The 56,490-nt window shown below is 38.5% G+C and overlaps 1 protein-coding gene across 1 annotated transcript; it reads right to left on the bottom strand.

Moving 5' to 3' along the window:
* Positions 1-19,889: 19,889 nt before the first annotated feature.
* On the bottom strand, positions 19,890-52,705 carry MBTPS2 (membrane bound transcription factor peptidase, site 2; the record flags this gene model as incomplete). The annotated part of the gene is given in 12 exon segments (XM_080354753.1): positions 19,890-21,920; positions 23,227-23,302; positions 28,749-28,944; positions 30,898-30,992; positions 33,480-33,660; positions 34,619-34,737; positions 37,869-37,996; positions 40,112-40,215; positions 45,169-45,307; positions 46,993-47,141; positions 52,594-52,692; positions 52,694-52,705. Coding segments are annotated over 12 exon segments (1,521 nt in total). The 3' UTR covers positions 19,890-21,697.
* Between the last annotated feature and the right edge of the window lie 3,785 nt (positions 52,706-56,490).

Raw genomic sequence — 56,490 nt, 5'->3', positions numbered from 1 at the left:
CTCTGTATCCAGTGGAGAGCATTCTCCTTTCTTTTGATCAAGATTAGCAGTTACATTTGAAATAAGGTAAAAATGAAATCAGAGCAATTAAATCTTTTAAACAACAACAACAACAAATCTGGTCAGGGAGAGAGGATTTCTTTTTATACCCTTAAAAAAATCTATAAGTTAGGGGAAAATATACATGGGTTGATAATTTGTAACCCTAGCCTCACATAATATGAAGGAAATACTATTCTTTTTGATCTAAGTGTTCATAGCGAGGGAGGGAAGTCCTAGACAGAAAAGGATGAATGGTAAATTGATTAAGATTAGAATTATTAATTCATCCAGGCAGCATGAGGAAGCAGTAAAACGGATAACCAAAATAGAAGCAGTGTAAAAAAATACAGCGGAAAAGATGTTTTACCCAAAGTAGAGACCAGTAATACGTACCTTACTTTATATGCATGTTGTACAATACTGTTGCTCATGAAGTTGTTCCTTTTAGTTACCTTTTCTAATTCCTTTTTAAATTAAGATGCCTCAGTGTGCATTCTGTGAGAAATGCTGGTAAATGGTGTGAATTTTTTTCTCATATCTATATTATGCACTGGATTCAGGGCTTCTTATGTGAAATGCTGTTGCCACCAAAGACAGACTTAGTGCTGACTTCAAGAGAGCCAGAACTTCAGTCTTTGACACACTGCAGACAAGATTAGATTAATACTCTGTTACATGGTCATTTGACTTTCCAGACAGAACTGTACATAACTGCATTCAAAATATAAACCCAAGGAGAATTAACAAAATGCTTAAATACATGCCAATAAATCATACTAACTACAATTTAAGTCAGGCGCTTCCTGTCATAACTCTGCAAGGGCTATTAGTTTATGTTCACTAGGTCAGCTTTTTTATTATGATCAGAGGTACTACCATCTCGCCTGTCATGACTCAGCCTTTTGGTTGCAAGTGCGATAAAAATTCCAAGTAAAAAGATTAATTCTTCCTCAAAGGGATTTCCAGATTAAATAAAGGTGCCTGTCTAAAAGGCCAAAGTGTCAGTGCAGAACAGCTGTTCCACATCAGGCTCTCCAGTGAGCTCTGTGTGTGAAGCTCATCTCATCTAACTTCAAATGTCTACAATCCAGAAGTTTGTATTTGATCTGGTTGTCTTTTCTGCCTTCACAACCAGCAGAGAGCCATTTTTAAGATGTGATTCATCTCACCCTGCTGCAGAAGTCTAAACCAGATCAGATAAATTGTGCTCTGCTTCTGCCTGTTGACTATGAACAGTTCAGGTGATTTCCACCCTGGCATCCCACATTAATGGAGTGCTTTGCACAGATTAAATTAATTTCCTTCTATTCAGAGATACTCTCAACATGGAATAAGAATTGCCATGTGGGGAGTTAAAATAATTTTGACTCTTTAAAAGTTTGCTCCTTAGCAAAAACTTTTGCACAAACTTCTGCATTCATTTTCTATTGTAAATCAGAAACAACATGCATTTAGGAAAGAGAGATAAGTTTTCCAAGGGAAAAAAACAACACAGTAAGATAGTACTGATCAGTTAAGGAGGCCATCTCATTTTATTGGCTGCCAGACCACTTTTGAGTTTATTAAAGGCATTGCAGAAAGAAGTTGGAAGGTCTTTGTGAAGGACTGTGATTATTCACAGGCAGTTTCCCTAAGATGTTGTCAGGTAACGTCTAATTATAAATCTGTATTTTTAAATGCAAGGTAATTAAATCAAAAGATAGAGACAACAATATACCTCAAAGTGATTGGTTTATAACTCACGTAAATACTTTCACAATTAGAGCCACGCTGAATAGACCAAATTTGGAGAAACAGGTAAAAATTAGTTAATCTTCCAAAACATATATAAAAAGTACTACACCTAATGATAATGTACAAGATTAATGTAAAATGTATTTTGTAGTCTGATACAAAAACTTCACTGGAATGCAATAAAGTAATAGTGTGCACTAATTACAGGAAAGTTACTTTTGGAACTGACATAAAAAAATTCATCCTAAAACAGGCTGTTGTCTTAAATGTCAGAAAACATATGTGTCTTTGCAACCTGAAAGTTTGTCAAATAACATGTATTTGATTGTGGAGTTTGGTCCTCACTGGTGCTAACTCAGTCTTTACTGAAATGTCTCAGCTGATATTTTAAGAGAAAGAAATGTCTTCTAATTAGAGCAGTAGGTCAAGAGTCAGGAGATCAGGGTTTTAATTCTTAAACTGCTACTGATTATTCTACCTTGCATATGTTAGAACCTATCTGAAAAGTGGTGGTAACAGTACTTTCTTTCTCTATTCATTTGTAAGCCCATGAGGACAGAAACTGTATCAGCTGTTACGTTTTTAAAAATACAAATTCAACAGCTAACTATAATTTTCTTTTGTGAACAAGGTATTTGACCATAACAGTTCTTCATTACTTGCCGTACATTAACTGTATAATTCCTCAGAGAGTCTGTATTATATTCTCCAGTTATTTAAACATTAGGTTAAGTTTTTTTGGGTTTGGGTTTTTTTTTTAGTTTTTCTTCATTACTCTGAAAGTTAATTTTGAACTGAAAGAACTTCTGATGAACCCAATATGTGTAGCTATCGCTAATGATCGAGCAGTTCTTCAAAAGATAACAAGTAGTTTGCTTTGAGCTTTTGGCTGCAACACTTATAGAATGACTACTATTGCCAGCAATGTTATCCTAGAATACAAGAAAATCAGAAAATTAATCAGATAGGAATACTTGCCATATGCAGAGTTCAAATAACTTTTTTTTTTTTTCTTCCCAGCATCAGAATTCTGGAAAGTTCCAAAAGAGACAGAACAAAAGAATTTCTTATACGGAAATCAAAACATCGTTAATTTCCTCTGTCCAGACAACATTAAAAGACATACCTCCTTTGGTGAAGTTAAGTCAAAGCATAGGCAATGGAGATGACAGTTGCTTCGATAAACAGAGCTGTAAGATTGCTCCACTACATAAAGGAAGGCTATTCATACAGGCTTGTGTAATTTAAGGACTTCAAATTGCATGCAATAACATGCAATTATAAATTGTATTAATTCAGAGTCTTACTTTTGTGAGTGTATGAAACCTGAAAAAAACAAGTAGCTATTTTATTTCCTCTAAATCCCCAGTCCCAACTTTACTAGCATAACATACAAACTACAAAATGTCCATGAATAGGTAGTCTCCTTAGAATTTCTGGTATGGAAACATTTGAATTTTTCAATTAAATCTTGATAGAAAGGTTGTTTTTATGACTTAAAGCAAATGGTGGGTAATTTAGTGGGGTCTGGCTTCTCTGCTCTCAGTGTTTTGTTCTAATTGTTACAATGCAGGGGTTTGGTTGTAAGAAGAAAAAAACGTATTGTCATGCCTGTGAGGTATTAGAAATCAGGGTTAAGTTTCTCTTCTGATCTAGGCAGTGATATGGTGGCATTGAGTTTGTACTCCAAGCAGCAAGCTGCTCTGTTCTGAGTGCTCACTTCTTCCTTTTTTTTTTCTGTTTTGCCCTGTTTCAAGGGTGACATCTATCATAGCCCACAATACTATGTCTCGTTGTGCCAAAAGAGCTCAAGTTGGTGTCTTGCCAGTGCCAAAAGACATTGCTTCAAAAAGATATTTGAGAATGCTGAGGTGAAACTTCAGGATTGTATGATCTTCTTGACTCCTGTTTTAAAGTATACACTGTTGTACTTCTCTTCATCACATACTCAGACTAACACAGTCCCACATAACAAGAAACCAGACTGAACTGCCAGCCTTTTACTGTTTGCTTAGGAACCGTGCGAGAGCTAATGTGAAAGCGTATCAACTCATTTTTTTCACCAATGTGTGATGAATAACAGATTTTGCAATAAAAATGGCTCAGGAAAAGACAAGACACATTTTCTGTCTGACAGCCACTTTTGACTATGTCAAACAAAGACATAAAACTTAATTTTAGCCAATACATCATGTGGACTTTTTGGAACAAAATTATGCAGTTGACTGACTCCATTCTTTCAGAAATCTTGTCCGCAGATGTTATTCCAGTCTGACAGGGTTACACTGTGGCACTGAGAGCTGCTGACACAAGGAGCCCAGGGCTCTCCTGGAAGATGAGACCTATTGCCCTTCGTGTTGTGGGCAGTTCTGTGCAGCCAGGCTTTACCATGGAGCCTTTGCTGGCTCCAGCACTGGCAGAGCCTAGAAGCAGAGTACAGCTCTGCTTCCCTGCACACTCTCCTGCATTCGAACTATTCAGCTGGATTCAAAGACCTGGCCTTAAGAGATAAAAGCTTGTCCTGTTATAAACCAGATGTGAACGATGATGTCGGAGCGCCTCACGCCTATCTGATCTGCAGAAATGTTATTTGCTGCAGCGCTTTCTAATGGTATTGAAACAAGCTCCGTGGGATCATGCTGGGAGGAGCTGCAATAGGTTTGCAGGAGGAAGCCAAGATGGTTGGAGGAAATACTAGTAAGCACCTTACTCTTTAAGTATCCAGCCTCTGTGGAAGTATGTTCTTGTCAGCGTTCCTACTCTTGGGTCCCTCCTTCCAGTTATGAGACGACATGATAATGATTTTGCAGGGTAAACTTAAAATGACTCTTTAAATTTATTGACAAGAAAGCAAGTCTATTATTACTACGCATATAGGACTGTTTAGACTATTGACCACTTGACAACAAATTGGCTTTACTTTCTATTAGTTTTCTTTTCCTGTTGTTTTTCTTTCTCATTCATGGATAATATCAAGCTAAAAATACATTTAAAAGTTTTTTTGCATATTTTTTGTTCAAAACAAAAATGGTATTTCTGATGGGAAAGAGACCATAGCTTTCTGCTTCTGGGTAATATTTCTAGTCAAATTATATGTTGTCAGTAGCAGTAGCTTTAGGCATACTTCTGTTAATGAGCCTCACTTCTACCTCTATAATAATTCATGGAGCCTGACTTTAAGGGATAGTAGATGTGTTATTGGCAGACTAGTCCTATTCAGATGACATATATCATGCATTACATATTTCATTGTATGCGGTCTGTCTGAATGGTCACCCCAAGTAACACATTTACAGCATATCCTTCTGTAGAACACAACTGTTCAGAGCTCTATTTATAAACTGTTTAGTAGTTAAATGTCTTGTAAAGGTTCCTGTCCATAAAAGCAAGAATTCACACTTCCAATGTGTTAGTGAAATGCACACGTTTATTTGCAAATCAGTCTCTGTGCTAGTTTTATCAGTTCTAAACCCCAGCTGAATCAATGAAATTTTCTCTCTTCAGCTGGCTTTCAGTCATGCCCACAATCACTTTCTCTGTGTGCTTCAAATGTTTAATCAGTAAACACCGCAGGGAAATATTTAACTACAAACAAAAATCTATCACCACTGCTATGTCATAAACACACGGGGAAATTCCTATTTAATTTTCTGAAATTGCTTGCTTACAGCACTAAATACGTGGGATTAAGCTGACTTTAAGAAAGTGCAAACTGAGAAGCAACAAGATGCTTTTGGCCCTACACTGTTTCTGTAGGCTTTGCAAAGATACTATCATGCAGCCTTCAGTCACAGCAGGAATGAACTGGAAGTTGCTTGAGAGGAGCTGGTGGGTAGGTAAAAGGTTGCTATAAAACCTTAAACCTCCCCTAAGGTCATAGTGCAAGCTGCTTGAAATAACAAATGTTAAAACCAAGTAATGCAACTGTGGCATAAATACTGAAGTGCTGGCTAACAGGACAGAGAGATAAAAAGACAAAAAAGATGAGATACCTCTGAATGAAGGAGAAGCAATGGGTATCTATATGACCTTTCCTTAATCCTTACATCCCTTCTGCCCCAGTTTCAAGCCCCAGTCATCTCTCCTATTCCCCCTCTGAACATCCTGTCTTCTCAGTTCCATTCTCTCTTCTTTCTTTCGTGTGATTGTCACTTAACCTCTTCACTGACTTCAGGCCTCCTTCTTTAATGCTCTCCCAGTTAGTTCCCCTCCATCAGTTTGGTGTTTCATTTGCCATGTGCTACTCCAGCCCTGCTTCTGTCTATAGCTCTTTGATGCCTAATTCACCTGATTACCTTTCATTCAACTTAGCATCTTTATCTGTTATTTACAAGTCAGTGGAACTTTTTCTGTCTTCTCACAGTCACTTACCCAACCTGTTCTGAATTAAGCACTGTCTGTTCTCAGATGTTTTTTCCTTTCCTCTTCTTTTCCTAAGCCATACTTTATTCTGTTTGAATTTGCATCCTCTCCTGCTGTGAGTTCTTTGTATGATGTTTGTTCCATCAGTTTCTGACTTCTCTGCTGTTTCCAACCTCTTTTTCTTGTTCTTCCTGCACTGTTGCTGACTCTTTGACTGGATTAGTTTTCAAAATGGACACTGCTGTTTGGGTTTGGACTGTGTGACAGAGATCACATTTAAGAGCTAGTATGTCTTTCCTGGAAGCCAGTCTTCCCAGTGCACGCTGCCCCCAAAGCATCCTTTTATCAATACCTGGAGCACCCTCTCTCCAAGCTGAATTACAACCTCACATCACTGCACTCAGAGGAGAAGGTTTCTACACAGAGAATTTACTATCCAAATACTGACAATAGAACGGATCAGCAAAACATCATTGGTCCTGTTTTACAGTGGCTCAGCTGAAACTTTAATTCAGACCTTGTAAAACTTACTCCGATTTGTTAATGGTGGAAGTATTCTCTGACATGGACTGCCCTCTCCCTGGTTCTCCTAGAAGTCAAACCAAGCCTGGGCAAATGTGGAGATTTTCTCAGCATCTTCCATAGCTACACAGTGTCACAATTAAGGTGCTGCTGATTTTCCTGACAGTTGTATTGCAGACTTTACAGTGAAGTGCTGTCAAACAGTAGAAACTATTTCAAGGGCACTAAAACAGGCTGCTATTATTTCAGCTGACCAGGAAGCTGATGTGATTGCATGTAACAATATGGTCAGTGCCCTCACTGGCAACTGTTTTCAGTTTTTTCCAACATTTTCCTTTATTTTTTTTTTTTCAGTGAGAAGTAGATCACGAACATTCAGAGATACAAACATAAATGTTAATGTGTAGTCAGCAATGTTTCTGATGTGCAAGTCAGCTCTTTTTGAAGGACTTTTCTGCTCTCTTGCACTGGAAAAATACATCCTTTAGACTGGGAATCTTAAAAATGTACCGAGGTTCAATAGTTACTTTCCAGAATCTTGGCCACATCTTTATATCATGCATGTAATGCCTTTTCACTGTAAAAAACCTCTTTCTTCCTAAAGCAAACTACCCTTTAGCATGAATCCAGGTTTTAACCTGACATCTTTAATGCCCTCAAGGGAGATAAAACACTAAGCAATGAGTTTTATGAAAGTATATAACCTAGTATATATAAGCTGCTAATAATCCCCATCCAGACATGCAGCCTTTCAAATAGATGCCACAACTGGCAAACTGAACATAATTATGGAGTCATAATTCTGTGAACAGTCCTGCTCAATCGTATGACCATGGTCATTTCTTTTAAAGACGTGTGAAGAACAGAAAGGTTGACAAATATATTTGCTAACTAAGTCCTCAGTTAAACTGAGAGTAAAACACACAGATGCCTTCCTCTTCCTTTCTTCTCTTGACTGCATAGGAATGGCTTGCCGAGAAATTATCACATGTTAAATTTAAAAAACATGTTTTTACTGACAAAACAAAGGCAGGCAGATACTAATAACTTTGCAAAGTGGTTCTGGATTTGCTCATGAGAAGGTTAAGTCAAGATGGGCAGGCGGGGGAGGTGCTGTGAAAGGCAGGTGGTAGAAGAAATACAGGTTGTGAATTCAGTGTCAGACTGGTAATGAATACAGTATTGGTAATCAGCTCTGACGGGGAAGATGTATTTCTAACTGGCTTTCCAAGCCTCAGTCTTGGTCTTGGCAGAAACACAGAGAGAATTTTAGTGAACTATTCTGTAGGTAAAAGATTAATTATTTACAACTACAGCAGAGATGTACAGTGTGGAAGGTGGAAAGGGGCCATTTGAGGCCACACATGTAACTGAGAATCCCTGTCTTTAAGCACATATTTGGCTTGTTTCTAAGCCTGTCCTAGCTAGGTTGATTTCTAAACCGTTGTCTTAATCATCAATGTTTTTAAGACTTATGTCTACTTTTCTGACTCATTTTATTGTAATTTTTACTTTTAAAATAAGAAGAGATTGATTATGCCAGATACCTACCAATGAGTCAGAGCAACACTTAAAATTTTTAGAACCTATTCTAGAACGTTGTTCCCACCTTGAATACTCTGTTCAGTTTTGGGCCCCTCATCATAAGAAGGACATTGACATACTAGAGAGAGTGCAGAGGAGGGCAGCGAAGCTGGTGAGGGGTCTGGAGCACAAGTCTGATGAGGAGCAGCTGAGGGAACTGGGGCTGTTCAGCCTGGAGAAAAGGAGGCTGAAGGGAGACCTGATCACTCTCTGCAACTCCCTGAAAGGAGGTTGTAGCATGGAGGGGGTTGGTCCCTTCTCCCAGGTAACAAGTGAAAGGACAAGAGGAAATGGCCTCAAGTTGAGCCAGGGGAGGTTTATATTGCATATTAGGAAAAAATTCTTCACGGAAAGTGAACAGGCTGCCCAGGGAAGTGGTTGAGTCACCATCCCTGGAGGTGTTTAAAAGATGCATAGATGAGGTTCTTAGGGACATAGTTTAGTGCTAGAGTTAGGTTATGGTTGGACTCAGTGATCCTGAGGGTCTCTTCCAACCGAAACTTAATGATTCTATGATTCTGTAATTATTTAGAGGAATGTGGTGTGCATGAATAAAGACCTTTTGAGTAAGGTAATCAGCCGCAAATCAGTGTTTCTTCATGCAAAGCTTTTTATTTATTAATGTGCTATGGACAAAAGAAAGAAAGAAGGAATAAGGCAGTGTAATACTTATTGGTTTCAAGTTACTTACATGGTTTTTATGGTGTACTTTTTTATCCTGTTACACTAAATCCTGCTTGGCTAGGTGCTCTGAGCAATCCTATCTATTAATGTATTCCTTGTTCAGCATGGCTGTGGAGCAGGCTGTAGCCAGGCTGCATTTGTGGTATGTTGAGTGAGAAGCAGCCCCACAGCATGATCGCTTCTCAGGTGGCTATCTGTGGTGGTATCTCTTTCTTTATTGACTGTAGAGAGGAAAAGATAATTCTCCAAATGCCTGAAGCAAGACATTCAAGCTAGGTGGGGGTGAATCCCTGAATTCCTCCCCTCTTGGCAACACACTGTTCGGTCAACCAGCAGCCTTGAAAGCTTGTTACAGTCTAAAGCAGAGAAAACTTGGATTCCATTTGTTTGCTGCATCCTTTTATGATAACTTTTGCTACATAACTTTTACAAGATCTGCTAAGAAGAATAGGCCTGTGTCTTACACTGTGCAAGTAATGGTCTTTGCAAGATGCATGAATTATAGCAAGGGAAACCGCTTGCTTTTTTCTATCGAGTGAAGAAACTGGGGCAAAGAAACTGTTTTCCTATTTCAGCGGTCCGGCTCTATCACTGTTCTTTAGGCTACATCATCTTATTCCACTATTACTTTAACACTTGATATACCACTAGGGATGCTACCCTCTGATGTCAGTGTAGCCAGATCATGTCTGTGGTGAAAAGGGATGGAAGAAAGGAGTCCTTTATATTTTCAATTTTATGACAGACTTATTACTCCTGCATAGTTTGGCTCTTTTTTTCATGTGAACATCATATTCAAGGATCACTTTATGGGCTCAGTTTAATCTGGACCTACCATTTTCTGGTATCAGGTCTAATTGTCTCACTGCAGTGTTAGATTTTATAGGACTGCATTCCAAAGCCTGAGATGCACCAGCAGAAATTTCTTATTTCAGATGCCTGACTGGCTAATAATTTACTTTGTTCTTAAGACACATAACTTTCCCTATGGCTGGAGAACAGCAAGCTTTTATCACCACCAAGCTTGTCAGAGTTTCTTCTCAATGATACATCAAGGTCAAACATTTGGAGCAGTTGAAGAGGAGACAGCCTATTTCAAAGTACCTTTGTTCATAAGCTTCCATGGCTAAAGCTGTATGCTTCGTAGGCCATGAAGAGAGTTAGGTTTATGGATTTTTAAACAGAAAAGGTATTTCAGCAAATACTGTAGAAAAGCAGAACTGCTGTTCAAATATTAAAGCACTTTTATTCTTCAAAATAATATTTTTTTTCCCCAAAGCTTAACATTGACATTATCTCTTTAACATTCTTCTCCAACAGGAAAACACCTCATTCTTACAGTTTGTGCATATCTGTAGAGGAAACCTCTCCACACAGACTGTTGCATGATATTAATGGCCCTGGATACCAAACTCTGTACACTCCAAAACAAATACAGCAAAGATTAAAAACTGCCAACAACCAAAAGACACGATTTAAAACATTCCTGGAAACATCTTGGATCTCTCCTGGAGATCATAAGTAGGTCTTGGCCAAGATCTCAAATTCACCTATAATATTATATAAACAGTCTGGACAGGGGTTCAGTAAACAGGCATTGGATTGTATCCAGACTGTTTCCCATCTGCTGTGTCCTGCTCCCACCAGTGCACACAGCATTTTCAAAGACAGAAGTAACCTCTGCTGCGTTTTGGAGGATGCTTGATTTAAAACTTCCACACTGAGTCTGAGTACTGACCTGAAGCTCTTGGACAAGCGGAATGGTGTGTATCATTGCCAGATCCCAGCCAGAACACTGGGCATGAGCTCTTCTGCTGCAGCAGGACTGGGCATGTGCAGGAGACTTCAGGGCTATTTTCAGTAAAAATCTGAGCTAATCATAGAATGTCCTGAGTTGGAAGGGACCCACAATGATCATGGAGTCCAACCTGTCCCTGCATATGACAACCCCACAGTTCACACCATGTGTCTGAGGGCGTTGTCCAGTCTCTCCTTGAACACTGCCAGGCTTGGGGCTGTGACACCTCCCTGGGGAGCCTGTTCCAGTGCTGCACCACCCCCTGGGGGAAGAACCGTCTCCTCATGTCCAACCTAAACCTCCCCTGGCACATCTTCCTGACATTGCCTTGGGTTTTGTCGTTGGTCACCAGAGAGAAGAGATGAGTGCCTGCTCCTCCTCCTTCTCTTGTGGGGAAGCTGTAGCCACCATGAGGTCTCCCCTCAGTCTCCTCTTCTCCAAGCTGAACAAACCAAGTCACTTTAGCCGCTCCTCATATGGCTTCCCCTCCAAACCCTTCACCAACTTTGTAGCCCTACGACTTCAGGGTAAACAAGGTCCTAATTGTGGGGCTTAGCGAGCTCCATTGGCCTAAGTCCCCTCCTTAGGACTGTAGGTCCCTCTCTGCGCCTGGCCCTGGTGGAGCGCTGCAGGTGACCTGTCCTGCAGGGTTGCCTCACTTCCCGGGCCTGTATATTGCCACTGAACAGCTTTTCTTCACTGCAAGTTCTTATTTATGGATCTGACAATGCCATCTCAGTTTCCTTCACTGCAGGCCCAGCCTGTATGTTTCACAGCTTTCTAAGGCTACTAACAACCATTTTTATTTTAGTTCAGGTCAGCGGAAGTTTACCAAGTGGTTATCAAATTAGCATCTGTGTGTGTACACAAACTCATGGCAGAAGAAAAGAGGTTTATTTTGCATTTCAAAGCACCCTTTTGATCAAGAAGATGGCCTTCATTTGAGGGACTTTTTTCAAGTTATTTACTTATTTATGTGTAATTAATAATAACAATTATTATTTTTTTTAAACCTATATGACTATTCGTTTTCATTTTCTAGATTCTTTTTGCTATCATCAGAGTATGACAAGTTTGGTTTCATGACTCCTTAATCAGCTACATTCACTACCTTGATTTTTTTTCCTTGTTACTATGATGAACTAATTTCACCAAACCTGGACTCCTGCTTTGGCTGCAACCTTAATGTCTCCAGGTACACTGTACAGCTATAAAAGCTCATGCAAATAAGGTCATTGGACCTGCATTTGACTTAGTACGGAGCACTGGAAACAAACTGGAGAATGACATATATGAGAACAGAATGATTTATCACATTTAGTGTCACATTTAATATCACATGGTTAAACGATACAATTTAATGTTTACATCATCGTTTGCACAGGCTAAAAGCAAGCCCCTCTAACTAACCCCGTAAGTGAAAGCTGAGGTGTTTTCTTCAGAATGGCTTTTGGTCTTTTCATGACAAGATAAAAAATAAAGGGTTAAAAAAATTGTGCAGTTCTCAAGTAAAATCTCAAGTGAACAATAGGTTTCTGCACATTTATGAAAAAATACCGCTTGATAATATGCTAAATATTTCACAACTATTTCAGCAATATTTTAACTTCTGGTTTAGTTATATTTAATTGCAGTTAAAGTGGTATGCATAGGGCAGTTAGGTTAACTCCTGAAATGCTCTTCCTACGAGTAACTCTGAAGATAAACGCTGAAAAATAGCCAGGGCCTTCATATATGACTAATAACTTATCTGTACCAGTCCAATAATGAAACAGTGAATTTTGTCTAGTTGTAGGAAGCATACAAGTTTTGTTTTGCCTGTTTTTTTTTCCTTCAGCACTGCAGCTTGTTGAGTGTTGAGCCTCACAGAACATTTCCAGGGAATAAATTCAGTCATCTAATTACGAGCTGTAAACAGTTGCAGTGAAAAAAAAAAAGTTTGTTGGTATAACTAACCAGTGGTAAGTACCGAGGAATTTGTGGTTTATAATGCATGTTCATAATCTGGCTTTGTTGATTTTGCAGCGATGATAGAGATACAAGTGGTTTGGCCTAGTTTCTGCTAGTTATTCAAATAGCTGCGGGAATGAAAACGAAGCCAAGGGGCAAAACACTATAAAAACGGATTGATTAATTTTTCTTAATAATTACATCTCTGAGGTCAACTCACACTGAAGAGGGAATGTGGAACCAGGAGAAAAGTTCTGACTTTGCATCCAGACTAACCGAAAGTAAGATCAGGCCCGATCCTTAAACAGGGAGAGGAACATAACTCTGAGGTCTAAACGCCCTGAACAGCTATCTGGAAGGACAGGCTTTTACTGCTTCTCTGATGTCACCACATGCGATGTTTCTATAAACAAAATGGAAGTTTGTTAATTTTATTTGCAGGTCAGCTCTATAAATGTCCAAGTGAAAAAAAAAAAAAAAGTAGTAAAAATGCTTATTGTGGAGTTTCTAAACAGCACTTTTATCTCCACTTGTAAAGTCTACATGCTCTCTTTCTGATGTACAGGTCCTGTAAATGAACAAACCACCCATTTTATCCCCTTCCTAACTTAAGTCTCACCACTTCTTTTCTCCTGCAAGGAAAAGAAGACTTATGAGCACAATTGTGACATTTGTCCTAGATGATCACAGCCCCCTCACTCAGCCTTGTCTCCACCTTGTTGGTGCCTCTTCATCGCTTCCCGTCAACCTGTATGTACACTGCTGCTGCCACCACTCCACAGCTGGAGACAAATGGTATTTTGTTTATAAAAGAAGCATTCCTTTTTCTTGCTGTGGATAAGGAAGCAGTACTAATTTCTGCTGCTTCCAGACCTAAGGTGCAGAGCAGGAGGAGAATGTATCTGTTCTGCTAGCCTAACTTTTATAAGACAGCCTGTACAGCACTATTATGCACAAACAGAAAAGCTTAGATGTACTGGGTGTTTCAAAAAGATGGACCCAATTGGGTCTTTTTGAAACACCCTGTATTTTTATGTCAAATAAAACTCACTCAAAAAGCTTCATATTCCACTTTAATTCATGAGTCGAAAATAAATACAAGGAAAGAAAAGGAGTCGGGCTGGCTTCATTTGTTGCCCACATATAAGCACCTGGTGTGATATAAAATGCCCTGAGGTACGCCTCCTAGTACCCAGCTGCTGGTCCAGAATGTCTTTGATCTCCCACCGGGCCCCAACCCCATCTGCCAAGCCCATGCATAGGTCTTTGAAACTGTGAGACCTAAACCAACAGGAGACAAAAGGAAACAAGTGGGGGATGAGTTTCAATACGTTGTTCCAAGTCAGATTATTAACCTAAGAACACCTTAGGATATCCCAGAACACACCAGATACCTATGTGGGTAACTGAATCAAATTCAGTAGCCCTAGAGGAATTTACAACTTTTAAAACAATCTGGTAATATTTTAATAGAGATCTTCACAGAGCTGTGAAAGGGAAAAAGATGCAATACAATAGCAAGTAAAAAAGATGACATTCAACAAAAAAAGAAAAAGATAAAAGTATTTCTTTTTGGTTTGAAAGATTCCTTTCAGGGGAAATGAAAATGGATGTAAACCGTATGTTTTTTGAGGACTGTCAGAAGTGGTGGTTACATAGTATTCAGCCACTACTTTATTTGCACAGAACTAAAAAGAGGTGGAATTAATCAGAAATGTGGAAAGGGAGACACATAATTGGTAAGAACATCCAAATCTCTTTCAACAACGCTGGAGCCTTAAAAGCATCAAAGTAAACACCAGACCACATCTCTCTGAGGTAGAAAAAGGGGAAAAATGTAGAAGTCTGGGTGACTGCTGCTTAAACCTCATGAATGCTGTGGATTCTCCCAGCTTACCACCACAGATTAGAATCAAACCTTGAATTGTATTTCATTGGGTACTTCACATCAAAAGCTTATAAAAAGATTTAAAAATATTTAAGTGAGTTCAATGCATACAGATCTACTAAAGATGTTTAGGAATGCTTCTGCTTGGTGATTCAAACTGCAATGATCAGAGGAAGAATTATATTAAGCCTTCTTTATAAAAAGTTACCAGCAATAAGACTCATAAATACAGTATGTATTTTAAAATCTTATCCTGAAAATTATATTAGTGATTATGGCAACATTCCTCAAGATGACATTAAGACATCACTAATTATCTTTTAGACTACAAAACATACATAATGAAAATAAGGGATAACATCTTCAAAATCAACTTGAAAACCTCAGGAACTCCTAGAAGCTGAAATGCCTCAGAAAAATAAACTTTTCTCTCTACCTTTAACATAGGTAAGAAAAAGAGAGGGAAAAAAGCCATCTCCTCATGCATGTATTCACAAAATTGCTTAGCAACCTACGTAGGAAAGCCTACCAACGTGTGCAATCTGTGCACTGTGCTTATTTCTCATGGTAATCTTTTATCAGAGAACAAAGCCCCGTTTGCTGAAACAGTTCTGCTTGTATAAAGTAACAGCTTGTCCAATAAGCAACAAAGGACAATTTAGTTCTCAGTACAAATAACCTGGCTAAAACTAGATGAGCTTGCTCAAGAAACAGGGCAATAAAGCCTCATTCTCAAACAAAGCTGAACAACCTGGTTACCCCATACTAACACAGCCCCAGAGAGCATCTGGGTACAGAAGGGAGCTTGTTCAGAACCAGCCAGAACATGTGTCCAGCCCTGGGCTGGGTTGGATATACCAATCAAAGACTGTGATATAGAACATCACCTTAATGTCATTCAAAGATCCGACTTTCTAAGTTCTTCACATAGGACTGGCCTTAACACCTAGAGAGGTGGTTGCCCTTGCCTTGACTATGGCATCCCATGTCAAATATTTCACTACAAACCAAATTAATGGAAGTCCAGAACTCCATAGGAGAAGAATTACACAGGAACTAAGCCAAGAGAAAAGCATTTGCTCCTACAGGGCAGCCAGTATGTACCTCAGTCACATTAAAATGAAGCTAGCTTTACTCCAGAACGATGTGTAGGTGTCTGTCTGGATGTACTATTATAACTCAAAATACTGGTGTGATAAGCTGATAAATACGGGAACATAAATGATAGTTACTATTAATTTTAGGAGGTGGTCAGATACTGAATAGGATAGTGGTACATTGTCGGTACCCCAAAAGGGAATATAAATTACATACGAAAAGTATGAGAATACATAAGAGAATATGGTAATTGCCACAAATAAGGAATTATGTCACTTACCTTATTTTTAAAAACAGATTTAAGCCCATTAACAATCAAACAATGAGTTTATTTGCAGGATACATTTATCATACATAGAAAACAATACTTATTGTTTGGTTGATTAAATAGAGAAAAAAAGCAAAACAAAAACACAATACATTATTCAAAGTGTTCCATATATTTGTTAGTTGACATTTTCAAAATGAAGCTTTTTTTAAAAAAAAAAAAAAAAAAAACATGATCAAGAACAATGCATAGTGGGAACAAAGCGTCTAGAAATTTAACATTCCACAGCTGTGAGTCAGCGTGAAAAATAAGGCTATGTAGAGGAAAAAAAAACCACAGTGAATTTCAAAACAATACATATTCCATTGATAGGCTTCAGATAAGATCATTGGAGCATAAGAAATCTAAAAGCAAAGTTATGTAAGGAAAAGAGGAATTTAAAATATCAACAAACAGCTTGGGAAGGAAGAAACTAGACTTCTCTAGTCATGGCTTAGAAGTAGCCTCCAAATTTTCAAATTTTTATCAAGTGAAGGTCAATTATACTATGATGCTGCAAAAAACAACCCAAGATGAACATCTGGAGGTGAGAAATATCCAAGTCCATTTTACTAAATAAGCTACAACTGCCCACATCACTTATTCATCACATGGAATGAAAAAGTGTTTTAAAAAAAAAATTTGATGACCAGTCACTGAATGATTCAGTGAAAGGCTGGAAAACATATCTGCATGCTCTGAAATGTTAATTACAAGTTCTTTTCACGTTTCACGCCAATGTAAATGGAATGAATGGAACTGCAGCGTCATATCCTGCTCTTTGTTCCTGTCCTTTCACACGGGCTCAGCAGTGGGAAGGTTTCATGCAGCTGCTGTAAACTGAGGTTCTTCGCTGCCCTTAGTCGCTGCCATCTGCTCTTCACATGATGTAGTGGATGAGTCCAAGGAACAAGAAACAGTCACAGAGCTGCCATTTTCTGGCAGCCCCAAGTACAGTGCTTCCCAAATGCTGCTTTAATACAGGATATGTACCTCAGATAACCCAGCCACTTAAATGACTAATCTATGTAGTGTTACATGAAGTTCAGGATAAAAAGGGTATAAAATAACCGCTAATAATGGATCTTACCTGAGTTAGATTCAGCTTCCTTACTCACAAAGTCACAAGAAAAAAGTTGAGGCAAGACTGGTTGTGGGAACTGGTGTGAATGCAGGCATATAGAATGCATATTTTACAACTATTTATAGAGTTTAACTCACACCTTTTAAAAATAATTAAATACAGACTAGGCTACATAAATCTTTATAACCCTTCCTCATCTGTCATAAATGATATCCAAATACAAATCCACATCTTTCAGATAGAAGATATACAGAATTTATTTTAAAACTTATTTGTTACAGGTCACCCTTTGCCATCATGTAAAATGTATAGGAAATTATTAGAAAGCTTGGATTGCTGATGTTCTAAACTGAACATAAATATATCCTTATTTCAAGACAGCTAAAACATCCTGACTGCCATGGGAAGGTCTGTCCTGGACACATTATTTTTCCAGTATACCCTATGCAGTCTCACTCATCCCATTTATTGTTCAGAACAGCACAAATAGCAGCACTTAGAGAGTGATGGATTTCAAGGTTGACCTCTTTAGTTGCCCCAAAAATCTGTGTTTACCATGCTCGTAGCTGAGGCCTCACAGAAAGCATGAAACATTTTAAACATCAGCTGAACAAAACTCATGCAGCTGTGGTTTCATTATGTCCATCATTTGTCTTCTGTCAATAAAGAATTTTGATCAGTTATCTGCAAGTTATCCTGGAAAAAGCAGCAATACAGACTGACTCTGTGTGTATCTATTATATGTATGTATGCCTGTATACACACACATATACACACAGAACCCTTATCACTGAAAACTGTCAATACAGTTGCTTGTTTCATTCTGAATAAAAGGATGAATTAACAGATTTTTCATTGTGGCTCATAAATTTGGCTGATCTGCAAGTTTGTCTACACTTTTTCTAGTGCAGTCTCTTTCATTTAACCTGTATGGAAGCCATCTTATTTTAATTCCCTAAGTCAATAAAGAGTGTGTAACTTCTCACATGCTGAGAAGATACCCATTTTCATGGCATATCAGGTATTATCAAAACATGCTATGGAAGTCTTTGCTGATATCAAAAAAATGCTCATTAAAAAACCAAATCAGAACAATGACTAATTATGGAAATCTTCCAGCAACGTGCAAGTAAAAGCTACATATAACACTTCTTAATGTTAGACATTACTTTTTTCCATCTGATACAGATTTTAAAATGCATAGTATATACATAAATAGTAGTATACATCCAATCTTTAAGAGTGTTCTGTTTTATACTCATCAATATGCCCTACAAATATATTGATGGATTCTGTATTAAAAAATATGTTACATTCTGCGGGGCTAATTAGAATGAGAAGTGCAAAGATTTCATTTGAAGGAAAATCTTTTCACTTTTTAGAAAAAAAACCAGAAATATAAGAAACATCACAAATACTCCAGAGTAAAAATCCAACACACAAAAAACCATTGTGTCCTTCTGCATCCCCTCTTGCTAAATAAACAACAAAAAGCCAGCAAAACCTCTCCCAATAACTGTATATATGGCACTTGCTTATCGTATAAGCCATGTTAGGATCACAGGAGAATGAAATTAATCCACTGCACAAGTATTTCTTCAGAGAGTGGTCCAACTTAACTGTTAACTTTGTCTGCAGGTAATCTAAGATGTGCTGTGTCACCATTCATACTTAGTTTGCTTAAAGACTTGATTCAAAGCACTCATACATACCTACATTGACATTGACTCTTAATCACTGGAATTCCAGCACATGGAAATGGACCCATGAATTGTTTGTAAACACTTCTAGTGCTACCTCTCCCATATGAGATAACCAGGGTCTTTACCGTGTACTGGTGTGTCTGTTTTGCTAAAACCATGACCAATGTCTTCTCCCCCCTCTTTTTGACTATGACGTCAAACACAGATTGAAGTTCTACCTAGCCTAACTGTGGCTTTCAGTGATGGTGTAAATTAAAATAAACAGGATTTAGTTTCCTTTGATAAAACATCATGTTTTGGTAGCGCATTAAATAACCAGGAACAACCTGCCAGCCTCATTATAGCAGATGTAACTTGTGTATGTTAATTCAGAAACTCTGCTTTTTTAAAATCCTTCCTACATCTCCAAGAGGTACACTATGCTAAAAGATGTTCCCAAACAGTGAAATATCAAACTTGAAATGTTTTTCGCAAAATGTTTTTGAAATCACCACAGATGCATTTGTTGTTGCTTTACATAATACGACAGTGCTGCAACTCTGATACGTAAATAGTAGCTATTTTGAAAAGGAAATATCCAGTCTTACGAAATTGCATTAAAACTCTTAAGTGCAAATTAATTTTGTGCACTGTAGATTGGACAAGACACAGAGGAAAGTGGCACAGAGCCACTTTAGTAAGTGGCGCAAAGCTAACATTAGCAAGCAGCCGGTTAGGTAAGCGAGCAGGCTTCTGGAGCACGGCCTCAGGGTCAGGCTTTGTGCAAGGACCAGGCTGCTCCTACCCCTCCTGTCCACAGAGGGATGGCAGAGGCGTTCATCAGCATGGCTGCCCTGAAACCTTTGTACCTTACCAGGAAGGATGATAAGTTCGACCTTCAAGGTGTTACTGGGAGAAGCCCACTGGCAGTTTCTCATAGTTTGGTTTTTCTTTCTAGCATTTTGTGTGGCTCTTAACAGCCCCAAAGGGGACACGGGATTGACTGAAGTATTTACACTTTCTAAGATCTGTTTCAACATGCCTTGAATGATTGGAACATCGAAATGATTTAAAATGAGAGGCACAGGTCTGCCACCCCGCAGAGGTGAACTTCAGGAGGCCCACCCAGCCTGTGACAGCACCGAAGAGGTAAGTAAACTATTAATAACACAACAACAAATACACAAACATGTTCTCTCATTACTGCTTGCATCACTTCTTTAAGAATAAATCTTCAGCAAGTGTGAAGGCTACTGAGCAAAAATACAGTAACACATCAGTGGGCAAATGCAAACATAGTTGTGAATACATGCAGTAGCTTCAGGAATTGGGCTCAACCCCACTTTTAAAATTACCCAGGCTTTTACCTCCAGTGCCAAGAGAATCTATGCTAGCTAGGCATGAATGCTTCATTAGTCCCTGCAGGCCAGTCTCTGTGAGCTTAGTTTCCACTGCAGTTCCTGATGAAAAGACCATTTCTGTAAATGAACTCTGAGCTGCAGCAGCTCCTATGCGGAGCACTGTACCAGACAGAAGTTGCAGGACAGTTTTCAAAAATTTTCATATTTCGAATATTTAGGCTACCAATCTAGAGCATTTTTTTCTTTTTTTTTAATACCAGATGATACTGAGTCAAGGCTCTGACTGAACCTGATTTATATAAACTAGGCAATATATCACAGGATAACATAACAGACAAGAGATAATCCTATGGGGTACAAAACATTACAGACTTGAAGAACTTCAAAGTACGTCAGACATACTTTAGTAAGCAAAACACTGACTGTTCTTCCCCTGTTCATTTATGAACAAGGATATGGTCCATATTCATTTCAGAAAGCAAAGCCAATTGTTTAAATAGTTCAATTCACAATCATATTCTTCCTCTAAACAATTCTGATCCAAGACCGGCTTCAGCTAAACATTTTTGTTAGCTATCTTTGAACAGAATGAATCCTAGCAAAGGAAAACAACCCTTTGAAAGACAGAAAAACATCAGTGAGTTACTGTACATATTACATGCATAGCATCAGAAGATAGACACCATAAAAACAATAGGTTTCACTTTTAACTGTAAACAGGTATAATACAGTATTATTTTCTGAGTAAAACAATACAAACATTACTTATCACTTAGGAACAATTGTGCACAGCATACTGCAGCACTCAGAAACTAAATTTCATTTATTTTGTAGCTATTGCTGACAAATATTGCCTTTAAAAAACTTTCAGCTGCGTATGATAATATACAACTGAATGCGTAAAAAACACAGACATGTGGCCTTTGTTATCCTCCCACCTGCCTCATTGTTAACAAACAAGGGCGCTTCTCATCTCCATCCTGAGGACAACACGCTTCCAGTCATTTTGGCCAGCTGAAAAGGAAAGATACTAATGCACGTGGCCTCTCTCTCCTCATTAACACAGGGTAATAATTTACTTAGCTTTTCACGATTTGAGATCAGACTTTAGGGCCTCTTAAAGTCCAGTTTGGTAGGACACCAGATTAAAAAAACAGAGCAGGCTACTCAGGACTATGATGACCAAGAAACGATCAGAGCCCACACAGACTTTCTGACAGTTATTCAAATTATAAAATAAAACCTTAGTGTTTTTTCCTCCCACTTTACAAATGTTTGAGGTCAAATAATTCCCTTATGTTGAGATCTGAATTCATGAAGTCTTAGGATTTCTCCTGTGAAGCTTTACAATGCACATTTCTCAAAATTAATACAGTGCTTGAAAAGTATATAAAAAGGTTTCTACTTCTTTCCATTATATTTCCCATGACCAAAGCCACAACATCGTACACATTTCAATTAAAACAGATACCACCAGTGATTATTCTTTCAGTGTCACTTTAAGGGAATTATTTTTAATCTCAGTACCGAACAAGGTTTAAAAGGCAATGGATTTACTATTTCTGTGTACTTTGAGAACTGATGGAAGTGTATCCAATGTTCTATCGTGCTGTCACCATCCAAAGTCCCAGTGCAACATTGGCAGCCAAAAGTGCACTACCAGCAAGCAAAATTAAAAAGCCAACAAGCTCTCTGTTTTGTTTTTCTACAATCAGGGAGCTCAGAGTGGCTTCCAGGAATGAATTTAATATCCACTGACCATCCAAAGCAAAGCAGGGTACAGCATTGATAACTGCCAGTGCTCCTGACAGTGAAATTAGGTACCTGGTTGACATTAGTTAAGGCTCATGAATGACATCCAAGAAAATGTAAAAAAAAAATAATACAAACCATATTTTTTTATTTCTAGTATGCAAAGAGAAACATATGAGGGTTATTTTTTTAGCTGTTTATATGAGTGCAATGAGTTTTACACCATAACATATAATTTCAGAGACCTTCCTTTATGGATTTAATTTGGTTTTAAGCACTAGGTTTGGATATGTTAACAACCTGCACTCTTCACAACTTGGATGAAAGCAGGAGACAGCAAAACCACATTTAATATTGCCCATTTTCCCCCCTTGCTTTATGTGGTTTTGGAGCAAGGTTATAGCTCTGACACCATGCCTGAAGTAAGAAAGTATTCTAGACCTATGACCTAAGTATGAAATAATTATTAGGAATATTTTCCAAAACACTCCCTTGCTGGAGTAACTAAATGGCTAGAATATGATTGGAAATCTGGCCTCTCTCTCCTACATACCTGTTAGGCAGAAAAGTTGAGTAGATTTCTGTACGTGCATGTGAGAATGAGGCATGGGTAGATCTTTTTAATTGTTGGTAAAAGCTTGCTAACATTAATACCTACCTCCATCCTACAATGGCCAGACAAGAAGATATATGACTCAGAAAGCATCTGAGTCAGCATGAACCTTGGTGTGATGCCAGAAAAGGGGAGCTTACGTAGCATCTTTAGCTTTATGGACTACACTGAACTGTGCTGCTCTATAGCCACGTATAAACATTTCGGTTTCTAAGGCTAAGGATTCTTAAATTAGCCATATTCAAGCCTGCTAACCTTCATGTATGCATATATAGATATCATCTCATTCATTAATAAGCCTGCTTTAACTGAATTATCATCCTGCTTTTTGAATAGGCTAAGGTTTCTGTTGAAGAAAAAAAAAAACAAACAACAACTATACCCTTTTATTTATTTCAGTATAACGACTCAAAAATTCTGAAACTCTGACATAACAAAGCTAGCAATAACATCTCATTTGTCCTACTGTAAATTCAGGATTACTTGGACTTCCTCATCAGAGCTGTTAAGATTCACTATCAAGAAAGAGTTAAAAAAAGCACTGACGAAAAATATCCTGCTAAGCACAAGAAAGTGAGAGATTTCATTTCAAGCTTGGCACAAGGACAATAATCAATGCAGGGATGGGATAAAGATGTCAAAACACTACAGAAATGTTTTAGAGCAGCCTGTGTACAATGATATCCAACTGAAATTTTGCTGGGTCACCAAATTCTAAACAGTTCCCTCCTTGTCTTGAAAGAACAAACACACTTCAAAGGATACTTGCAAAATGTCTCTATCACCACAGGCAGATCGATGCTTAGGAAGTTTTGTCGTGGTACAAAACTGCTGAGACTTACTGAAATGAAAATATAAAGATACACAAAACATGGACAGTCATTCCAGGATTGTAACATTACGAATTTTAGGTTATATTCTTGCAGAAAAATCAGATCTGAAATGATAGCTCTTCAACCATGAATAACCAATCTAAATATGGTTTTGTTGGGTCTTTGTTTTCAAAAGAGTACAGCCATTAAATCTTTCTTAAACATGGTCGCTATCATAGTGAAGTCACTCCACAAAATACAATTAGCATGATTTCAGTAAGAGTAGATCTAAGATACATATTTTCAGAGGCAACTGAACATCTGTAGTCATGAAGACCACACTGTGTAACTTAAGTCCTTTTCAAAGAAAAACATATAAAGAGATTATAGTTACCATACTGTTTCAACATATGCAGTCCACATGTATACATTCATACTGTGGGTGCACATGTGCACTTTCTCTGAAGGCCAGAAAATTCTTCTCCTGCAGTAACTGCAGAAGATCCTCCTGTTCTGAAGCTGAGCTCATGGTGTATCCAAGTGGGGTGGATAGAGAGCAGAATTCTAGCGTCACTCTGAGAAAGCAAAGGCTGAGATGTGCGTTCCACATCTTAACACCCACTTCCCAGTACAGAAGTAGCTTCTTCTGTCTTCAGATGATACCTTAAGTGACTCCAAGATGTAACTTAGTGCAGCTTAAAAACCTGGTGACTGGAAAATTGCAGTGGCCAAGCACCACATGACCTTGAAACACTTTGTAACTTCTTTGAAGTTGTACCTGAAGCTTCAGCTGACTGCACGTCAAATGTGTAGGAGAGACACCTCGAAGAACATTGACATAGCTTGAGAGTGCACTGTTAGTATAGGGATGCTCCATCTGGGTGGTCTCCTAAGTCTTAATGCAGTCCTTCAAATTAAACAGCAGTCTCAGACTGCCCGCCCCAGGGACTGTTTGAAAGCCTTAGTTCTGTGACAACTGGAAGAGAGACGCCTTTCCTACTAGAAGGTTTCACTCCTAGAAAACCAGCATCTTATCACCAGAAGGAAGAAGTTTAGGTAAATTAAGGCAGAACTGGAAAATCACCTTAAAAACACGCTTGCACAGTATCAACAACAGTCACTCTGTCCCCAAAGAACAACTCTGACGCAAGTTGAGGCCAGCCACAATGGCCTCAATTTTCCCTACCAACCTGGGAAAAAGTTATAGCCCTAAGAAATACTGTCTCCAGAGAGATATGTGAAAGCAGGAGTTCAACTCCTACTCAATACAAACATCCCTTGGGAAGGGAAAAATTTAACTCACCCTTTGAGAAATTTCAAAATCAGAGACTAAGACACACTGGAAACCAAAAGTGCTGCTAAGTATATCTTAGTTAAGAGCAGATTGGATTTCTTTAGGTTCAATAAACAATTCAAGGACATCAAACAAAGACAAGCAGAAAGTAGTTGCAAAGACACATGAGACAGAGAACTGGTCCACTCAAGTCACATAAACACACTTTCTGCTGTTAATTGAGGCCCTCCTGATGAGTCAGAAGGGATAATTAGTACAACCGGCAAACTTACCATGGGATGGAGAGATTTGGATAGCAAGGACTCCCAAAGAAAGAATGGGTTTGGTGTGGCAACAAGCGGAGAACTTTCCAATACCAAAACTGCCACAGCTGTGCCAAGATGGCTTCAAAATCACGTCCTCTCTTACCTTAGCTTAAGAAAGACCTTTGATTCAGGGGAACTGAGAGAAAAAAAATAAATCTGTTGGACTACTGAGTGAAGAACACAAAAGACAGAAACCCTGGACACCACACAACTCAGAAAGTCAGAGGCATCCAAGTCACATGATATCCAAAGCAAACAACTCATCCAGCTGAATGCTGATACCAGAACATCTGATCAGACCTCTTGTCCATGAGTCAAAATAGCAAAATGGCTGAGGCAGCTACTGTATTCAAAGGTTTCAAGACACACAATTCAATATAGTGTAATTTCAAAGCGTGACTGCCTCTTGACAAACACCTAATGGCCACTAACAAGTCACCACCCTGAACCTGAAGTTGTGCCTACATTCAGAATGGATCACTAATCTCTCTCCCTTTTTGTTACAACAAATTTCCTGCTGTTCCTGACAGCCGCCAGACATGGATCTAAATTCCAAACCTTGCTGCTGAAGCAATCTCCGAAATACAAAGAAACTCCTCAGGCTGTTGCTGGACTGAGCTCTAGACACTGTATAGGCAATGAATTTAGTGGCTGTAATGGATCAAACCTCATGAGAGCAAGCAAATCTGTCCTTTGAGTAACAAGAAAAGAATTACAAAAATTATGTTGTCCAGGCTTGTCTTCAAAAGACACTGCTGGGAAGAGGTGAACAGCAATGAGGCAGGGCAGGACAAAACACTCATTATTTTTCCACTCTAATTAAACAATTCTTTGACCTGGAATTAACATTTCTTTTGTTGGCTAATTCTAGATGGTGTTGGCAAATATTGAGAAGAATGCACAAGAGACACAATTTTAATTAAAAATTATTTGGAGACTAGATTGACCAAAGAGGTTTTTGAAACCTCTTCATGAGGCAAAGTGCATGCATACTATGGGGGAAAGAGTATGGCATAAGATATTTCTGTGTGCTCTCTAGAAGAACTATACATGTAACCCCTTAAATACGGGTTGAAAGCAAAGAATGATCATCGTCAGCAATAATGGGAAACAAGCATGGAAATACTGAGAAACCAGATCCTAACAGATAGACGTTCATCAAGGATTATGACTGTTGTTCTCCAAAAAACTCCCCAAAGCTAGGAAGTTGGAGGGTTTTTTTAAGAAGACTTGGTTAAGACAGATGCAGGAGACTCGTCCAGTTTGGGAAAATAATCTTCTAGGTAAGTTCCATTTTATTTTCATGAAGGAAATCTTGCAGTTTTTATCCTTGATGGGTGATGCAGATACAGTAACATTCAGGGATATGATCTTGCCTCAAGCAGTGTGAATTCCAAATGTGAATGTTAATCACCAGATTATTCCCAACTGACAAGGGCCAGAGAAGGAAGCCAACATTTTGCAATACCAAAAATGACATGGAGGAATAAAAAGCCCATACAAAATAAATTACATTAGATACTCTCTATAGAGAGAATGCTAATTAAAAAGATGGATCAATGAGTCCAACCTAAATGACACACATTCCTGATCATCCCTGCTGGTTTAGTTTTGGCCAAAATTCCAGCACTATAAGTTCATTTATGATTCTTTAATTTTTTTTTTTTTTATACTGGAAACAAGAGCTATACATAGCATTTGTATCAACAAAAAATATTTTTGCCAGTATATTTTACTTTGAGGAAACAGAAACATTTTATAGAAGTACAGTGTATAGCCTATTTTTTGTAAATAGCTAATATGGATATAAAAATATTGCATCTGGAAGCTAGCTTCAAATGAAAATACGAAATAATTACTGCTTCTCCATAAATCAGGAATATCATGATGACAATACAAGCCTAAGTAGAAAATAATACATGCATAATCTTAAAATGATTTTCAAACATTACTGTAGTGACAGTACTAGAGAAAGCAAAGTCATAGGACACACTTACAAGGCTGTGTGTTAAATGTGTCACTACTCTAAAAAGTAATGTTTCCTGCAGGCAAAATGATCACCCTAAAGAATAAAGCATTTGCCTAAAACACATTCCTATTTCAAAAGTCACACAGTAGAGGAAGAAATTATTTTCCTTTTTTAACTGTAAAAAAATGGTTACCACATTCTGGTCAGTCACATTTGGGCCCAAGCCAGTACTGTACAGTGCAAAGTTCAGTCTGAAATATTTAGAAGTTGTTTCACTGGAACACATGGAACTCTACGATGGTACAGTAGACTATCTGCTGCCCAAGCCAGGATCCTGTCATTTTAGCGCTGGTGTTTTCCCAAGGGGAGCATAGGTTGCATTTGCAGCAAAGTTTTGTAACAAAGTCAAGCTTTTAGCACTCAAATTAGCACATTCAATGTGCAATTCCCAGAGTATAGTAAATCACTTTAGAATATATTCCTGTAAATTGTATATTCACACAGTAACTTCTTAAAGTAGAACTACCTCTTTAGATGCAATAACATTGTTTTCTGACATCTGAAAGACTGACAGGTTTGATTGTTTTGCAGAATCACAGTTCAGCAGGAAACACTGCCTAAAACTCTATTGCTCCGACACACTGGGAAAAAGAACAATAACAATTGTTCTAGACTACCTACAGATTGTATTGTTAGAGATCAAGAAAGGGAGCTTAAAATAATTACCAAACTCTATTCTTAAGATATGTTGCTGCATTTGGAATAGATGTCATCAAATACAGAACTGTGTATTGGTATCACACAGGTGAACAATGTTTTTCCTCCTAAATGGTAAGCAGCCAGAAATAACAAGTGAAGAGATCATATTTTGGGCTTAAATAAGTGTATAGTGTAAACAAGTAGAAATAACTAATTTGCCACAGAGTGTCAAAATATGACCAGCACAGAAAGATAAAGACTGACAGATTAACTAAAATTATGTTTACACAAGAGTGCTAATGGATTTACACTACCAGATTTCATCACTGTTTCTAAAGCTCTTTTGTATGTAATTCCAGTGCTTACTCAGAAAAGTACAATGCCTTGCTAAGGAGGTACTTCAAGATGTCTAAAGTAAAATCTCCCCCTGAGAGGTACAGCTGTCTGTGAGGAACAGACAGGTTCCTCACGGGAAGCAACAGTAGTTCAACACTTCATACTTTTTAAGCCCATCTAAAGCTAAACTCAAGCTGCTAAATAGGGATGTAGATGCGTTTGTTCATTCTTTCCATACTTTCTCCAAGAGCAGAATTAGTTTTTACTTGTATACCTGGCTCAAGGGTACAAGCTGGCCTAAAGGAGAGCCACAGTCCATTTCCAAGTAAGGAACTAAATTGTTATATGTTATTTAATTTAGGGCACTCAAATAGATGAAAAAATAATTAGGTAATAACTATGTTGTGATTGTACTTGTGGCTCATTAGTCATGGGAATCTGCCACAGGTACTTGAATATTAGGTGTGATTTAAGCAGTGATGCTAATATTCCAGGAAAGGTGTTACAGGGAGATGCCCTAGAGATTTTATAATAGCATTTTGAGAAGTTTACATGTTAGGAAAATGCAGGTGCCTGGTTCCCATGACTAACCAGAGTGAGATCTGTTATAGAAAAAGCCCTTTCATACTTTTCTGAAAAAAACAACTCTCTCATATCACATACGGTTTCTATTACCTTTGTAACTCATTGCACTGTGCACATTTCATTTTAGGCCTGAGTAGTCCATGTCTCTCCTCTGGCTGTAACAAGAAATGGATTCTGCATTAAACAAGTTAACTGACAAGCACTCTGAGACCTTGTTCAAGCAGCCAGGCAAAGTAAACCATATTAGAATTTTTTTTTGTTAAACTGTTTTAAAAAGTAATACCAACCTGTGTACTGAAGATGCATGGGGTGTCCTACATACAGCATGTCAATATGGGGTGGATGTTTTACCCTGATTAGCCTTGTTTGGTTCTCTAAAGAAGGAGTCACACAAAAGCTTGGAACAAAGTCCTTCTGGCAGTCCATGTTGGCTCGACAAACTTTGCTGGCCTCAATAACTTTTCGTGCTGGCAGACAGGCATACTGCAAATGGCAGTTAAAATTATTTTAAAATGTAAAGTTATTTTCCAACAGATCAGAATATTCTACATTCCTTTTTAAAGCAAAGGAACTGCCTCATTGATATACTACCAGCCTACGCAAAGCTGAAATCTGCATCTTCGGGTTTTCTTTTTTTCAAATCCCGCAGAACCTCTACCTGATATATGTTAAACTTATCATTCCATTTTTGGTGGAATGTGGAAGACAAGGTGTACACATGTACCGAAATAAAAGTTAACTCTTTTTAAAAAGGTACACACATGCACAACAAAAAGCGAGGCATCTAAACTTAAGTCAGTGATTTCTAATGAACACAGCCTGCATCAATATACTAGTGACTTACCTGTTTAAGAAGTGTTAGTCTTCATTGATCTAAAACTTAATTTGACTGAACAAAACCTTATGTTGAGCAAACAAACCAAAAATCTACTGGCTGTGTGGCAGCTAAAAACCCATTCTCAAGTAAGGTGAACACAAGACTTAGTGCAGTGCTGCATCTCTTCACTCTTTCACTCAGCAGTCTGAAAGACCAGATCTTTCTTGCTCTTCATAAGCCAAAGAAAGCACAGTGGAAAGGAACAGGAAATTGGTTTTCCCCCTCATGTCTCTTGTAACGGCTCAGTCATAATTTTCCTTTTGTTCTTAAATGCAAGCAACAAAAGTTCTTCATCTACTGTTTGCCTTAGGAAAAAAAATGGGGGGTGGGGGGGGAAGTGGGATTTTCTGGCTTCTTAGCTTGATAGTTACACTCCCCATAGATGCGTGAGTGTCAGACACTCTCCATTAACCTCAATAAAAGCGCTTTCCATTCTAGTGGCGGGGAGGGGACACATTTGCAAATAATGCTGCACAGCCCTGCAAAGACTATTTTAAATATATGTTCAAAAACTCACAGCCCATCTAAGGACACTTGAAGGTCACAGGCTTCTGGATGCTTTTATTTCATCTCTCTTCCTAAATAGCAGCTATGAGCTTAAGAATGTCAAAGCTCAGTGAGGTAGTGATTTATTGAATCTCGCTGAACTCTGGGATGTTACCAGCCACTGTCATATTTCAAATTAACTACTGGTCTGTGCTCAATTCTTAGTGGCTAAATACCACAAGAAAATCCTGGAGTGTGAAGTTCACTATCTTAGAAACTGTAAATATAGCAGATGTAGGAACAGATTTATTTCCATTTCTTTAGGTATTTATCACTAAAAGTCAGAACAATAATCAATTGGCATGTGTAGAAGTTTACACAGTTAGTACGTGTGCTTTTTCTTGTCAAGCGAACTGTTAGAAATATTGCATCACTGCCAATATGGATCACATATTTTAACAAACTTTTCTGTATTTTGAAGAGAGCATGGCAAAATCCTACTAAGAAACTTTATATGTTTCCATGTATTACAAGAAAATTAACATGGTAAAAAAGGAATCAAATAAAGGCCCTGATTTTGAGAAATTGGGCAATCTCTAGGACCTTCTCTTGCATGTTTTTAGTTTAAATTGGCAAGCAGCACTGCTGGCTTCAAACAAAATAACTGAACAGACAGTCCAGCACTTTGCTTTGCCTGTAGTGCTCAGTACCTTTAAAGACTGAAGCACTAGAATAAGAAATTTCACCTTCTTTTCAAAAGTTGGGTATTTTTCTCACCAATATTCTCATCCAGTGCTGAAAATGGGGAGGTGTCTTTCAGCCTGAAGGAATGAGGGGTATAAGATCTTTTCTGGTTCTTCCTGAGACTCTCTGATTGATCATGGGAAAAATCATAACTAATATTTTGGTTTTTTTCAGCTGTAAATGGGGAGAAAAACACACATAGACCTTTATTACAAACGGTAGGTATTATTAAGCATTTGAGTATACTGAATAAATGTTGTTAAATAGTACTGATTTAGTTTAAATAATTTCAGATTTACCAAACAGAATAAGCAGGTTAAGTAACTTACCAGATGGCTGTCCAACTTATTGCTATATGAAAAGCAAATATCTGTGAGGCTGTTGTTACTACAACATTCAACTGTGCCGTCGAGTCTTCTATAGACTAAAGAACATAGGCATAGAGCAAATGATCAATATTACAGTAAATTCCTGAAAAGAAATCAGTCTCTGACAAAATCATTCTGTAGCCTTCAAGAATTACAATAATTCGCACAGCCTAGATGTGGTTCAGCCAAAATTAAAAATAAGCTTCACTTTAGGAATGTCACCTGATTTCAGTCATGTCACTAACTGATTTTTCATCTTAATAAACATCCTAGAGATACTGGGGATCTACCACTGCAATTTTCTGAGCATTATGAGTTACAAAATACTTTTATCCCTTGCCCCTAGTTTGCATTAACATTTGGCATACAAATCTGTTACTTGCTGCTGTACTGATTTTATTGGCTGGTGAAATGACCAAGATCACATGGAAATGACCAACACTCAAAATATCCTTAAAAAAAAAAAAAAAATGGAAAGCCTTTACAAGATTCAGGTTTTGAAATCTTTCCAAGCCTTGAAGGCTGAAGCAGTGAATAAATGATGCTTTAAACCATGATTTAACTAGTCTGGTACATAATCTTTGTATGGATGTTCATTAAATAAATTAAATAAAATCTAACTTACTCTAAAACTTAAGCTTTTAAGGAAAAACAAACCAAAAAACCCACAAAAGAATGGTCACTGTGGCAATCTGTGTCACAGCATCACTGCAGTACTCTCCTTAGGTAGATTAAGCCTGTGAAACTCGTTGCTGATTTTTCACTGCATAACCTGCAGTCCACTAACATGGAGCTTTATGCCTGGGGCTGACACGTGCAAGCACTGAACTGTACAATCCTTTTTTCAAGTACCCTGAGGCTAAGTAACCATATATGTTTTTGAATAGTGAATGACCATGAAATTAGTTTCCTTATAAACTACATTGAAAACACTTTTTTTTTTTTTAAATTTCATTAAGGTTCTTGGGGTATTGTTTTCTGTCTAGCTTCATACTCAAATAGTTTATTCTCCATTTGTTTTACGGTCAAGTAGATAGGGTCCATTTGCTAGATACATTTTTATTGATATTCTATATTTATGTCAAGTTGTGAACTGTCAAGATTTTGACAAATGGCAGCTGCTAGAGAGCAAACGGAGTTCATTTCATTTCAGAGGAATATTTCTCACTGCTGGAGGCTTATGGCTCTGAAAATGCAGACAGACTGGTCTGATTAGAATGCAGCAGTGGGACAATGGGCTGCTAACACAATACAGCAACCAAGCTCGGAAGCAATATTGTCTCTCTAGTATTAAGTCTCTAGTATTTCAATATAAATAAGACTCGTTCAGCTGCAGAATATGCAGTTTTATTATCCATGACTCTGAAATTGCAGTAGAACCTGAGGATATATACCTACAGCATCTAAGAATTGGTTCTTACTTGCGATCCCAGCCCAGCTGAAAGCATATGCCAAAGTTGCTCTCCTCTTCAGAGGGATAATCCAAACTATTAGGTCTCTAAAAGCAGGATCTTATCCATACTCCACTAATTTCCAGTTTAAATATTTATCTTATTTCCAGCTGTAAGATTACTTTCCTTACATACTAGAAAAAAATTATTACCTTTTCAATCTCACAAGAGAACTATAATGCATCAAAAAACTTGCCTGGTTGAGCTGTCTGACCTCGTCTTTACTTCCAGTATAATGCAAAAAGCACAGCGACAATCTTAAAGCTCTGAATCCATCGTATGGGCTTTGCTCAGTGGCATCCCCTTACCTTTGGAATTCAGTCTCCGTGGATGCTTGCATGAAAAAAACCTAGGAAACTTTAGGGCATGTCACAAGACATTCAGCCAATTTAACTTCACTGTTCTTTTTTGTTCTATTTAATTTTTGTTTATTGTTCTAGTTTAGTTCAGTTCACTTTTTTTGTTGTTTCTCAGTGGTAAGCCCTTACAGCAGCAACCACTCTAATATATAAATGAAAAAAGAAGGAAATAGATGGACATTTAGAAGCAATATGTGCAATCCAGACAAAACTAAGTTTATAGCAATGAGATTGTGAGGTTGAAGAAGCAAATGAAACATAAAACCAATATAGTGAGACACATCAGAAGTGGCCATAATAAAGCACATCATTGGGTTAAGCCATACAATTTGTAACATAATGCTGATCAAAGCAGTAAGGTAAAATGTGGAATTTACATCTGCAAAAGATCACTGAGTTGATCCATATAACTAAACTAAAAATAGAGGAGATAATTGTATTACTGCTAATAACCAAGTAATGCAATATCCTGAAGAGGCAAATTTCATTTTTCAGATCATACAGGATATTTGTGCAGGATGACTGGAAGACCAGAGAAACCCTTCTATCCACCTCTTTAATCACTTTCAGATTTCATTAAAATTAATGGCATATTGGTCACTGCTTAAGAAAGGATGGCAGACATGACTTAACAAGAAATCTGTCCCCACCAGCAAAACCTAAATCCAAAAGAGTCTTTAAGACATGATAAAATTACAACATAAAATAATGAAGAGATCACCTAAACTCATACCTCTAGCTGGAAAGCTTAACTGCTGTAGGGTGGCTGCACTTACACAGTAGCCAACCTGTGACTTTTCTGAAATGTCTCCCAGACAGGAATTCCAGTCTTCAACACTATAAACTGGGCAGTCTTGTAGGTTAGTGACAAGGTCTCCCACAAAAAGACCTCTTGGTCCATTGGCAGGAGAATCCTGAGAAAAAAGTGAAGTCAGTCATGTTACTGTAGTTAAAACTACAAGGATTTGTTTACAGTTCTGCTGAATAACCATGAAATCTTTGGGTTAAGACACTATTTCCAGAGAAACAGAAAACCTCAGGCTCCACTAGAACTGATATTTCAGCTTACGATAGAGCATTACAAAAACAACATCCTTCACAAATAATCATTTATTTAGTGCAAAGAAAAAGAAAAGAGCAAGTTTCCAAGTGTTCAGGGGAAACTCTTCAAATTTGAGTAGGTATTTTCATACCAGTTAATATGTTGTGGTTTTCCTACAATTTTAAGTTCAAGAAGCCTAAATTAATACCCTGAATCTTTCAATAAATCAGGGTGCACCTATACCTTCAAAGGTATAAAGCATAATAAATGTCACTCTCGTCCTGAGTTATATCAGTTCATGTTTAGATCTAAGAAAGACTGAATCCTTTCAGCTCCTTTCAGCTCTACAACTGTGCTGTATTTTATTAAGTCAGAAAAAAATCAGCCCTTTCCAGCAACTCAGCAGTCTATCTCTACTTGCTTCCAGCTGACCAAACAAGGAAATCAGCTCAAAATATTCTTTAACATTAAAACCAGATAGCAATAACTAGAGTGATAATGCAGTTTCCAGTAGCTTTACTTGGAGCCAATAATGAAAATAAGTTAAAAACCAAACCAAAACACCACAGAAATGAGCCTGCAAACTCATCTCAAATGTCTAAACAGTTTTATAGTATGCTGAATAGTCTTTAATTTTTTATGCCCTGTTCCTTCATTTACTAATACTAATACTAATATGACCAAGAAGGAAACTTTAAGCAGACAAGAAGTGCAATGTATCAGACTCTGCACAGTGCTGCACTATCAAATTTGATGGTGGTAATAAGACACAAAGGTATATTTCAGGTGACAAAGTGTATAATATGAAAACATTAAAGATATTTTCTTACCTCTGCAACTTCAGTGACAAGTGCCCCAACACCCGTGTAATAGAAAGGGAAAAGAATGGCTGGCAGCAGAAACAAAACTATGAAACTTGCAACACCAAGAACAAAATTATGCCATACTCCTAAAAAGAAGGAAAAATATCGTTTCTAAATAAACACTAATACCAAAAAGGTGGTTTTGAAATGGAAGAACCTACAAGTTAGCTTCCAATTAACTTTCCTGAAATAATTACTGTAAGAATGGGTGAAAAGTTAATTTGTGAACACAGGCATGAAAGAAAAGCTACATTGATTTAGAAACTGAAGTTTCTATGATGTCACTTTGTAGGGGAGCTTTAGAGAGGCATCTGAGCCCCTGAGTATTGTACTCTCAGAAAAAAAACAGCGAAGCTGTAAGTTCATTTTTAAGGTGTCATTCTACTGTAGTGATATTTCATCACATAACACCACTTTTATAGTATATAGTGGGCAGAGTATCCAGAAGAAAAACTGGGCTTCTGAATCAATTATTAAACTACAGTTTCTATCTACAAAGTTGTCATCAATAATAAATATTAAAAAACAAGTGAAATTAAATGTATTACTTGTCACCTCATACCAGAATAAACTGTTGATTGACTTTAAGAATATTAATAAATGAGCTTATATGTATATAAATATTATTTGTCCTATCCAGCAAGATGTCTGAAATTTAGCTGCAATTCAGTATTTTTCATGGTTATGTCCACTCTATCAATAAAATAATTACATGTATATGTGCCAAACAAATCTGAAAAACGGCTACTTTTACAAGAAAATCTGGATCTAAAACCACATCAAGAAACTAGTTTGGACAATCAGCATTTCCTGACACATTATTTTGAGCAATGTATTTGCAACTGCAATCCTTATGGTATGCTGTTCTCCACAGGAAGAAATGAACCACTATCATAAGATATACTTGGCTTCTTTCAGCATCCACTACTATACACATTTTCTCATTTAATTCGTGTTCTTGGACAAACAACCAATGCAGAAAAACTTGTCAATGTTGGAGGCTCCTTATTTCTTCTTTACAGTTTTTCATCTTGCTAAGAGGGCTTTGATTCAATTCTATATTTATGGTGCAGGACAGGAATGGAAGTAAACACATTCAAAAAAGAACTAAACCTGTCTTTCTTGCACTGTATACAACACAGGAATCATAACATATGGCAGACTCTGGGTAACTCTACATGTCACACAGTCTTTTATGTTTCTAATGCTGCAGAAATGAAGCACATTTTTGGAGTGCTTTAACTAAGGGTTTGTTGCCATTTCCATTAATAGATGCTTCTTAAGGTGATTTCTCTTTCTATAGTTTTTAATCATATCTCATTGAAAGATATTATAATTATAAGAAAGTGCTGCATAGAAGCACTTTTCATCTACCAGGCATGGAAGTAATGCTAAAAATATCCCAAGTCTTAAAAAAACGCTCATTCACTGTTCTTGAACTCATGATGCCATCTGCTGTACAACAAATATACTCTCTAATCTCCAGAGTATAGGTGGACTACAAAATGAATAATATTTGGTGTCATTCTTTACTCTAGCTCTTTTACTTAGCTGCCATAAAAAAATCTGAAAAGATGCCTCTGTAAACTCAGATCTTCAGATCACTGAGCATAGGTTCACTCAACTGCTCTGACAATTAAGAAAAACTGAGTGAGAAAAACTTAATATCACATTTTATCATTAACAAACATCCTAGTTCTGAAATATATCTGTTATTAGTGGTAAAAAAAAGCATCTATTTGTTATACCTAACAGATAACAAGTCATTGATGCTAACCAGTTCCGTAACATGCTTGTTCCTACCTTGCATTCCCCTATTTCAAGTTTCCCAAGAAACCTGAACAATTATTATAGATGTTTGCTTGCTATCAAAAACAAGCAAGCAATTATTTTCTATTATAGCTTACGATCTTATTTTTCTAGATGACTTCTCAGGAATGTATGTAAGCAACACATTTTGAAAATTGGTATGTCTTTCACTTCTGTTCACAGTAGCTGGAAATGGAAATTGATTAATTTGAGAAACAGAGCTTCATAAAAGTTAGCCTATTGCACTGAATGATTTTGTTTCATTAGGGTATTTGGAATAGAGATATAGTTACCTACCTAACATTTATCATCATTTACTTGATTCAGGAAAGTCTGAAAAAAAGCTTGGCTAATGGCTTCTGTATGCCCAGCCTAAAACCCTTTTTATAACATTTTAGTTACAATATTCAAGAAACCATATTGGTACCTAAACAGTACAACAGGCTGGCTGGTGTCCTATTGTCTCTCTGACTGAAAGTCATCAGTATCAAGAACTAAACCAAGATGCTAACTTTTCTACCTTTATTTCAATAGTTTGGGAACCACCTTTGTCTCTAGAAATCAATCATATAAACAGTTCAGATAGCATAACACACAGTCTCAGTCTAACTTTCCACAGTAACAGGGCTCTAGTTCCCAGTAGCTTGAGACTTCAAAAAAACATCAAACCAAAAAAAACATCTGGAGGTTATTTGGAGCCATAAACTGTGATTCTTTTTGGATGTTTGTGTTTTAGCCTTTATTTCCTCCTGATGGCAATATCAAAACACAGTGACCTATATAATAACATAACTCACACATCACTGAAAATCAATTGCAATACTACCAAAAAATCATTTAATAGATTGTTCCTGTTGCAGAAAATGGTAGTGAATTGTTCAAGAGTGTTCACCTGTGACAGCAAGTCATGTTCTTATGCCACCAGTCTTCTGGCTGAGTATTTTCCAGCTTGTGTGCTCCAAAATTTTGTTACTTAGTCTATACAATATGAAGGAAAAAAAAAAGACAAAGGAACTTCTGCACCTGAGCTGGTGTAGGACCTTTTTCTAATGAGACGGGAAGGTCAGAAACCACATTTTTTCCCTAACCACACAACTGGATTTTCTTATGCACAACTATTCTGAATCAGATCTAGGTATAATAACATTTTCATTACAGGAAATTGGTACTTATTTAAGCTCCTAGAAACCGATGTCTTTCCTCCAGAAAACAGCACAATATGGGCAGTAATGATCAAATGATTTTCTGAAATCACAATTTAGGTGCAGAACAGAAGGATCATCTTCAGGTAAAGAGAAGCTTTTGTACGTCTTCATTTTAAACCTTTAATCCTCCACCAAGGATTCACAAGTGCTGCCCATAGAATAAGTAACTGTGCTAAGCAAAGATTTAATAAAAAAGCACGAACCTGCGCAAAATATCCTTAATTGCTGTACTGGAGATATCAGTTGCAAGTGTGTTGTGAAGAGGTCAACAAACGCTCCAGGATAGACAATGAAGATAAAAATCCCAAATCCATTAAATCGAACTTGTTCTCTTAAAAAAGAAGAAAAGAAAAAAATTAAGGACTGTTACTGCAAAGAAACAAATGAAAAACAGATTCTACATAGCACGTCTATTTTTGACTAAAAGAATAACTAAAATTATAATTCTAAAATTAACTTATTTTTCATAATATGAATAATTAAAAATAATTAAATAAGTAAATTGTAAACTTAAAAAAAGGAACTTTTTTGTAAACTTGAAAAAAGGAAAATAAGTCAAGAGGTTAAAAGGACAAATGCTATTTAAATATATTAGTAGCTGACACTGTCATACAGGAAATAAAAATATATATAATTTTCAGAGGAGAGGCTTTACAACTCCTTTTAAATGGCACATTTTGGAATAAGTACATAAAGGTTTTATGAAGCAACACATTTCATAAGGGACTTATAGAGGCATGACAATCCTGTATCAAGACAATAACGTTCCATTATCATGCCAAGACAATCATGTTCCAAGACAAATCAGGCATGTATCAACTAATCCCATATCTTTACTGCAACAGTACGCTGGGCATAGCATTTTATTTACTCACATTTATTTCTTTATTATACATATACAATAAGACATTAAATTATACAAAATTAATCAGAATGAAGTAATACATTAATTCCCTGCGGTTAACTCTCAGACCTACCCACACTACCAATTAGTAATACTTTAATGCCTATACACGATTTCATGACTTGGGTAGGCAAGTACAGAGGGAAGAAGACAAAGGTTTTTCTGGCACAAGCCCTGACTAAGCTAAGGCTCAAATATTTTAAGTGCTTGTAGATCACAGCCAATACAATCTTGAACTAAAGTTGGACAAAGTGTATTAGATTTAAGGGAGTCACAGTGATTTCCCAGAAGAATAAAATTTGCCCACAGCACAGCTATTTAGTAAAGCTTAAACCCTGAGAACTGACCCTAACAGCATTACAGACCTAGCCAGTGCTGGGGGGAAAAAAAAAAAAAAGAAAATGGTCAAAGAGAAAACAGCAACAGTAACGTACATTGGACAACCTAATTTTCCCCTTGAAAATAGCTTGGAATCAATTTTTTGCAAAAAACATAACCCAAACTTGAATATTCAGAGCCTTTGCTTCAGATCTTCAATGGAGTTATCACACCACTAAGGCATAAGAATTATCCATTCTGGTTAAAAAGAGCTCTATAGTTACTCCTGACTGCTCTGCAGTTAACCAGTAGCATGGGAAGGCACTGTAAGACAAAGAAAATTTTGTTGGTTCTTCCTGTGGTGGGATGAGCAAGAGCTTCATCCTCCATAGAAAAATCCACAGGGAAAAAAGCTGAAAGACAAACAGAGCATATGAAACACACAGGGTCACAAACCATCCCTTTAATTCAGAACTTTCGGGGTTATAAGAAAAAGGTAGTAATGGGTTAAGATGTAGTCATGACTCCCTACACTCAAGAAAATCAGAGAAACAATGTAAGGCTTCATGCTCATGGAACAGGTTATGATGGTGTCCAGGAGAAGTGCAGAGGACACCTGAATACCAGCCCCAGTAACCACCACTTAACCCTCTTATGCTACAGTGTCATTTAACAGTAATGATTAATCATGTCACCTAGTTGTGACGTAGTCATTATAGTTAAGTGACATTAAGAGGATAATCTTTGATCAAAATTAACATATCACTGAGATTCATAGGGGCAAATCACACTTGACTGAGTTACTGCTTCAGCATGATCATATGCTACTTCACAAGCTATGTTTAAACAAACCAATTTATAATCTATTTTAATGTACCATTGTGCAATAGCACACGGGTCCTCTTCAAGTGCCACAGCCACAGAAATGCAATTGCTGTGTGAAAAACAGGAGCACTAAAAGAAGTATTCTCTTAAACCTGATGCAGTGCGGTATATTTGCAAAGCAGAACTCCTATCTCATGATCTGTAGAATAGACACTGTATTAAAACTCTATCCCTAATTGCACACCCTTCCAAACTTAAAATATAAGGAAGCTATGAAATAAAGAATAAACAGACTCCCTAGATAAACTGAAGAGGCGCAAACAACATTCACCTGTAAGTAAATGCTCTGGATTATTAGGCTTTGTTGGCACATAGTAAGAGAAAAGTAATTTGTATTACCTAATAGCTGCCACCCCATGGCCGACTTCATGTATCACACCACTGATGAGGATTGCAGAGAAGAAATAGGTCAGCTGGCTGACAGGCAAATTTACACCAGGCACCTGTTGATGTGGGCATGACAACAAAACAAAACACACTAGAAAACCAAGAGGTACAAAGACAAATCATTCTGCCCCTAAAGCTGCTGCTCTCACTCAACTTCTTCAGACCCCCAACAGAACAGGGCGCGTTCTCACACAGCACTATCAGCTTGTACCTCTTCTCCCACTTTAGTCAATGTATTTTTTAATATAGTAAATATATATTATTTTGTTGAAAGCTGAAAAGCTCTCCAGATGCAACAGCCTTCTCCCTGCCCTTATTCTCCACAACCCTGAGCAAACGTGTCCTACTCTGTATTAAGCTCAAGAAGTTTACAAAAATGTACACAGACTTCCACTCAAATGAGACAGGCTTGGCAACTGTGAGCCTTAGTTTACAATTTCCTGCAGCCAGGCATGTAGCTATAAAGAATATCTACCCTTAAGGAGAAAAGAAAAAAAAAAAAAAGTATGGCACTTAAAACACTATGAGCCCAAGAAGCTGAAAAAATGAACCTACAACTAGAACTGTCAGTTTCCCTTCTCTCTGCCTATCCAAATGACAAGACTATCCCTAATTTACAAGGGTAACTTTTGACTATTGTTCAAGTTTTGGCAATCAACATATGGCAAAAAAAAAAAAAAGGCAAATTTATGCAGGCCTCTCACATTCCTTCTGTTGCTATGGTTTCCCACCACTTCCCAGGTCCTTCATCACACTAGTCATGAGACACCAGGCCCTTCCAGATGGGCTTCAAAGCAGTCACGAGTCAGAGAACAAAGAACCATCCCATCATTCCTGCCAATGGACTTTCCTCCTACTCGGTTCCCTTCCCCGCTCAGCAGCCGCGCTGTGGCGGGATGATAAGGCCACTTCTGCTGCTTGCTTTGGGACAGTTCTCCGGTCTGCTCCACACACCTCCCCACCTGAGGCAGGGAGCACTCCAGTACAGTCATGAACAGCTGATGTCACAACTCGAATCGCAATCCAGTGGCAGAAAAGCGATGCTATGGGCAAAAATTCCTGGCCTGTCTATAGGACTCTCTTAAAACTACCCTTGTGGGACACAAAAGGCTGCAGATCCAACTGAATAGAATCCATTTGATCCTACCTTCATTCAGTCCACATTCCGCAATTATTTGCATTCACCTACCCATGCAGCAGAATTCTACATTAGGTGGGTGATACAATCTAATAGCTAAAAGAAATTATTCAAAAGAATGTTTTCATTAATGTTAAGCTGAATAATTTCACCGATTCTGTCCAGAGTGTGATCACGACATGACTATTGTAACTCACTGTATGGGGACAGCTACTCTTCATTTGTTCAGCATCCACTGCTTGTTTTACAGCATCAGCTAGTGGCACTAATGCACCAGTTAACTGGCATTGCCAGTGGCCCTCTGCTCTGGGCACACAGAAGGGCAGACAGCAATAGCAAGAGTTCCCATCTTTATACCACCATGACTATAGCCTGTTAGAACACAGCACGGGATGCTTTCAGACCTCATGTCAAAGAAGCTAATTTAGGATTCACCTAAAATAGAAGCTGACTCTCACAAAGGGTTCTGAAATCAATAGCAGTATTTTGTGAGTAAGTATTGTCATATTTTATGATCTTCTGGAAATCCTTTAGTAAAATAAGATCCTTTGCTAGTAACTGCTCTGCCTCTTTCCCACTTTTGTCAATTGTCAAGAGGGGGCAATTAAAGGAAAACAGCCCAGTTAACTACAGATAGGTGATTTAAATAAAGTACGCAACTGAACAAAAGAGAAAGGTGTCACAGTTTAACCTAAGCTAGCAATCTAAACCACGATAGCTGCTTGCTAACGCCTCCTGCACGCCCATATGGGAGACCTAATCAAAAGGGATGGGAGAAACTCGTGGACTGAGATAAACACAGTTTAATAAGATAACAAAATAATACAAATATACTACTACTAATATATATAAAATGGAAAATAGATTCTAAAATAAAAGATACTCAATGCAATTCCTCACAAACTCTCTCTGTGCTGAGCTGCCTGTCCCAGGAAAAGAGAGATTGCCTTGGTCCCAACAGCTGATCCCAGCGGAAAAGGAGAAAAGGCAGAAAGGCCCAGAGGCCACCGCAAAATGGCAGGATGGCAAAAGGCTAAACTAAGGAAAGTACCAAACAGAACTCCCCAAAACAGAGCAGAACTGTAACAGGTTTCTGTCTCAGTCCATCTAGCTAGAAAACCCGACTCTCCTTAAATATGAAGCAGAACACTAATGGCATGGAATATTCTAATTTATCAGTGTGGATGTCAGTCAAGGTCAATCCTATCTATGCCCCCTTCCCAGTATGGGCAGAGAGCTCAGAAAGACCGTGGCTCCCAGGCAACAACAAATATAACAGTGAGCTCTTAAATCCAATTTGTTTCACCTCGAAGACACTGGAAAGTTACTCGAAGAAAAACATTAATTCTGTCCCAGGGTGTCTTCTTGTTCTCAAACTAAATCCAAACAACAACTGTGCTAACTAGGAAAAAGAAAAGTTTCTAACTGCATGAAGAAAATTAACTTGCTTTCAGTCAAACCAGCACAGAAGGGTATAGAAATCTTAATAAATAAAACATAAGCAGAACTCTATCTTCCTCTCTCCACAGCCAAAGGCTAAAGGCCAAACAGATTTATGTCACAGGCTAAAATTGAATTTTAAAAAAGCTTTTGTTTTATTTTTAAAAACTAACTCAATTTCCTTCAGGCAGTAAAATACAAATCATAGAATAGTTTGAGTTGGAAGGGATCTTACAGATCATCTAGTCCAATGCCCTGCAATGAACAGGAACATCTTCAACTAGATCAGGGTGCTGAAAGCCCCGTCCAGCCTGGCCTGGAATGTCTCCAGGGATGGGACATCTACCACCTCTCTGGGCAACCTGGGCCAGTGTTTCACCATTCTCATTGTAAAAAAAATTCTGCTTTATATCTAGTCTAAATCTCCCCTCTTGCAGTTTAAAGCCATTACCTCTTGTTCTGTCACAATGGGCCTCCTAAAAAGTTTGTCCTCATCTTTCTTACAGGCCCCTTTTAAGTACTGAAAGGCTGCAATAAGGTCTCCTCAGAGCCTTCTCTTCTCCAGGCTCAACAACAATAAGTGATTTAAATGAGGAGAGGTCTTCCTGACTTGTTCTTCACCTCTCTGAAACCATAAGTGGGTCACTGTCTTGTGTCAAATTATGCTAGCACATTCCCCTCAAAAAGAATACTGAAACTCTTTTAAGGCAGAATTATACAACTGTGATCATTCAGAAATGAAAGAATGAGGTAGGAAAGAAAGGGAACCACAAGTTAACTTAGAAGAAGTAACCTTATCCCCACACATGACATCACACTATCCCTACACATTCCATCTTTTTCAATGTTAGTCTGTCCTTGGTGTGAAAGCAGTGATATTGCCAGTAGGCAGCCACTGAGGAATCAATTCCACATTGAAATTGTGAACATTATCCCAGATTTCTGCTTTTATAGTTCAGATTCATACCAGGTTATTTCCAAAGGCTCATATTTACTTTGGCTGCATCTGTATTATTTTCTCAAAAGAGCAATGTATTGCAAATGACAAGTTTACTCTAGTGTCACAAAAATGGATAAATCCATATAATGACCTCCAAAATTGAAGATGTAAGGGAGGCTTTTCTTACTCCAGAATGTAACAGACATGCAGGCTTACGATAGACCCTGCTGGCATGTAACTTAAAAATTTTCTGTCTCTTGTTTAACTTGTGCTCTACTGGATGCCAAAACTGCCCACTCCTGTCTGCTTCTGAAGATAATTCAGGAGCAGGCTGTGGATGGGGTGATAGCAGTGGCAGTACCAGTTCTCTCCCAGGTCTCGTTGCCTGCTTTTGCCAACACATTCTGCAGTTTCTTTATTCACCCTGCTTGCATGAAACAGACCCGAACCACCCCAAAGGCATTGCATTTATGGCACATGTTAATGATCAGGCTTCCTGCACTCATGCAATTTTTTACGTCTAGCTGCACACAGTCAGTCTAGCACTTAGGGGAAGACCTATCATGGCAGAGCACAATTCCCAACTCCTGTTCACTAAACCAGCTGAGTGCTTGAATAGAGTAATATGGTTGGGCACATCTGCTCTAAGCCATGCAGCAGAAGGCAGAGCAACCTCACAAGACTTTCTACATTTCTAGAAAATGACTGTATGTTCTGGCCAGATAGCACTCTTGGGGAAATACGAGTAGTTAGGAATCCTTCCAGGTTAAAATTATTGTAATGGCAAAGTCAGTTCTTCAATTACTGCCTGGCATGGAGATAAAAAATACACTATTTGTAATCTCTCCCATTCTGTGAAATACACTCTTTTCTAAAATCATACAATGTATCATCCAGCATCAGAACTCTATTAGGCTTTTAATTTGATACTACCAGAAACAGAACTTTCAGTTTCACAAATTAGGGCATAAGTCCTTGAACAATCAAAATATATGCCATCTCCTCACTAATGAATCTTTGTTTCCCCTATCACACAAAGCTCTTTACATTTCTTTCCTTTCCCACTGATGTTTTGTACTGTAATAAATGAAGTAGAAGTCCTCTCTTCTTGTGGACTATGGATTTGCTCTGCAAAGCTTAAGGTCACCAGTGCCACTACATTGCAAAACTCAGAGGAGGCAAATTCTTAGCTCTGTTTTGTATTCTTGGTACTATGACAATTGAGAGCTTTTCAAAATTACTAGCAAATTCTCACTCCTGAGAATTTTTCATGTAAACTTTTACACATTTGCCTTCATTTCGCTTCCCCTCTTTTACTGCTTCTACTCCCCATTTTTAAGGCTGATAACAAACCAGAAAATTTTAATGTAGATTAATATCAGGAGTTGGGTTATTCTTGCATGGGAGGATTTAAGCATCACATACCCTTTTAAGAAACGGTTAAGATCAGTTCACAACTCTCAAATCAGGGCCTGAAGGGAGAACACTTACCACAACTTGCAGCATACGATCATTCTGGGCTTTTGGTGCCTCAGTGAGCATCTGTGTCAGTGTTTGTATCAGTGTCTTTCCAAGAAGAATAACAGAGCCAAACATGGCAACTATACCGAACACCATTCCTATGCTGAACCTACACAGAGAAGCACATGGTTTAGCAATGCATAGTTACAAAAAGATAGGGTATATACTCTCTATATGTAACTGCTTCAGCGCAACTTAGCACACCAAACTCATAGGGCAAAACTTACCTGATGCTATTACCATTCCTGTATCAACAATCCAGTATAAAAATATTAGCTAAAGAAAACTAATAATAACATATATTAATAACATTGACTAATGACATATAATATTTTCCTTGCTTAGTAAATATTTTACTTCTAAACTACATCCTGATTAATTTTCAAATATTCTAAATTTTATTTAGTTACCCAATATATGTAACTTTCCATTAGCTAGGAATATAAAAACATAACTCACAATGTATAATTTACCATGCTGCACCACACCATCACATATTTAAAGACCTGAAGCAAACTACTGGGTAGCATATGTATTTATCTATATAAGCATATTTTTAAAAAATTGCATCTTCCTCACAAACAACAAAAAGTGCTAAAGAACAATAAATGAGACTCAACCTTTTTTAAAGAACAAAAACTAAAAGGTACAACTGCAAGACCAGATTAAAATAAAATACTTAAAACATTGTTCTTCTCACCAATTTATTTTTCATGAAAATCAGTGTTGAAAATAACTTCAATTTATGTCAACCCACCTAGGGATAAATTTTTATTCAGAATTATTATTTTACACTATCCAGTAGTTGAAAGATGTGATGAAGTTTAGTTTCTAGCTAAAACACTTCAATTCACTACCTCTTTTTCCTCTCCGAATAGCATGATTGTTCTCTTACCATACTTAATGAAGCTCCCTGGGAATTAGTAATTTATTTTAAGCAACATGTACTTGTAATGTTAATTAAAGAGACTGGTAGAAACATTATATTGTAATAAATTAAACACATTAAAAACTGTGATTGATATTGAGCTATTTCAAACTGAAATAGAAAAATCATTACATATGAGAGAAAGCAATATGAAGCAGACCTCTCTTTTATTACAGTCTGACTGGGAGTAGCAATACAGGAAATGAAAAGAAATTCAAACCTTCCTCATTTTACATTTTCAGAGCAGATATGAAGTAATGCTAGGAAGGCAACTGAGCAATAATTTTCTAAAGCAGTCCAGGAGCATCCACACTAACCACCGTATTTATTTAGCCATTCCCAGCACGCCGTGCAATCTTAGCAGGGAAACATGCAGGCAGATAAAGAAGGTGAGCAATGTGCTTCTGAGCAGGTATCGTTGCTAAATGTCTGGGCAGTGACTGACAACAGGGACACAACTGTCTTTGAATACTTTGTAAACTCTAGTGGGAAAGCTCAGTATACAGTGATGGGCAGATCTATGATATGAGAAGCTGCTTTCAGACCTACTTCTGTATGCAGTATTACATGTAATAGCTGTACCCTGAAGAACTATGTATAGTTCAAACTATAGGTAAAAATAGTTTACAGATTTCTAGTTTTATAGCATGTCAATATGCCACCCATATTACAGCTATGTATTTTTTAGCAGAGGAGAAATTCTTATACTGGCACAGCACAATTATGGCAACCAGACTAGTTTGGTTTTATTGTTAGCCCAGTGAAATAACCATGTCTATCTATTGCAATTTTAAGGCTGAAAGGCACAGATGTGGTTAAGTTGTTGACTTGTATTTGACAGAAGAAAAAAAAATCCTGAATTATACCATAAATACAGAAATCTGGGCTTCCATCTCCCCCAGTTGTAGAACTGGCGGTTGAAGAGAGCTGTTTGCCATCGCATGTGAAAAGGAGAGACACTCAAGCCATACGTCAGCAGCCAGTCTTCATAAGATGCCTTCAGAGAGTTGGATGACTGCAAAAACAATGGAAAATCAGTTAACCAAAGTCTTCTCGGGAGATTTTTGCATTATGTGACCAAGCAGTAAATGTGATCTGTTTATATAAAAACAGATATATATATTTGAGGAAATGTCCTGCACATTATTTACATTTTGACATATAGGTAGGTGTGACACGTAATATGAAAACATTATGCTACTGTTTTGATGTAAATTGCAACAGTTCTAGGATTGCGAGAGCAATCAGGTGTCCAGTGTTACCTGACAAACAAGATCTTATATCACCTTCCATATTGTTAAATCACTTTCAGTAGTTTTTAACTGTCTGGTTAGAAGATTAAAGAGTGAACTGTTTATGGTATTTTTTTCAATGTGCAATTGTATTCCAGTAAACATTTTTTTAAATTACAATAAAGAAAAATGCATTTTTTTTGCTTCAGCTGAAAAAAATACTTCTAATATTGGTGAGATATGGATCAGTACCTGGATACCCTTTTGTAAGGGTAGAAAACGAGGTCTACTTTTTAAACACAAAGACTATACCTAAAGAAACTCTGAAATATTTCATCATACTAACAAAAAGCCAGAAGAAATTTAAAATTATCAACCTGTACTGCAACAGCAATTTCAGTATAACTTCCCAGCATTTCAAAATACTGCTAGATTACCTTCCTAATAGTTCCAAAGATCTTTATGAGAAATGTGACCTATGAACTATATGATTAACACTTATCTGCAGTATTATCTGATATTATAGACCAATAGACATAGTTTTGCAGTTGCTACTTCATATTATAGGGCGCTTGTCTTCTCAATAGACTTTACTTGGCCTGCTTCATGGAAGCCAGTATCAGAAACCCAACTGAAGGAACGCTTTCCGTGGAAGTGAAAGAGAAATGAGGGCTAATGGTTTTAAACCAAAAGAGGAGAGATTCAGGCTAGACACGAGGAAGAAATTTTGTATAGTGAGGGTGGCAAAACACTGGCCCAGGTTGCCCAGGGAGGTGGTAGATGCCTCAGTCCCTGGAAACATTCAAAGCCAGGCTGGATGGGGCTCTGAGCAACGTGATCTAGTTGAAGATGACCCTGGGCAGTTCCCATGGCAGGAGTGTCTCCGACATAATCCAGACAAGTCTTTGGAGCCATCTGATCTGGAGCACTGTTCCCAAGTTTCCCTATGAGCAGCAGCACCTACTGAAGACATCAGGAATGTGTCATTCACAACAGGCTCCCCTCTCCCTCGGCAAGAGGAAATTCACAAGTTTCTGGCTGTTGTCTCTGGTTCTTCAAACAAATTAAGAATTTGCCAAGTTCCTTGCAGTCCTCCTGTCTTGCCACAGTGGTGGTGGGGAGTAAGGATGTCATCTTGCACAACAATATTCATAGCTTTTCTTATTTTCCTGAATTAATTAAAACTTGAACACTAAAATTTTATTTGAAAATAGCAATTTTCCTAGGACACAAGACCCATTTACTCAGGTCACTGTTCATTTATCACCCATTACATCATTTATCCTTACTGACTATATATTCCTGTGCCAATTCCTTCTTCTTCACCCTACTGATTTGGGTCGTGTTTTTGCTCAACCAGCTGAGGGCACCAACGGAAATTCTTCATAATGTATTCCCTAATAAACACTAGTCATTTCCTATGACACCACTTAGTGTCCACAACCAGATCAGCAATTGCTAACCCAGCATTTGCTAACTTCAACAGATCACAAAGATGATTACACTTGTACAAGTAATAACACACAAGGCAAAGAAACAATGGAAAAGACCTCATATAATCTATCAGATAACTAAGAACAAAAATACATATGACATAAGTACTCTCTGACATGAGAAACTGTCTTTTGGGAATTAAACACATCCTATTCATTCAGAGTCAAAAAAAAAAAGAAAATAACCCAACCACATATTATTTTAATAACGCTGCCTGGATATATTGAGTTGGCACTTTAAACAGGTATTCCTTCTATCATATATGAACCCTTCCCCTAGAAATACCACGGATTTATCCCTTCAAATTAATGCCAACCGCATCACAGCCCCACTGTACCAGCAAGGCATAAATATATAGGTTTCCATAAAAAATACAGAATTGCTGTCCATACATTTGCCAAATTGGAAAAAAAAAAACAAACCTCATTTTACTTTTGCCTTTTCCTCCCAAGTTGTGTAAACTGTATTAATGGTCACAAAGTGACTGAACCCCTTTGCAAAATATATTTAAAAGCTCTATGCAAACTTTTGTTCCTTGTCTCCTGAGCTCAGTATGACCACCACTTTACCATGTGCAACCTCACGCCATGGTAAGGGGTATGTTGGTATCCTATGTTTCATTTCACTTCCTTCACACAGGCCTTGGCTCTGCTTCTTTGAGTTCTAAGTGATCTTTATTAATTTTACTATAAAAGCAATACCATTTTTGTTTATGCAAGCCTTCAAATTAATGAACGTCTGTTAAATACTCCAGGAGCTCCCTAAATATCTGCCAGCGAACAGGAGTCCTTAACATTCTTCTGTGCTGACAAAATCTGTTCAAGAGCCCTGAACCATTTCAGCTTCCTGACCTTAAAAGCTGAAGGCTAACCTTGACTGAATGCGTCTAATGCATCCTTTATTTCTTGTAGCAGAAGGAGGGACAACCTTCTACCCTTTGCTCATTCCTAATCCTTCAGGCAGAATGAAATGGGATGATTTAGGATGCCGGGGAGCAGAAATTTAGGCGTCTGCCTGAGTGATTCCCTTTTGTAGGATCCAAGCTTCAATGGAAACTTTCGTGCCAGTGGTTCAATGAAGAGCAACAAGAGGTACTTAAAATTCCAAGTCCCAGCTTGATTCTGCATATTTTTAGTTTGCTGACACAAATGCATCTTGTAAGGTAAGTCTAGCAATATTATAATGTGTGAATTTATCTGTGCAAAAATGCATTTATACACACAGTTGTGCCTTCTATATTGCAGATTTTCTAAGAGTCAGCCTAACAAAATGTTTGAAATCTGAACAAAGCCCGTAAGGGAACAAACTGAGCAAGAGACACTGCACATTGGACAAGGTTACAGAATAAACATCAACTGCTAGTTACAGCACACATCCTTCACTCGCCAAAAATATCAACAAGATCATGCATGGAAAAGTACTCCTGTATTGTTTTACATTCGGGCACTGTATGTCCTTTTGGTGTAATCAAATTGTAAGTGATTTGAGGTCTAAGCGGGGACTGCCTTTTGCTATGGTTGCTAGCAGCCCCAGGTCAGTACCAGCAATAAAACAAACAAAACTGAGTTTCCTAATTATATAAATCTATTTATTTAATTCAAATTCTATTTTGGCTGCAGTGCTTACAGTGAAACTCACCATTGAGAAGTACATAAAAGATCTACCAATAAGTTCAGTAAAACCCAGCAGCTCCTACATATTTCTTGACTATTAATAACCCTTGTCAACTTTTAGTTAAAAGATCGAAGCTCAAATATAGCTCTTGGGCTCTCTTGCTTGCTATAGCATTCCATGCATTCCCCTTTCTATTTCAACATAAATCAGGCATTAAGTTGGCTCTAAACACTGTGGAGTTTCCTTTTTTTTATCCTTTGCTGCTGCTAAGTTCTACCAGTGGGTGTAACAAGGAGCAGCTGCCCTTACTTACAAAACCGAATGATTTTAAGATCTAATGCTGCAATAGACATTCAGAATCTCTGAAATACAAATGAGTCTCAGCATTGTAGCACAACAGGTCCAATACCTAAATTCAGCTCTTGCTTCACACTCTAAGATTCTTCATCAGACACAAAGTTACTGTCAAAACAAAACAAGCCTGTTGGCTGACCTTTCTGGTGGTGACTGGTGTGTCTCACTACAGTCAGGAGCACATTTCTCTGGTATTTGGCCAATCTTCTAATTTGTTTCAAAACAAGGCCACGTTTGTTTCCAAATACCTAATACAGATTTGATGTAATGAAATTAGAAAAATCTTCAGATAAATTACTCTATTTTTTATTGTTGTTATGTACAGACTAACATTTGGCAATCAACAGCTCTCATCATTCACCGAGTTACATTTGCTCTCCAACGATCAGCAGCAGGGGGAGCCACTTATTTTTCCAAGTTTTTCTCATCACTTAAAATTTACCATATTTCTTGCTTTATTTTACAGGAGGGACAAAATGAGCATTTTTTTAACTTTGAAACCACTAGGCCCTATGTGCACTTGGCAGAACCAGGTGCAGCTCCTGGACTCTAACCTTAGCGTCAAAAAGCAAAAGAATTACAGATCAAACCTTTAATTTCATTTTTCCTCATATTTAACTACCTAATGTCCTGTTTTGCATATATTCTTCGCAATTGCAATCATCTCTCAGAAATCTTACTTCTCGAGCTTTAAAAAAAAAAAAACAACAAACGAAACAAACAATTAAACTTAATGAATGATATCTTGCTGGTCTACTTTCCTTTCAAGCCTTCTTCTCTATCAGGAAAAGAGAGATTAGTCTTATAATACTCTCTGAAGATTAGAATTTATTTATTGAAAAAGCAGTTGTACAGAGCTCTGTCTCAAATTCTTTCAGTAGAACTAAGGACATTAATTTTTGAAAAGTGCATTAATAATGCTCGGACGTAATTTTTGCAAAGTAATTCTAAAACTCATATTTTACACAGCAAACTTATGATTTTTTTTTAGAATATAAAAAGATGATAACACTTTAAACTCCAGAAGCACATTAAAGCTACTTGAACAGCAGACTAAAAGCTGACTTCCCTAACGTTTCACAGCTTTGTTCCTTCAATGTAGGCCCGAAACCTGGAGCCGGCTGGGAGGTGTTTTCGAACGTAGCGACGGGCGGGAGCAAACCACCCCCGCCAGGCGCCGCCGCCAGGGCTTCCCGCAGGCCTGCAGGGCCACGTTGTCAGGGCGGGGTGGCTCGCCCTCGGTGGCAGGCCGGCCCCGGCAGCCCAGGGGAGGCTAGCGGGGCCCGCGGGGCAGACACAGCGCCGGCCGGCCGCACCGAACCCGGAGCTGCGGAGCTGCAAACAGCGCGGCGCCCGCCCCGAGCTGGGCGGGGCGGGGAGGCCCCTGCGCCCCCACTCCGAGCCCTACCGGCCCCGGCCGCCTCGGTTCGGGGAGGGGGACGGACACAAACGGCCGCACCCTCGGGCAGCCTCACTGGCCCGAGCTTGGCGCCGGCCGTTAGGTTTGAACTGCAGAGAGGCCGCGCAGCGCCGGCTCGGGCAGGGGAGAGGCACCTCCCTCTGCCTGTGAGCGGGGAGGGTCGTGGGCAGCCCTGCTGTGTCGGAGGGTGGGCGAGGGGCGGCGGCTTCTCTCCGGGCCCCGGCCGGGCGAGGATGAGGCTGCCGCCGCCCCCCTCCCGGCGCCGGCAGGGTGTGAGGGGTGAAGCGGGGCTCTTGCCCCGGCGTGCGCGGGGCCGAGTGCTCCCCGTTCGGCTCCGCGCCCACAGCCCTCACCTTGAGCAGCGTATCCACCAGGTAGATGGCGCACCAGCCCCCCAGCACGCACACCACCACCGGGATCGGGATCATTGCTGCAGCCGTGGCGGTGGCGGCGGCCTCGGTTCATGCGGAGGAGCCCCCGGAACCAAACCTGCCCCGGAACCTTTCTCCATCAGTTACGCTGCCCGGTCGGACGCTTCCGGGAACCGCGTCGAGCGCGGGCAGGCGCCGAGGTGACGTCAGATCCGAGCGCGCAGGGGGAACGGAGTGCGTCGCCAGGCGGTGCGCGTGCGCAGTGGGGCGGCCGCCACTCCCGCCTCCGCGCGCCCGGGGGCGGACTGCGCCTGCGCGGTCGGCGGGAAGGTGGGGAGGGGGGCGGAGCCGGTGCCGCCTCCGCCTTTTGCTAAATTTATTCTAGGTATTTGTGTGTCTGTGCGGGGTGTTTTTATGTTACGTGTTGAGTCGCGGAGGCAGCGGCAGGCGAGGTCCCCTCAGAGGAGCTGCCCGGCGGTGGCTGCGGGGGAAACGGCCAGGAAACACGGGGGAGAATAAAACGTGTGTGCGGTGGTGGGATAAAGGCAGATTGCTGGAAGCCCTTCAGTGGCGACAGAGTGACATGATTCGATTTAAGCATTCACATTCTTACAGAAATTTAACACTGACTTCATGACACAACAAAATCATATGCTGGTGGCCACGGTGTGACCCTCAGCCAAGTGCTCTCCAGGCAGCTGAGTTTCATTCGCGATCCGCTATCACATTAATTCTATGCCTGGCTTGATCCCTCCTGCTCCTCTTGGGTGTGTCTTTCGCTGTTGCTGGAAGCAGCATGTGCCATGAGGTCACTAATATCAAGGCCTTTCCTACTGTAAAGACTTCCATTCAGAGCTTGAATGCAGCAACCAAACAAGACTTGGCAAAGGTTAAGAAAAAGTGTTTCTTTGGCTACGCAAGCTATGTAAATTGAACTGCCTGTGAAAAATGCAGTTGTGATTTGTGCTAAGATGTTTAATGTTTACAGATATAACCAAATGAGGCACGGGCTCTGAACCTGGAAAAAGGAAAAGGTGGTTAAGCTCCATGAAACTTGTATATGAAGTTATATTGACAGAGGGAACTAACATTTTAAGGGTTAACCAAAACTTAAAACGGGTGCCTACTAACAAACTAACACTTTAAGGCTTAGTCACACAATAAATGCTTTGTTTAGAGCTTTATGTTAAGAAGAACAGAACCCCATCGAATGGCAAGATAAGAAGTTTTACTGCACCTAGCTGTAAACTTGAGGAGACAAGATAACGAAGATTTACAGCAAAAGGGGGCACCAGTCTGGTTTCAATCGACTTGGCAGCTTGGGTCCCAGTCAATTCAACATAATGAGCCAAAGGTAAAAAGTTCACTGTGACGAAGCTGAAGGAGCCTTCATCCAAAGACCCCTCCTCAAATTCACGAAATTCACTACGCAGGTGCAACAGGGGAGGGTCTATGGAAATGGTTATCTGAGACTCATTTTAGTCAGAAGCGGGGAAAGGTTATGAATATGTATAGGCATTCCTGGGGTCATTATGAATATGTAATACCTTACTGTATTTAAGCACACTTCTTATTGTTTAAAGGTGTGCATGTTGGACGGAGCGAATCCCCCGCGCACCCAGCGCTGTTTTGCTTATGCTCTAATGAACACGTGTTTAAGGAATACAAGGAATTGGATTAAATGTTGTTTATCCACAGAAAAAAGCATGAGTTATTTATTTATTTTTATTAGGAAAATTAAATTATTTATTTCATGCCCCTCCCCTTTACCCTGTGAAAAAGGTGCACTATCATGCCCTCAGTTTTCTCATTTCCAAAGATTTTTCAGGAATCAAGACAACAGCAGTGTGAGAACCTTCTGTAGTTCGTGGCTTCCAGTCCACCTTTTTCTTCCCGCTCCAGGCCAACTTTCCTTGGCCTTGGTTTGTGAGAAGTTACACAGAAGGACATCTCACTCTTGCAAATGCTTATTCCTTCTGTCCCTCAGCTCTGATGCATTCATCTGTGGGTTCATGGACCATTCTGCGGAACAGTTGGGACTGGTGTCAGGAGAATTCAGAAACCCAGCCACATGCTGTCTTGTCCACACAGAAAGTTCTGTAGAAGTTGTGTTTTTAAAGAGATATGCCAGTGTCTGTCCTTTAAATCGAAAAATGCATCAAACCCTCCCTTTGCTAGAATTCAAGTGTTTTTAATGCTGCTTTTCAGTTACATTTTCAGATTTTGCAGCACACTCGTTGTTCCATATACACTGCTTCATCCTGTCTGTCCCAAAATAGATGCTGTGAGCTTTCCTTATGCTACCACCAGAAAGAACATCTCAGATCTGAACTCCTTGGTTCTTTTTGGCTCCCTTTCTTGTCACTGATAACATGTAATTGCTGAGGAAGCAGAACAAGGGGCTGTACCTCTGGAGCTGGTTAGATCAACAGGCAAGGCGAGACAGGCCTGGCCAATCTCTGGTCGATGGCTCCGGTGGGGGCAGAGGGGAAAGTGATGCATGCTTGCTTTCACTTGTTCTCTGGTGGATTTCTTTGTCTTTCATCTCAAGTCAGGGGTGGCTTTCTCTGAAATTTAGATTTGCTATCATTCTTAAAGCCCTACCCTTTGGTGGGAGCTGTTTATGGTAACCGAAGCCTTATGAGAACTTTGGAAAGGATGTCATTCCAACATAAAAGCTGAATAATTAGAGGAAATTTATCCAGCCCTCCGTGCAAACAAGTTTGAGTTGTGCACTGACATAGACAACTTTGAGTTGTCCCCAAGATGTAAAAATATAATAAACAGTGTTCTGGACTAATCAGATCTGTTTATGGCTTTTCTGCAGTCATTCCTAATCTATCAAGTTCAATTACAAATCATTGAGGAATTATGCAAATAGGGTTAAGTCTACACCTTATTGGTTGAAAACTCAAGTTGTTCCGTAGACCAACATGTGTTTAATATAAATACACAAAATTTATTCTAGTGGGCATCTTTAGGAGCAATGGAAACAGTTGAGAATATTGAAACAGTTGAGAACATGATAAATCTTACCAGCGGCACAGTCTTACTGAAATCAAACATAGCAAAATGGGCATGTTTAAATGATCCAATCAAGAAATAGCTTTTGTAACATTATTGTATTTTTCTTCTATCTTCACTTAGGATACTGTATAAAATATAGACCTGGATTTTATTGACTTGGCGTAGAAATTGGCAGTGCAAGTAAAAAGGAATGCAGCTAAACTACGCAGTCTGTATTTTAGTGCCAGAAAGTTTATCACAAGAAAACAAACCCAAATGAGAATTTTTTAGAATGCAGTAGATAGATATTTTGAGTGAACTGCTAGTCGCACTGTTTTTACTTGTGTAACTTCAGCGGGTGTTTTGCCCCTGGCAGAAAGGCAAAGTTAATCCTTGTTCTCATGGAATGAAACTGTTGCAGATTCTGAAGTGTTACAGGGAGAGATTGCATTTAGCATTTTGAAAGTTGAGGTGTACAAAATTAAAGATTTTCACTTTAAAATAGTTCATGAGGCAGTGCAGGTATTGGTACAGCTTTTACCACAGCTTAATTTATCTTACAGCTACATATTAAGCTACAGTAGTGACTAAAGCAAAACCCTGTGCAGTAATGAGGTTAGTGCACAGTATCCATATGTTGTTACAAAGCAGTGTAACTATCAGTTTAAGTAGTCATATTTGATATGTGCGTGAATGGGAAGGCATGAGTGGACCTCGAAAGGGCAGGTATCTAGGAATGCTAGAAAAAATATGTATCAGTCATCATGCATCATATCACAAGTCATGCAAAAACTTTATACAGCAAAAGTATACTCTCATAAGCATAATAATGCCAATTAAATGTAATTTGCCAAGTAAATACCAAATAGAATG

The sequence above is a fragment of the Nesoenas mayeri genome (genome assembly GCF_963082525.1).
Source record: "Nesoenas mayeri genome assembly, chromosome: 1".
NCBI classification, from domain to species: domain Eukaryota; kingdom Metazoa; phylum Chordata; class Aves; order Columbiformes; family Columbidae; genus Nesoenas; species Nesoenas mayeri.
The sequence above is the reverse complement of the archived record's forward strand: the minus strand, read 5'-3'. Positions and strand labels throughout refer to the sequence as shown.